Below are 66,713 nucleotides of genomic sequence, written 5' to 3' on the forward strand. Positions count from 1 at the left end.
ACTTATGCAAGAATTCTGTTCTTGGACTTCAGCTTTCAATACGATCATCCCAGGACAGCTACACAACAAACTACTCCAACTCAGCATGCCAACCATCACCTGCCAGTGGATCACCAACTTCCTCACTGGCAGAGAGCAGCAGGTGAGGTTGGGAAAGTTTACTTCAAACACCCAGATCATCAGTACAGGCGCTCCACAGGGTTGTGTACTCTCACCATTGCTCTTCTCACTGTACACGAATGACTATACCTCCACGGACCCCTCAGTCAAAATCTTGAAGTATGCAGATGACACTACAGTCGTTGGTCTCATCCGAGACAGTGACGAGTCTGCTTACAGACGGGTGGTTGAGCAGGTGGTCCTTTGGAGCAGCCACAACAACCTGGTGCTGAATACAGCAAAAACAGTGGAGATGACAGTGGACTTCAAGAGGAGCCCTCCAACCCTGCCAGCACTCACCATCCTGGACAGAACTGTGGTGGCAGTAGAGTCCTGCAAGTTCCTGGGCACAACAATCACCAGGGACCTGAAGTGGGACAGCAACATCAGCTCCATCACCAAGAGAGCCCAGCAGAGGATGTACTTCCTGCATCAGCTGAGGAAGTTCAACCTGCCCCAGGAGCTGATGGTGTGGTTCTACACAGCCATCATAGAGTCTGTCATCACCACATCCATCACAGTGTGGGGCAGCTCAGCCACCAAGCATGACCTCCACAGACTGCAGCGCATCATCAGGTCTGCATGAGAGGACAATTGGGGTCAAGTTGCCCACATTGCTGGAACTGCATGCCTCCAGAACCAGGAAGCATGCAGAGAAGATCTCCACTGACTCGTCCCACCCCGGACACCACCTGTTCCAGCTCCTTCCCTCAGGCCGGCGCTTCAGCCAGATGAGGATCAGGACATCCAGGCTACAGAGGAGCTTCTTCCCACAAGCCATCACTCTCTTGAACAGTTAAAATACTATACATAAACAATATTCCAGCTTCTAAACTGCACTTCTAAAATACTGGTATATAGTATCACTCTCAACTCCATCCTCTGAAACTACCAACACAGACCAGTGCTTATTCTAGCATCTTACTTACCTGCCTTATTACCCCACTTATCTGACTGTTACCTCACTGATCCCTTTCTCTGCCACTATACACCCTTTAACTGCTGCTGCTCTCAGCACTTTAACTTGTGTATGGTATGACTGTGTGTGTGTGTGTGAGAGTGAGTGATGGTAGGAATGCATGTTTTTATTTTTTTGCATTTTATTTTTTTTGTATTTTATTTTTTTATATTTATTTTATTTTATTCACTACATGTAAATGTCTGTCTGATACTGTGCACTGTGAGCTCCTGTAACCAAAACCAAATTCCTTGTATGTGTAAGCATACCTGGCCAATAAAGCTTGATTCTGATTCTGATTCTGATCTCAAAAAATTGGTACAGGGCAACAAAAGGCTGGGAAAGTAAGTGGTACTAATAAAAAACAGCTGGAGGAGCAATTTGCAACTAAGTCACATGACTGGGTATAAAAACAGCCTTTTAGAGAGGCAGAGTCTCAAAAGCAAAGATGGGCAGAGGTTCACCAGTCTGCAAAACACTGCACCTAAAATTGTGGAACAATTTCAGAAAAGTGTTCCTCAATGTAAAATTGCGAAGACTTTGGATATCCCACCATCTACAGTACATAATATCATCAAAAGATTCAGAGAATCTGGAGAAATCCTTGTTTGCAAGGGACAAGGCTGACAGTCAGTATTGAATGCTCATGATGTTCGGGCACTCAGGCAGCACTGCATTGAAAACAGGCATGATTCTGTATTGGAAAGTCACTGCATGGGCTCAGGAAGACAAAAATCATTGTCTGTGAACACAGTTCGCCATTCAATCCACAAATGCCAGTTAAAGCTATATCATGCAAAGAAGAAGCCATATGTCAACACAATCCAGAAACGCTGCTGTCTTCTCTGGGCCAAAGCTCATTTAAAATGGACTGAGGCAAAATGGAAAGCTGTTCTGTTGTCAGATGAATCAAAATTTGAAATTCTTTTTGGAAACCATGGACGGACGTGTCCTGCGGACTCGAGGAGAGGGACCGGGTTATGGGTTCTTCGAAGAACCTTATTACAACATGGAGGTTCTATAAACTTTTAAAAGATTCTTAACACTCATACATGTATCTCATTTAGAAAATGGTTCTCTGATTAACTTTTACAACCATCTTTAGGGAACCAAAAGTGGTTCTTCTCTGATATTGCATAAAGAACCCTTTGGCACTTTTATTTTTGAGAGCATCTGGACAGTAAAGCTGTGAAACATCACTCAGCATTCAGTCAGTCTTCATCATTCTGTGTGCCTGTTCTTTGTTCAGACTCGTTCTGCTCAGGCTCCGTCAGTTAGAGCTGCAAATCAATATCTGTCTGATAAATTACATTCTCTAATAGAACAAAAACTCAAAGAGAACAGCTGGATCGATAAGTCCAGAGAAGATTCGTGACCATGTTAAGCTTCAGTACAGTGGCTGCAGCAGATCTGAGGAGCTGAAAGGATTATCTGTCTGTTCCACTTTAGCATTGATGCTAGCAGCATCAACAACATTATGTGAATTCACAAGACACTTAAAAGATGATGAAATAGTTTCGGAGTTTTCTCGGGGCAGTGTTCTGATGTATGTGTTATGCATTAAAATTCCCCAGCTCCGCTAATCAAGCCTCTTTATTTCATTATTCATAAAGCTGACAGCAAAAAGCTTCACAGCTTCGGCCCACTCCGAAAACTCTCTTCATCTGCTTCCTCAAAACGTCAACCTTAACTTTTTCTCTTTTATCATCTCCAATTCTTTTTCTCTGTGGGTCAGATAAAACACCCATCCCTTTCATGAATAAATAAATGGAGAACACTCGATCATTCTGCAGTTTTCATCCTCTGCCAGCCTGAGGCCAAATGGTTTCGGGACACAATTAAGGCAGAGACTCACCATAGATTAAAAACAGCAGCCTCTGATAACAAACATGGCTTAATTATATGATTATATTCATATTAGGAGGGAGCGGATTGAAAATTCCCTTTATGAGGATGTGTTTGGATGTTCTAGAGTAAAAATGCTGGTCTTTTTAGTGGGGGTTGTGGGGATTCCGTCTGAGTTTAGATCCTGACTCCCTACAGACCAACAGGTTTATAGAGAGTTTTTTAACCATTACAAAGTAGACTATTACAACCAAGGTAATTAAAGTGCAGTTATTACAAATTGCGATGTAAGGAAAGATACAAGAAAACCCCACCCATTCAGTCTATAGCAGTTTAGCCCCATCCACTTAGCCTACACTGAAGCTATAACAAGTGTTTTTGCCTGGACTGCTTTTTGAACAATGGCAGTACATGTTGTTTGCTTTTTGCCTGTAGTGTTTCTGTATCTACTCCATTCTACCTAAACACACACACACACACACACACACACACACACCATTCTACCTAAACACACACACCAAAATATCCAGAGTGTGCTGCATTACTGTCCATCAGCTGCTGGTACAGTCAGAGTGAATATGTACTGCAGTATGACTGATATGAATGTGAGGTAAGCACAGTGGTAACTGCTTTTCATGAGACAAAGAATGGTAAATGAACTCTGTTTGACCTTTATTAGAAACCCCTACCTTGTGCTTCCACTCACTGGCCACTTTATTAGAAACCCCTACCTTACTTCCAGTCTCTGGCCACCTGCTTTATAGACCCACTAAATAAAAGTACAATTACAGACTGTACCCCATTTGGCGCTGCATAGTTTATCAACCCCTCTCTACTGAATTAATCACTGGATTGGTTGAGTGGTCCACCACCCAAAAATATCCAGTCAACAGTGGCTCTGTGGTCAGAAACTGACCATTGATGAAGGGTTAAAGGATGACTAACATGAAATGTGCATTCTCAGAAGGCAATGTTATTACTCAAAATTTGCTCTTTGATGGCTTAGGAGACTTAATGTTGATTCTCCTATAATTACATAGCATTAAAAAAGAAAACATGAGATACAGGAGAAATAAAGGAGTTGCAGGTAAACATAAGTGTTATTATTTTGGCACATTTGAACACAATATGTGACTTTACTGAGATCTCTTCTAAGTCTCTTTTGTTTTTCTGTCAGGGGAAATATGTAAGCAGCTGGAGATTTAAATAAATGTCTCCTTTGTCTTTCCATCTGATCTCATCACTTTCTAGGAGAAACCAGAGAGATATTAAGGGATCTCTTTTTTTTATTTTTCTTTCCTGTGGGTCAACAGATGGGCTACAGTCTCTAACTGTACACCAGCAAGGTGGAGCTATATGGGAGGGCTTTCTAATAACGTGTATCATAAAATGTCCCGAGGTTATGAAACGTGATCAGATGGTAGCCAGTGCTGTGGCCTGGTTTTAGCCCAGTTTACGCTTATAAGCATGATGACCTCGCTATCCATCTGTATGTTATACGGTCTGGTTGTCTACAGGATGTTTTAATTCAAGCTGTAGCTGAAAACACAAAAACACACACACATACACATAGTCCATGGTGAGGAGCGATTCCCATCATGTGTCATAGTTACTGTTGTCATGGCAATCTTCAAATCCAAATCATCAGAGATGAGAGCAGAGAGAAATGTTACACACACACTAAACATACACACTGTTTAGCAAATTCAGCTCAAAGAGAGCATAAAAGCAGTACTTTCTCCAAAATAATAAAATCTCTACAAGTAAACATGCCAACTTTCCTCTTATAGCAGTGCTGCAGTAGCCTCTAAATCAGAGGTCATCAAATCTGGACCTTGAATCCAGTTTCTCGTCCTGGATTTTTGTAATCAATCAATTTGTAGGGCAGTGGAACTCAAACCTGTGCTCAGGGCACCCCCAGGGCCACATTTTTTTTTGTTCCAACCCAATTTACAGTACATAGGGATAGTGTATAAATGTGGACTGCCTGGGTGGCCCTGAGGACTGGTTTAAGAAGCACTACTCTAGAGTGTGATTACCTGCTTACTTTGACATATCTTCAACATATATGTAGATTTTAAAAAACTACAACCACTTCAGGGTGAATACTTAAAAAGATGGACTGCTTGTAACTTTTTGATAGCTGGTTAGTGCTGTTGGGAAGCCAGATATGGTGAAGAGAAACAAGCATTCACAGACACTTTAGTTTTTGTTATTTAATGTGTTTATAGTTCAGAAAATCCACTTTAAATGTGCACAAATAATGTCTTTCGACTTTTCTACTTCAAAAGAGAATGCATTAATAAGCATAAATACGATTGATAAGGGGGAAAAGGTATTCAGACATCACAATTGGATAACATTAGTATTTTCGTCATTGGCAGCTTTGAGACATTTAAAGAAGTAATTAGCCTTTTGCAGCAATGTGGTTCAATTTTGCCTCATTTCTCCTGGTAAACCATCTTCAATTCCTTAAGGTTATGAAGGTCCATCTCATGGGCCGCAGTACATTTTTAGTGGATTCATGTCAGGAGATTGTTTAGCCCATGCAAACACCTTCAACTTTAATAGGCACTCCTAAAAGTAACAGGGATATGAAACAATCTGACAACAACAACTAAAAAAGTTCATCATTATTTCTTTGCAATGAATATGATCAAAAAATTCACCACATCATACGCATTTAGCTAAATGCTGCAAACCTTGCCTAAAAACTCTGTTCAGGGCTGTCTCTGCAAAGCCTCCCCATTTCTTTGAACTGGACTGAAGTGAAGACTGAAATAAGAGATGAGTAAGTAAGAAAGAACCGTGTTTACACAAAGGGAACTAACCAAATGAATAACCAAATGACTGCTGAACAACGCTCACTTTGGGAAAGCTGAGCATATCCTCACTCATAGAAATAACTAGCTAACTGGTTCTGTTGGTTTGTATATGCTATGAAATGTCCCTATAAACAATACAGTCAGGACTTGCGTGACAGAGATATCCTGTGGTCATTTAATATATTTGTCTAATGCATGTTTGATACTGCACTGAGAGAACATTGATAAAAACACATAAATGATATGAAAACAATTTATTTTAATGCTGTGCTTCATAATACTACACAACATGACAAATAGTAGATGAAACACAAAACATTCTGGAAAGCCTCTTTACGCTGCTGTAAGATCCCTCTGATCAACTTCAATGGGTTTGTTTCTTCACATGAAATAAAAACTCAAGGAATCTTGCTGTCATTCAACACTTACTATGACAGCACACATGCTTCTGAGGAATGTGTGTTAGTGTGACATTCTCATTAATAGAGGTACCAACACACAAAGACCAGCCATAATCAACACTGAATTATATTACACACAGAAGAGAGAGAAAGAGAGAGAGAAAGGGCCGTCAGAAAAGAAAAAAGGAGAGAGACGGAAATAAGGGGGAGAAAAAGTAAGAAAAAGAGCGAGAAAGAGAAGAAACGTGAAACAGACAGAAAAAAGAGATGAAAGGAGTGAGACAAACAAGAGGAAAATTATGGCTGAGGGAGAGAGAGAGATAGAGAGACAACAGAGAGAAGAAAAGTAAGAGAAAAATGAGTGCAGAAAAGAGTGAGAAAAGATCATATGTAGAGTGGCCACATGTAAATGTGTCCATAGCTGTGATATCATTACTCTGATGAATTCAAACCAGTCTGTTTTCCACAGATGGCTTTCTCTGAACTGTATGAACATTATTAATCCCTGGTTGTTTATTCTGCTGAAGAAGAACCGACGTAATTCTGTTTATAATAAACTGACAGATAAAAGCCAGAAGCCCATTGGTTAGTAAAATAAAACACGCTGTAGCCCATTTGTATACACTGACACATTAACACTACAGTGAGCCAAAATAAACAGTGCAGTGTGAAACTCTGGACAGTTCAGCTGGATAATTTGAGGTCATCAGCTACAGTCAAGCGCTGATGCAGTCACAGAGAAAATCAGTAAATGCTGTGATGTTCCTCCTGCATTTTTCAACTGAAGTTTAGTGAGAAGTCAAATTCCTCCAGGTTCCTGCCTTACCCCAAAGTGTAGTATATCAGCTAAGACATGTTTCATGTCAGAAGTTTGCTTGTTTAGTTTTAGCACTGGAGCTACAAAGCTAATGCAGCTAACAGGCAATGGAAGCTTATACCCCACCAATTAGTTTGATGCTGACTGCATACCTGAAGGCAAAGTGCGAAATACAAGGGGTCCTAAAAAAACTCTTGGACTTCCTGAAAGTCTAAAAAAACCAAAATAATCTTATGATGTTATGCTGTCCATTAGGGTAGAAAAGACGCTCAAATACAAATTCAGAGAAAGGTTATTATTTAGCTGCGTCATCCACAATCAGCGAGCTTCTGTCTTTGGTCTGCTTAACTAACTAGACGTGCAGCACTAGTCTGCCTCGGGGTGGTGCTGTAGCAAACTGGTTCACCCAGTTGGTCCTTCATAGCCTAGCAACTGTAACTACGCCCAAGATACTCTGAAAAACTTTACAATATACCATATATGTAAATCTGAGAACTTGCCCAATTTCCCAAGATACTGGTGGAAGGAGTGAATTCATTCATCACTGTGCTTATTTCTCGAACCACAGACAAAAGAGATGTATAACATCTCAGTTAATGTGTGGAAGGCTGCATTGCAAGGGTATTTCGCCCACTGCCTGAAAGCCTTTACACACCAAATGTGATTTATTCAGATGACAGTAACTTAATTTGAGCCTGTGTATATCTAAAGATACCTTGCACACCATATGTGATTCAAACAGCAGATATGCAACATTAATTCATTTCATCAGCAACATGAACTCACTGGCCAGTCACTGTTGTCTCTGGCGTTGGCATGGTGATAACATTGTTTGCCTCCCCAGCAACTACAACTTTTTGACCAAAGTCAAAAGGATTTAGTCTGTTTTGTCACAGAAGGTGTTAGCATCTCCAAAAACATCTCAAATAGGTCTCAGACTGAACTACAAAGATCTGAGTTACATGTGGAAGCAGTCATAAACTTTCAGCTTCTGAATGAAGAGAGAATCTCCATACTACTTCATATTCAGTGTGTAGTAGTAGTTTACACTGGAGCTATGAGACTAATGTAGCATGTAATGCTTGTTTATGATGCAACAATTAGCATGGTGCTAACTGGTGCCTAAATTATCACTCACTTTCCTCGATCTGAGTGAAGTTGTTAAGTAATCTCTAAAGACTTGCTTGTGTGGTTTTCGACACTGTTACACATACACAGAAACCACAAGCAAGTCCATTTGAGATTACATAACAAGTCAACACAGCTTCAAGCAGGTGTGTGAATTAAATGAACACTCCAGCCAAAATGAAAAACTGATCTCTCATCTGTAATGAACATGCTTACTCTCCTCCTGCAGCAGTGCTGCTGTAATCTTTACAGTGAGATTTTTTTAAATACTAAGAAAACCCCCTAGTTTGACAGATTTTTAGTGGCTCGTTTTCTTCTTTTCTCTTTTTTTATTTATTTATTTTTTTGTGCTCACAGCTGGGGTACGAGTTACACTGATACTTGGATGTATTTATTAGACCTTAGACAAGTGGCTAGGCTAGCAGTCAGGATTGGTTGACACTACAGAGGCTATATTCAGACTGCAAGCAAATCGGATTTATTTCTCAAAACAGATCCTTTGAAACGACTATCCGCACTGTTATCTGGAAGTGATCAGATCAAATTTGTGTGTCCAGAAATCATCAACCTATCTACATAGATATGCTGGTTTCAAAAGCAGATGCAGGAGAGATGGAGCTGCCTCATTTTGCACCTCCAAGCTCTTCAAAATTCTCTGGCATAAGCACGAATCTTTGTTGCTGTTTTTGAATCCCAGTATTTCTGTCACTCTGGATTTGACATATTCGTTGTTTGTCGCGTTGCAAGCGACATTCTGAAATCTGACTTGAGGCAGAGCATCCAGACTGATATGCATCTGTAAAAATCCATTTGAAATTGCATTTAAAACTGCCTTCAAATATGGTTTGGATGTGATTTGCAAAAATCAGATTTCATGTGGTTTTTTGCTGTCCAGACTATAAAAAAATTAATCTGGATACAATCTGAAAATGGCCGAAATCGTATTTGGACTGGCAGCCTGAACAAAGCAAGAGATTCCCAATGTTTGTATGATGTATTTGCTTAATGCATGCTGGTTCTTGTAGTGAGAGAACACTCATGAACGAAAACATGATAACGATGTAAAATTGTGAATTCAGTTAAACGGATAAAGCTGAAGGATATAATTCTGCACTACAGAATCCTGCAAAACAGAACAGATAGCATGTTAAACAGTACTGAAATGCCCTTTTATGTTTCAGAGAAAAGGCAACTATTTTCTTCTACTGAATGAAACTGCTGACCAATAAATCTAAGGCTGAAAGTTATGCTACTGTATATCAGTCACTGGTGAATTTCAGTATGTGTGAGTTTTGCTGCAGCACCATTATGCAGGAGCAGGTCATTAGCAAAGATGCTATTTCATGCACCACTGCAGGCAGAGAGAGAGTGGAGGATGGGAAGAGAGAGAGTGTGAGAGAATGGATGAAAGAGAGAGATTCAGAGCCCTTCAGAGACAGAGACAGGTGCTCAATCAGGAAACAGAACCACAGTGGCCCAAAACTGCCTCAGAAATCAGTCTTACTCTCTACTGATGTGTCGTTCACAATTGATTTTCTCTTCTTGAGCAAACAGTCTAAACTGATACACCGCCTGAAAATATGTCTGTCTTTCAGCCTATGCTTGCTCTGCTATTGCCAATGCAGTGACCATCACCATAACAAATTTCTGGCATGTCAGTGTTAAAATGAAAATTGAAATTAAAATGAAAAATAGCTTATTTAATGGCGGACGGTTAGTGACGTGGCAGCTAAATAATGATAACAGGCTAAAAGTAGGTCTGAAGCTAGAATCAAAATTTTATCGAGGTCTGTTTTGCAGAAAGTGACCCACATCGCATAGCACAGTGACGCATATGTGTATTGCACCAACTGTAATGTTTTTCAACCAAATAACCTTTTCCTTTCATTCTTTGCCATCCCTCCATTCTGCCGTAAACTGCTATTACTGTTCAATAAACTGACGTAACTCTAGATAACCTGTTTAATTTGATTTAATAAATCATATAGTTATTTAAATATCCATTCATCTGAAAATAAACCTAAGTATACTTCATCAGGTGATAGTTTTACATTTATTCTATTTCCTTTACTTTCTGCTTGTCTCTTTTTCTCTCTCACTTTTTCAATCCTCACTGACAAAAAAGCATGCATTAAAAATCTGTTACAAAAGCTGCCTGTACCAAATCCTAGAGATCAGGAACGTAGACTACTCATACAATTAATGAGACAAAATACAACATAATGTATGTTGATTGCTTGATTTATATTCTATGATACTTTGCTATCAATCTGCTAATTAACAGTAAATGTTCTCATGTTCCTTGTAGGGTAGAGTACAAAACACAATGCATCGCATCATCCAATTGCTAATGAGCTTTCTTCAGGTCAGACACATGCAGAACGGTGACCATAAACCATGAAGGTCATTTCGGTGGCGTCCTCAAAAACTGGCAGAATTTCTCAGCTATGTTTGAAGAATTCTTGAGATTTGAATGACCTTTGATGATGTAGCACTCTAGAAATGCAGCCCACCTGGGTTTTGGAAGAAGACAAATGTGCTGGGCCAGTTCATCCACTTTTTTTCCAAGAACGAAGGTACCACTGCTCTCCCTCTTGTTTTTCGCTGGCTCAGAAATTCACATGGTTAAAGTTCACTTAGATAAGCTCAAACACTACGAATTGCTTTTTTACCTTTCAAATGAACTTGCTTTTTCACCAGTGGGCTTTATAGAGGTGTAGTGAGTCCTGAGTGAAGTTTGGGTGACTGCACTCTGTCTCTACACAGCCCAGCAGAGAGAGGGTGTTTGATTCACTTTGTGAAAGTGCTGGAGATGTGAAGGCTGATGTGATCTGCCTGGTCAAGAGCGTGTTTGGACAGATTTGGGCTGAGATTTGGATTTGAGTTATATAACACACACGCATTCTCAGCACTTCTCTAATACAGCACAGAAAGCGCCTGAGTGGGAGTAACTGCAGTATCAGCCAGAGAGCCAGAGTGAAACTCTTACAGACACACATGTCTCCCCTAACACTCATATTAGCTTCTGTTTCTAATACACAAGTCATTTCTCTTTGTAATTGATTCACGCATTAAACTTGGGGATTTAATTCCACCTAATTACACACAAGTCACATTTTCTATTTCCCTCCTCATCACCCTCCATCAGTCAGCACTAGCAAGGGTGTTCTGTTTCTGTATTAGCCCAGGAGTGTTGAGTTGTTTCTGTCCCTGCTAGACACATCAGCATAGACCAGCATAGCTGGTCACCACCAAAACCAGCATATTATGTGTTTTGAATGCTGGTCAACTAGCATGACCATGCTGGTTGACCAGCATTCAAAACACATAATATGCTGGTTTTCATAAAGCACTTCGGCCTAATGTAAAAGATTTGGCATAATGTAAAAGGTCAGTAATCTTTTACATTACCTAAAGCTTTAATCTCATTGGATTACTTGCAGATTTATTTTTGGCCTTTTCTGATTTTGGATTGTCCCTTGTGCCTCTTTAGTCATATTTCGACCATTACCTTTATCAGTCTGTGTTAGCACTCTGTGTTAATGCTCTGAGTTAGTGATGTGTTATCAGCCTGTGTGTGTTAGTGCAGATGCTGTACTGCCCTCAGTCTAACCCTGTTATCGTCTTCAGTCTAAATGTGTTGTCCTTGTTAGCCTAAGTGCCTGGTCTGCCTCTGAGCTCAGATGACTCAGCCCGATAGATGTGTCTCAGAGCAGTTACAGTTTCATATTATATCTTTCTTCACTTTATTCTCAAAATACTGTTAGAAATTAGGCCGAGGTGCTTTATGAAGATGAAGTGCTTTATGAAGACCCAAATGGTGTTGGTATAGAGCAAGGCTTCCCAAAGTTACCAGAAAGTTACCCTAAGTATTTGAATAACTGAAATATAGTGTAATGTTTTAAAATATATTCATTCACACATTTTCAACTTAGTTTGAAACCTACCTACCCCCTTTATTTGTTTATTGTTTTGTTTTTTGGCCCTCAGACTATCACAAACACTGCACTATGGCCCCCCAACAGAAAACAGGTTGAGCACCCTTGGTGTAGAGCTTTAATTGGGCATGAAATTTTGGTCCTGACTCTGAACCCAACCTGAACCTAAGCACTAAGAATAAATGAAATTAAGCATTAAGTTCCAAATAAAACTCTAGCTGTTAAATTATCTTGACAATAATGTTCAGATAGTTAGTACAATGACAGTCGACATCAGATCACTGATGATGAAACTAAAAAATGAATAAAAATAAACTAAAGAATAAAAATGAAGTGACTCGACTGACTCCAGCATGCCTCAACACGTTTGTTAAAGATCATAAATTTAGAGAAGAAGAGTAAAGTAGAGAGAAAAACTAAAGCAGGGTTAAGCCAGGGTTAGGGTACAGTAAGAATCCCAAATGTGAAATCCTAACATAAAAAATATCTGAGAAGTGATGTCCGAACTTGACATGAAATCTAAATGGACCTTTTTTCCCCGTTAGTTCTTGTTAGTTCTCGTCCCTGGTCATATTAAGCATGAATCATCATGTATCATTTAAAAGGCTAAATTCTTGTGGTGTGATTTTTGCCTTGCATCTAAAATGTCTTCTAATATTTCACTGCTTTAAGTTACATTAAGTATCTGTATTCAGTCCAAGTTATGTTCTGTAAAGTCAGTATTCAGAATGTAGTTACTTTTCACATTTTAGGAGAATACTTTTAGAATACTAAAAATATATATAATCATCAAAATAAAAAAACACCAACGCTTGTTTTTTAACTGTTTTAAAATCAGCACATGGCATGTAACAAACTGCTAAAGCCTGAGTAGACTGATAAATCAATGTAATGATCAGTTATTACTCTCAATGTTAATAACTGCTTTCAGGGATGATCATCTCCTCAGTAGTGGACATGTTTGTGAGTGACAAGTTTAGCATCAGTATTGTACTGGTCTCCTGCTCTGGGGGTTGTGGGAGCAGCAGTGGACTGAAGCAAGTGATGACAGAGGAAAGAAAAAAGATAAGAATTTCAAAACTTATTTTAAATGATAAGAAGATTTTCCATAAAACAGATTAACAAAGGAAGCAGTTTAAGAAAACTACCAACCAGTGAGAATTAGATTAAAAATTATATATTCCAAATGTATTCTTAATATGTTGCTTTCTTATATATTGTAACAGAATATGTTACTGATACACTAGGGACAGTGTATTCCTTATTTAGCCATCACTACTTTTTTCAAAGTATTTTGCCCAACACTGATCAGCAGGCAGGGAAAAATAATATTAACAAATAATATAATTTCCCCTTCCGCTCCCACCCAGTTTGACTCCATTTTAACGAAGACAGCGCCAGAGCCATGGATAAAAAGATGTAGCAAAAACTATAGCATACTAAATGTGGTTTACCCACTTTTTTAGAGATGTAACAGATCACAGTGATATGATTAGTATGAGTTTAAAGAAAAAAATAAATCCTCAGATTAAATCTTGTCTAAAACATTAAACAAACAATTAGTAATAGATTACTAATGATTGTAAGAAAATAAATCCAGCCAACTTCATAATGAAGCCTACAGAGTAGCCACGCAAACGAAAAACAGTACCACAGTGGGCGGCTATTAGTGCAATGTACTGAGAAAATCACTGATTCAGACACAATGTTTTGAAGATTAACCAAAACAAATTAATACCATTATTTGCTGGTGAGCCATATTTGAAAATGTCTTCACTCCAGAACAGTTAAAAGTGTTTTTTTCCATGTTTTCCACAAGATTCAATGAAAAAACATTGTTTTTTGTCCTATTTCTAACATATTTTATAGAAGACCTAATATGAAAAAAATGCTACGTGAACCCAGTCTGTTTACCGTATTCCACATGCTGTCAAAACAACCAGGCTTCATTAGTAAATAATAACCTCTGGGAGGTACTCCCTTGAGATGATCATGACGAAATGTTTGAAATAACATGGAGCTGACAGAATTGAAGTTGACTCCAAGTATGTGAGTCATTGGCCAAGTGTCAGCACCAACTCACAGATGCCTAAACTAAAGAATTGACTCGTTTGGAGTTAACTCCTCATCACTATTGGAAATACATCACGATACAGAAGAAGAATGACCTATGATTTCATATTCACACTGACTTAAACAGTCATGTCTCATTGGGTTTGAATAAATATTTCTAGAGTGATGTTCCAGAGTGTGTGCAGAACTAGTGGGGGAAACTCAGTAAATCACTGAATGAGGAAGAAATATGAACACACACACACACACACACACACACACACCAGCATAGGTTTTCTTTTGAAACTTTGCCTGTGTTTGTGCAGTAAACCACTGCAGTTCCTGTCTGTCTCTACAGGAACAGTTGGTCGGCAGCCATTGTTGTGTCTGGTGAAAACATCAACAACTGATTTACAGATGTGAATAATACATCAGATTTAAATGAAGTCAAAGAGATGTGTTAATGAGAACTAAATGGAAACAGCAGGTAGAAATACAGTGAACCTGCCACTTTGTTGGAAATGAAATTCAGATAGAATGATGATGGCAGGAGAAATTATTCTGCAATCAAATCATTCTGACTACTGGCTTTGCCACTGAGCTACAAGCTAACAGATACATCCATGCTGCTGGCTAGCAGTAGTGCTTTAGCGCTTACTGCAGTCAACCGGGCCAGTTAGTGGCTATTAGAAAGGATGTTCATTTCTGTTATTTAAAGCTGAAGGACTGAAAGCTGTATTACTGTGGTAGTCACCAAAACAGATTGTAAAGAAAACTGTGACTCCATCTTTACTCAACATAGAATGAATTCCAGAGAAAATAAGCCAAACTGAGGTAAGAAATCTATTGAACTAAGAGGTCATGCTAGCTTGTTGTCCTCATCAGAGTTGTTTGAGTAATACATTCTCTCCTGTCTCATGGTTTGAATACAGTTACTACAGTTTACAGCTGCAATGATTCAGCCTCCTAACAGCCCTTCATAGGTTCCTTTATAGCTTCCTGTAGCTCGCTGGCTTCTGTATTAACTGTATTAAGTAGTGAAAAAAAATTCTTTAATTATCCACCCTGACACAACTGTCGTCTTTCAAAATCTGCTCCCACCTTTGAGATGCATCATCAGAATGGGGTTTTCTTAGAAATCAAAGGGGAAAATCTCACTCTAGTGACATCACTGTAAGAAGAATTAGCATGTTTACTATAGATGGGGAATTTTTTATGAACCATACCAAGTCCTCTTTGTCTGTGTGTGGAGGGGGCGTTCTGGACTGAATTCTGCTAGCAATGCTTATTAACTGTAAATAATACTGCAATTTTGCACTTCTGACTAGATGCTAAAAGTGCATTTCTTTGGCTTTGTACTTCTACTGCGCACAAGGACAATAAAGTTGAATCTAATCTAATCTTATGATGGAGGGAGAAATGAGGCTGTGTCCTCAGAGAGTAAAGGCTGAAAGATGAGAGAGAATGGAGGATGAGAGAAAAGAGAAGGAAGAGAGGGAGTTTGGGGGAAATAAGAGAAATAGCGGGAGGTGAGAATAAAGAAGGATGCATGAAGAACAGCAGGAAGTATAAAGGAAGGCTTCAAGCTAAAATTTTGCTGCATTTAGGGAGAGAATTCAGTCATTATGAACACACACACACAATTCATTTTGGTGGTCCTATGTAGGGCTACAGCTAATATTTACACCAAACACCTACACTAAACCCTATGCCAAAATCTACACCGAAATCTACACCAGAACCTGCAGAAAAAAACCTCTAGCAAAACCTACACCAGAACCTATGTCAAAATCTACACCAGTATCTACAACACAATTGACACTATAACCCAAGCCAAAATCTACACCAAAAGCTATGCCAGATCCTAGTCCAAAATCTACACCAGAATCTACAAAGCATAAAGAAAAACCTACATCAAGACCTGCAGAAAATGCCTACAGTGGAGCCTACACTCAAACCTACACCAAACACAAAAAATCTACTATATCTAAACATATACCAAAACCTACAGAAAAAACTACAGCAAAGCATACACCAAACCCTACACCACAATGTACACAACATTAACACAAAAACCCTCATCAGAGGCTAAACTTAAACAGACCTAAACAAAGAACATACAGCCAAACCAACCTTAGAACCTACACCAGAACCTACCAAAGAACCTACAGCCAAACTGACCCCAGAACTTGCCCCAAAACCTACACCAAAACTTTCATCAGAACCTTCAGCCTAATCTTTATCAGAACCTACTGGGAAACAAATTACAGCCAAGCCTACACCAAAACCCAAAGAAAAAACAGAAATTTAGATCTGCTTCTGATTGTCTGGTTACACTGTTAAAAATGCACCTTATTCTCTCTCTCTCTCTCTCTCTCTCTCTCTCTCTCTCTCTCTCTCTCTCTCTCTCTCTCTCTCTCTCTCTCTCTCTCGTTGTAGAGAGGATTCCCTACTGAGCTCTTCTTTCTCCCCTACTGAGAGTGCTAACACACGGCACAGATAATTAGCTCCTGTCTCTCTCTCTCTTTTTTCTGCTCCCACTGCTCCTGTTTTAAAGCGATAGTCTAGCAAAAACATTTCACTCCCCCAGCCCCCTCCGCCCCCATGCCCCAAATGTAGTCGATCAGCCAAAACATGTTTGGTGTCTGAAGATTGCTTCTTTAGTTTTATACAGGAATTACAAGGCTAATGTAGTTAACAAGTAATCTTCATACCCCACCTATTAGCATGGTGCTAACTGTATGCCTAAATCATCACACTTGCCACAAATCAAATTGATTTTTCTAGCAATCTCAAATAGACTTGCTTATATGGTTTCTGAAACTATACACACTGTTATCTCCTATCTACAAAACACTGTTATCTATTAAATATGCATTGAATATTATTATAATTAATTATTCTAACATGTAGTTCACCATCAGATCATTTTAGACTCTTAGTAAACAGTGGTACAGTTGTACTGTCAATAGGGTGTGTAATTAATGGTAAGTGCAAAAAAATAAAAAAGCCCAAAATGGTAAAACAAATTATTAAACACATAGATAGAAGAAACTTCGTACTGGAAACTTTTTCCTTTGATTTATTTAAATGTTGAAGTCTTGTGGGTAAACTTACAGACAACCTTTTACAGAAAGAAGAGTCAATATTTTTCTATTTTTTTTTTTTCAGTACTGATGGCTTTGAACAGTTGAAAAACATTGCCAAGCTAGTTTATGTTTAACGTGAGGCCAAATATTCTCTATAGGGTTTCAATCTGGACTCTGACCTGTTATAAATAGACATGTTATAAATAGCATACAATCAATGTAAATATGTATAGTTAACTACATCGGTGTGAATGTTAGGTCATGTTGCGTACATGAACACTTTTGATCCAGTGTTACTGGTACAAATCCAACCTGATGTGAACCTGTAGCACAAACAAGCATAAAATTCACCAGCTTCAGCTGAATTAGCATGGCTAGCTAGCTAATCCTCCACATGTCTCTCCCCGCTCTGTCACTGAGTAGTTTGACTTTATCGATAAAGCTCAAGAATGCATACTGTCTCTCTTTCTGTTTTTTGCTGTAATGTGTGTATATATGACAGGGAAATCTGGACCAAGCCGACTGGACACCCTCAGGGCTTTGTGAGCAGCAGTGGACAACTGCCATAGTTTGTGCAGTGTGTCCCGCACCATTGGCTCCAGTGGGCTCTTGTCAGCTGATTGTTTGGCTGACTGAGCATATTGAATTGGCATCGGTGGTCAGGCATGAGAGAGCTGCACACGAGGAGAGAAATGAAAGAGAGCAAACCCAGCACACACAGTGAATAGCCTAATTTTTCAACACCAACAGTTTTATTACTACCGATGGGCATTTTAACTGCTTTTGCTGCTCAAATGTCTGAATTCCTAAAAGAGCAGGATTGTGTTTCCAACAAGAAAAAGTACCATCATATAATGATAAAACTTTTTTTTCTAACATTTTATTTTTTACCTTCCCAGTGCTGCAAACAGTGGTTTACTTTCAGTTTCACATATTAGGTTTTGCTTAAACACAGACATTTGAAGCTTGTCTAACAAATTCATGTTTTCTTTAACATTCTTTAAATGTTTGACTGCAAGCTCCTGCTAAAGAGTTGTTCCCTTTAACTCATATGCATTTAGCCCTGTGTCGGCCGTCAGCAGTAGTCTTTGTCGTGTTCGAGTGCAAATCTTCACAGGAGAAAAGAGGCACTGGTGAGCCCTTCGATTAAATTGAAACATGCCACAGTAGCTAGCAGTATAGGCTATGACATTGACTTAGCTCGCTAGCAATATTAGAAAATCTCTTCAGTCATTCTACAATAGTGTGGTAGGCTGCAATGTTAACTTAGCTATTTAGCAGTTAGGTGAACCTTCTGCTTTTTGGGTTTGGAGTTTTTGGGGATTTGTGTTTGGAGATTTTGAATGTTTTGGTGTTTTTTTGGGTTTGAGGGTTTTAAGGTTTTGTGACTTATAGAGGTTTTGGTGAGTTTGGATGTTTTGGGGGTTTAGATGGTTTAGTGAATTCAGCTGATGGTTATATCCAGCAGCTCTGAAAGAATAGCACAGCTAGATACAAAAAAGGTAAAAAAATAACTTACACTTACACACACTTAACACATTTCTCTCCCTGTCCCTCTCTCCCTCTCCCTCTCTCCCTCCCTCTCTCTCTCTCTCTCTCTCTCTCTCTCCCTCTCTCTTTCTCTAAACCTGCAAAGGTGCTCCCTGAAGGCCTAATGAGCATCAGTCTGAGGAAACGTCCAGATAAACATCTCAACATCTGAACACACACGCACACACACACAGCATGAACAGCTGACAGCACTCTGTCAAATACAACTGCTGTCTTCCCTATCTGCTTGTTTCCATAGAAACGCTGGCTGAGGAAAACACCAGAACAGAGGGAAAGGGAGAGGGCTGGGACATGATGATGCGAACAGGGTGTATGGGAGGGGTGTTGCAAAGTGGGTGGAAGCTTGTGGTGTGGGGGTGGGGCATTATGATGCGGGCAGGGTGTGTGTTCACTGTTCATTAAAGGTAGCAAGTGCTAAGAAGTGTGTGGTCCATCTACATCAACAGCATGCAGACCTTTACGGGAAAAAATCTCAAGCGTGCTTAATTTAAACATGCATTGGGACAGACACATGCGACATGTATGCTCTGCATGTGCTACACCTGGAGTATCAGTCATTCTCTTTTTGTAATGCGCTAATTTGCTTGTCTACATGGACTCAATTCAGATTACAAGTATACTGCAGCTTATGAGTAAAATTTATTCATAGTATTGAATTACATCAATAAGAACACCCCGTTGCCACTGCATATCCATTAACTCAGATATACACTATATTGCCAAAAGTATTCACTCACCCATCCAAATCATTGAATTCAGGTGTTCCAATCACTTCTGTGGCCACAGGTGTATAAACCCAAGCACCTAGGCGTACAGACTACAAACATCAGTGAAAGAATGGGTCGCTCTCAGGAGCTCAGTGAACTCCAGCGTGGTACAGTGATAGGATGCCTCCTGTGCAACAAGTCCAGTCATGAAATTTCCTCGCTAATAAATATTCCACAGTCAACTGTCATTGGTACTATAACAAAGTGGAAGCGATTGGGAATGACAGCAACTCAGCCATGAAGTGGTCGGCCACGTAAAATGACAGAGCAGGGTCAGAGGATGCTGAGGCGCATAGTGCACAGAGGTCACCAACTTTCTGCAGAGTCAATCGCTACAGACCTCCAAACTTCATGTGGCCTTCAGATTAGCTCAAGAACAGTGCATAGAGAGCTTCATGGAATGGGTTTCTATGGCCGAGCAGCTGCTTACATCACCAAGCGCAATGCAAAGCACCGAAGGCAGTGGTGTAAAGCACGCTACCACTGGACACTAGAGCAGTGGACATGTGTTCTCTGGAGTGATGAATAACGCTTCTCCGTCTGGCAATCCAATGGACGAGTCTGGGTTAGAGCAGATACTATGAGCCAGGCCTTCTCGTCCAACATCAGTGTCTGACCTCACAAATGCGCTTCTGGAAGAATGGTCAAAGGTTCCCATAAACACTCCTAAACCTTGTGGAAAGCCTTCCCAGAAGAGTTGAAGCTGTTACATATAGCTGTCTGCAAAGGGTGGGCCGACATCATATTAAACCCTATGGATAAAGAATGGGATGTCACTCAAGTTCATAAGTGTGTGACGGCAGACGAGCAAATACTTTTGGCAATATAGTGTAGCTTGTCTCATCACCGTTGCTGCAGCTACAACCTTGCATGTGTGTGATCAAGCAAAAAAGCCAAAATGAATGCAAAAAGATATGAGAAGTATCCAGAAAACACTACAATCAGAGGATTAGCTTGACTTGTGAACAGGATCCATTGAACATGCACAACTCTAAAATTGAGAAAATTCCAATGTGTGAGATTTTACACAATCTAATCAAATTGGCTGCCAAAACTGCCAAAACTCTTAAATAATCACCCATATATATGTTGCTGATGGTGTCTTCTTATTCACCAGATTCTTATTTGAATTTTCTGCCCCATCCTAAATGGTGCAGCAGTTACATTTACTCAAAATGGTCATTTACTCTGATTGGTCCTCGCTTGTATCTCATGGAACTTTGGGCAATAGGCCGCTGCTGATTTCCGCATTGTTGCAGTCGCTGAAGGCCTGGTAAGTCAGTGGAGAGCCGTCAGGGCCTTCAAGACCTTTTCTGAAGGCCCAATATTTTTAGGAAAAAAGGATAAAAAGTCACTTATTTTATCTGAAATGGTTCACACTGATATCGTTTTGTAATTGTTTTCGTTTTCCTTGTTTTCGATTGTTCGATTATTTAACTAATTTCTAGCTTTTTTCTCTGCTTATTCCATTTTACTTGTTTTAAGCCTTATTTTTGGGCCTATCCAAATGTCAATCATCCAAGACAGGTTTGGTATCCGAAGTTTGTTTCTTTACTTGTAGCACTGGAGGTATGAAGATAATGTAGCTAACAAGAAATGGAGGCTTACACCCCACCAATTAGCATGGTGCTAACTGCATGCCTAGATCACCACACAATTGCCTCAAACCATGTCAAGTTGTTAAGCAATCCTAAATAAGCTAGAGGAAACAATTCAGTGAATCACAAAGTCACAAATTTAACCTTAATTCAACTGAATTATTTTGGTATGATTCAGAATTAATATAAGAAATTAAGTAAACTTGAGAAACGATTTACTAAGTAGTGAAATATAAATAATAAAACATTTTGGATTATTTGAATTTATTTAGAAAAAAACAGTGCATGCTTTACTGAATGTCATTGCAATCTATTATAACTGATTCTAACATTCTAAAATCAATGCAGCTGAATCACCACCTTCAGATTGATGCACTTTTATTTATTGTGTGAGCCTCGGCCTTTTACGTTATTCTGTTCTATCAAGATATATAAATAAAGTGTTTATTCTTAGTGAGAGAGAGAGGGTAAAACAGAAATAAACACACTCCGCAGATCAGTGTTATAAACAGCAAGAAGCGTGCAATGCTCTCAATCCCACAATTCACTGCTCTAACACATTGAGCCCACTGAGTCATCACTGCACTGAAGAAGCTGACATACACATTGTAAGTCCTGTATTTCATATTGTCCTGAGGTCTTCTTATAACATTTGTTAAATTTTATGATATTATGTGCCAAAACAGTCATGATTCTTTTTACATTACCATTTCCTAAACTCATTTTATCTTAGAATTAAACAAGCTGTTTTGTTACTTTTACGCCTTTAAGACTGATTTGTAAATGTCCTCTGCCCTGATTGGTTTGTCCTGTATTGTGCCTTGCTGAAACACTCAGACACCAAAGTGCTGTAGGCTGAATGGGCGGAGCTAAACTGCTGTAGGCCGAATGGGTGGGGCTAAACTGCTGTAGGCTGAATGGGTGGAGCTAAACTGCTGTAGGTTGAATGGTGCAGCTAAACTGCTGTAGGCCGAATGGGTGGAGCTAAACTGCTGTAAGCTGAATGGGTGGAGCTAAACTGCTGTAGCTGAATGAATGGAGCTAAACTGCTACTGCTATGCTAAACTGCTATGAATGGTGGGGCTAAACTGCTGTAGCTGAATGGTGGAGCTAAACTGCTGTAGGCTTAATAGGCAGTCTTATGGAAATGTGTTAGATGACCTCACAGCCATGGACATGCACACACACACAGCTTTTCTCTCTTTAACACATTACTGCAGGCACTTTACTGCTCCACCAACCACAGCACTCATTTATCCAAAGAGTGCAACTAATGATTTTGGGGAGAATCATATGCAGAGCTAAATGTCAGTAGATAATATGAATCACTGTGTTCATGTTTAATTACTGAGAGCAAACAGGTTACACTCAGCAATATCCAACAAACACTTCATTTGTGATGTAACAGACTATAGCACTGATTCTCAAATGCGTCCTCAGGGACCCCCTTCATGGTCCACATTTTTGCTCTATCGTTATATGTGGTGAGTTGGGTTGGACCAAAAATGTGGACCATCCTCGGGGTCCCTGAGGACCGGTTTGAGAAACTATAGAAACAGGACTATAGAAACTCAAATAGACTTCATTATGTTGTTTCTGACACTGTATGACACTCTTTTCTATTAAATATGTATAATAATAATAAGTGTTCACTGTGTTATATTTAGCTGTGTAGTTATCTGTATTAAAGTTAGCTTGGTTTGTGTTAGCCAGTTTAGAGTTGGCTACGTAAGTGTTAGCCAGGTTAAAGTTAGCAATTTGACCAGCATAGGGTATGTTTTTGTTTGCATTTGATGTTTTAGCTGGTAAGCTACTTTGACCAAGTTGGCTGACCAGCGTAAACAGCTAGACGATGCTGGTTGACCAGCATGACCAGCTGGACCATGCAGAGGATCATGAGAGAAGGCTCGTGGGTTCAAGGGACATACTGTTTTTGTTGTTGTTGTTATTTTGTTGTTGTTTTGTTTTGTTGTTGTTAAAATTATTTACTTAAACCAATTTATGATTAAATAAGCAAAATGAGGCAAAGAAAGGATCAAGAAAGAAAGAAAGAGAGAAAGAAAGAGAGAAAGAAAGGAAAAACAAGTAAAATGGACTGATCATGGAAAAGTAGCAGGGAAAAGCATCTTTATGTCTTAAACTCTGCTTAAATGCTAGTGTACGGCCCTGAAAACATCATACAGTGTCAAAAAGCACAGAAGCACACACAGCTGAGAAAATGTTGCTTATTTTGCTACAACTGAAAAAGCTGAAATAAGTACAGCTGTTTCATTTGTCTTTTATTTAAAAAGCAGACATGTTTGTGTGGAGGTGCCAGTCTGTCGCCATTTAAACATGTCAGCAGTGACCTTGAAAAGTTTACACTTGAACGTCCTGGACTCCGCCCACGTCACAGACACCTGGACAAGTGGGTGTGTGAACATACCAAACGCACACACACTCACTCTGTCAACGCATCAAAAATTGTGTTCTGAATTCTGCTGACGGCACGGAAAGTAAATGCAGGAGGGGTTCCTTCAAGGAGAGTGAACTCACACACACACCTTCAGCGTGCTGATTAAGCAGCTGCACAAATAACTGATCTGATAGTCTGATAGACATCTACTCCACCCATCAAACGCTTGGGGACCTCTTTCCATCTTTTATGCTTTCTGAGTAATGTTTGATTTTACACGTTTATTTTTCAACGTAAAGGTCAGTCACACTAGCATTTTCTGTGCAAAATTTGCTGTGATGAGCAGTTTTGCATCGCAGAACAAATAAACTTTAGAGGTCATTTAGCACTGAAGACCAGGCCTATGCACAGACATTTTGGGGGACAGGTGCTCAAGTGAACAAGGGAAAGATGAACATGAGTTAAACATGAGTATGTTGCTATCACTCTTATCAAGACAGACAGCGTAATCATGTTTTAGATAAAACCAACTTTACTGTTGAGTTTATCCAAAGAGAGTAATGTTACCATCTATGCAAAGATTTGAACCACAGTCGCCAGCATGCAAAACTGAGGTGTTGCTCATTACATGATTTAAACGTGTTGCAGTATTTAGTTATATCCAATTAACTGCTCCATAGAGACTTGCATAATCCCTGTTTTTTTAAATAATGCAAACTTGGTGTAGCACGTTATTAACAGGCTCTCTGTAATTGGTCTAAATCAATCTTTTTTAATCCATACAATTGTTTAGTGTTCTAGAAGTACTGAACATACCCATTGTACACTCTGAAAAGAGTATCATTGTGGAATTTATCACAAAAACAATAAAATAACATCACGGAGAAACATCTCCTCAGAGCACATTATTAAACCTGCCTTTCATTATTCTGCACTATCAGACTGAAGTGTTTCCTGTTATTCCTGTGTGTGTGTACATTGATAAGTGAGCTGCCTGGTATCCCCCTCCACAGTAAACACACTCCGCCACACTCCGGCTGCTTTGTGCCTTCGTCAGCAGCTGATATAGCAAAGGTGACACTGCGGCTCTAACAGCTCTGATGGGATTTCCTGTGTGTGTGTGTGGCGGGCAGCTGTGAGACTGAGTCTGGAACAGGAACAGGTGCAGAGAGAGAGAGAGAGAGAGAGAGAGAGAGAGAAAGAAAAAGAGCCTTCTGTTCTTCAGATCTTCAAAGGGGTAGAGAGGAAGCCCTGCAAAATAACCCCTATTAACTTGACAATTTGGTAAAAAAAAAAAATCCCCCAGTTTCCACCCCTTTCCCCCAAATGTAGTTGATCAGCCAAGACAAATTTGGTGTCTAAAGTTTGCTTCTTTACTTTTACAGGCCAATGTAGCAATGTAGTATAATGTCATGGAACCAAATAGCGTGGTGCTAACTGCAAGCATTATTCATCACACACTTGCCTGAAACCATGTTAAGTTGTTAAGCAATCTCTGATAGACTTGCTTATGTGGTTTCTGACACACTGTATGATGCATCATTATCTAGAAATATGGACCAAAGCTTGGACAAAAATTCTGGCTGCTGCTACTTTTGTACTCTTTTTTTATGTGCCATGTTTTTGTCCATCCCAGCTAACTGTTATCCAGATGAGACTAACATAGTTAACTCAAACACAGCTAACATTTACCCCAATCAGCTATGGCACCAGAACAACAGATTTGTCAGATGGGCTGTCCATTGCATATTGGGAGGATCGATATTGATAGGAAGGGTCTTGATATTGCTGATATAGCAGTGCAGTCATCATCCTACGTATTCCAAAGCTACAATACAATAACAAGCCTATGCGCACATCAACAAGAATGCAACCAAACCCAGTGAAGACCATATAACTGACTTCACATCACTTGAGCTGTAACTTACTCAGGAAGTTGAGAAAAAAACAACACCTGGAAAATTAAAAACCTAAACTGTCAGTCATACTAAGCTAAAGCATACTGCCACAGTAGGAATGAAAAATTGCCCATTTATATCTTACCTTTGATTATTTGATGCTATTTTTCAAATGTCTTACCAGAGTGCAGAGTTCATATTTTTCCACTAAAAATACAAGCTTTCTCTGTGTAGCTGAAAAAAAGCAATTTGTGGGATAAAATGTAGCAGTGTAGTTTTGTATGCCAGTAATGAGCTTGAGTCTATCCTGGTGCGCTAATGTAGATTACTTGTTTGAAATGTTTAGACTGCACAGGAAACTGTTAGTTAAAAAAGATAAATGATGTTGGTATTTAAAATTTAAAGGGCATCAAATTAATACACTACACCTATCTAATAAACTCAAATAAGGTGTAGAGCTTTTTAGTAATAAGGAACTGTAGTGCATTCACTCAACACAGCACAAGTTTCAGCTCATTAAAGCTCCATTTGTGCAGATTTAGAGATTAAAGATTCAAATTTATGTTTTTGTTAACTAACCTATTCTTATTCCTTTATACCATTCTTGTTAGCGCTAGAAGCTAGCGTTAGATTAGAAAGCAAGCTAAAACAGTTTCACACATTACAACACAGGTTCAGTTCCAGCTCTTTGATGCTTCATTACACAAGTTTAGAGGATAAAGACTCCATTCAAAGGTAATGAATCTATGGCTACATTCACGTGACCAGGCTGAAATGGCACAAATCCGATTTCAATCCAATACACTTGAAATTTGACAAATATCTCCTTATGCAAATAAGGATCTCCTCTGCAAATGCTCTGTTAAGTGTGCACGCTGGAAGAAAATCTGGTGTTCGTACACAGCTCTGGCTCTGTAAAAGGGAAGTAAACAAAGTGTCTCGGGCTGAGACACACAACAATATTACAGCCAATCAGCAACAGGGGGCATTCATGCTATAGCACAAGACAGGATGATGTCAACAATCGTTCTCGGGAATCATATACTGTGCTGTTTATGGGACACTGATCTGATGTTTTCAGAGCTGTGTGGGGTTACAAATCCAATCTTTTCAAATCAAATCTGAGCCAATTTTATATGTTGTCCTAGATCAGATATGCATTCATGGCCACACCACTGCATATGCACCATCATTTAGTGTTGACGTGGCAGCAGCGCTGAACCTGAAGTTAAACGGTGACAAAGCAGCACGTTTGATCCTTTTTTCACCTTCATCTTGCTCTGATAATGAACAGCTGACAGCAGCAGCAAAGGTTTGGTCTGCTGGTTAGGTTGTTGGCTGTTCATGACTTATGTTGGATTTTGGAAATAGGTAGTAAATACACTCTTTCACAGGTCCCCCAGGCACATCTTTTGACCCTATCTGGAGTTTCAAATTCAAAATATATCCACAGACTGAAAGATTGACTGAAGTAATGGAGGAAAGCAACAGCAGTGACTGGAGGACTGAGTAGATAAAGCAGCCCCTCACACAGCTAAAGCTAACTTAACCTAACCTAACTTAGCCAACATGAACTAGCTAACACTAATCTAGCTAAGACTAACACAGCTAACACTAACCCAAACCCTAACCTAGCAAATACTAATCTACTTAACCCAGGCAACTCTAACAGTAACTCAAATGTGGCTCACACTAAGCTGCACTCTGCTACCTAATCTATGCTACAAGTGTGCTAGGAGAAAGCTCTCAAATCTGAAGATATTTAACCCATGTTAGTTGTAATTCTACTCCAGATGATTTTCTGTAAGAAGTATTACAGGTCAGGTTTGTTCTCGGATGTTTTGTCTAAATTTGAAATGTCCCACAGCTTAAGTCTTGAATTTCCCAGTCTGGAGAGAAGAGGACGTGAGCAGGTGAAAGCAGCTCCAGGGCTTCGTCTACAAATAAGACCAGACACTGCCTGATGAAAGCAAATTAAACTGTGTGTTTTTTGTAAGAAAATAATGTTGATTCATGTTTACCCTGAATTCAGTCAATCAGTAAGTGTAACAGGCCACTGCTGTGTGTCCGGTTTGGAGATCCGTTCATCAGTCATTCTGCTTACAGTGCAGATTCTGCGGATTAATGTTTAAATCAGTTTGGTGTCTCCAGTGTTTCCTGCGTCACACTGATATACACTCTGTACTAGAATAGGAGGGAGCATGTAAAACAAAAAAGATAACGTTCAGTTGAATGTGACTGTACCAGTGTGGTCACTGTGAAGGACCTTATTAATTACTCACTTTAATGTGTTATTTTTGCTGGAAAAGTTTATAAATTCAGGTCATATTCTCACCTATTTCTGACCAAAAGTGTTTAATCACTGTTTAATATCACCACATTCTGCACAACATTTTATACTAAATGGCAAAGAAAAAGGTATGAAAATGGAGTTGGTAAAGGCCAGTGACTCACAGGCTTAATGTTCATTTACAGCTGAAGTCATAAATTTACATACACTTAGATTGAAGTCATTGAAACTCGTATTTATCCCCTCCACAGATGCCATGTCAACAAATATTAGCAAGTTGTATAGGATATCATGTCAGAAAATTATGTTGAGATACTGAAGCAACAGCTCAAGACTTCAGCCAGGAAAAAAAGTTTGGGTGCAAATGAGTCTTCCAAATGGACAATGACCCCAGGCATACTTGTCGTGGCAAAATAGCTTTAGGACAACAAAGTGAAGGTAATGGAGTGGCCATCACAAAGCCCTGACCTCAACCACATTGAAAATTTATGAGAAGAATGTAAAAAGTGTGTGCAAGCAAGGAGGCCTTAGTTTCACCAGTTCTGGCAGGATGTATGGGCCAAAATTCCAGCAACTTATTGTGAAAGTCTACCTGAAACGTTTGATCCAAGTGAAACAATTTAAAGCCAGTGCTACCTAATACTAACCATGTGTATGTAAATTTCTGAGCCACTGGGAATGTGATGAAAGAAATAAAAGCTGAAATAAATCATTGTCTCTGGTATTGTACTGACATTTTACAATCTTAAAATATAGCAGTGATCCTAACTGACCTAAGACAGGGAACGTGTGCTAGGATCAAATGTCAGGAATTGTGAACTGAGTTTAAATGAATGTGACTAAGATGAATGTAAACATATTACTTCAGCTGTATTTAAATTATGTTTAGCAGAAATTGAATGAAAACATAAAACTCATAAAGCAAGTATAATCAGATATTATATAATGGCTCTCTTCCATATTTGTTTTTAATCTGAACTGTTTGAGTTCGATTTTCAACCCCAAAAAAGTTCTTATTTACGAGCTATAAATGAAAGATTCAGGACCAATTTGAGGCCAATTTGCCCACCCCTGAAAGAACAATTGCAAAAGGTTTCTAGATTTCAGGCAGGTCTTAAACAATTACACTATCAGATCATTCTGTGGAGTGGGGTGTGTATAATCCAGTCATTACCCCTCAGATATACTTACAGTCTAGTTGTGATCAACCTGATTTTGAATAAACATTAAACATAAAAATTAACATTAAACATGGAAAACCTGGGAATATTGAGGATGAATTTGAGAACCACTGAGTTAAAATATTAAAATGTTTTCTTATTGACATACCAAAATATTTTTGATGACATACCAGAAATTATTCTCAGTCCTCTAGCTGCTTACAGAATTTGTAAGAAAATGAGAAACTCATCCATCACTAACAAATCAGCTGGTGGTGAAAATATTTTGGACACCAAATAATCTAGATATTTCTGGAACTTTGCTACATTTGTTGTCAACATGCAGCAGGTTATAGAGCAAGAGCAGACAACTTCAGTCCTGGAGGGCCAGATTCCTGCACAGTTTGGTGATTTTCTGACTCAAGCACATCTGATTTAGCTAAATACCAGGTTTGGTTCTTGTGCTAGAGCAGAGAAACCACCAAACTGTGGTGGATTGTTTGTTTCATTTCATGAAAACAACACAATTTAAACTATATGCACACTGCACTTCAGTGTTATTCCAAGCTGCTGTATTTTGCACATTTTGCATATACATATACATACTTTTATGCACCAGTACACTTCAGTGTCTCTTGTTTATTTTGTATTTATTGTCTATTTATTATATTATCTATTATTTGTTTTTTAAGGTATTGATGTGTCAATTGGCTTGAAAGTCTGTGAACCCTTTAGAATTTTCTATATTTCTCCATAAATTTGACTTAAAATTTCATCAGATTTTCTAAGAAGCCCTAATAGTAGATAAAGAGAACCAAATTAAACAAATGCGACAAAAATATTAGACATGATAATTTATTTATTGAGGAAAACTATCCAATATTACATATCTGTGAGTGGCAAAAGTATGTGTACCTTTGCTTTCAGTATCTGGTGTGACCCCCTTGTGCAGCAATAACCGCAAGTAAACGTTTCCGGTAACTGTTGATTAGTCCTGCACATCGGCCTGGTGGAATTTTAGCCCATTCCTCCATACAAAACAACTTCAACTCTGTTATGTTGGTGAGTTTTCATTCCATGAACCGCTTGCTTCAGTTCCTTCCACAACATTTCTATAGAATTAAGGTCAGGACTTGGCCATTCCAAAACATTCATTTTCTTCTTCTTTAACCAGTCTTTGGATGAATGACTTGTGTGCTTGGTTGTTGTCTTGCTGCATGACCCATATTCTCTTGAGTTTCACTTGACCTACAGATGTCCTGACATTTTCTTTTACAATTTGCTGGTATAATTCAGAGTTTATTGTTAAATCAATGGTGGCAGGACATCCTGGCACAGATGCAGCAAAACAGGCCCAAACCATCATTCTACCACCACCATGTTTCACAAATGGGATAAGGTTTTTATGCTGAAATGCAGTGTTTTTTTTGTTTTTTAAACCAAAAAGAGCTATTTTGGTCTCAACCGTCCTCCCATCAACCGTCCCCTTGCAACCCTGCCATGCACACAGTATTCTCTTGAAGGTGGACTCGTGAACATTAACATTAGCCACTGTGAGACAGGTCTTTAGTTGCTTAGAAGTTACCCTGGGTTCCTTTGTGACCTCGCAGACTATTACACACCTTGCACTTGGTGTGATCTTTGTTGGTTGAGCAGTAATGCTTGGATTGGTGGAGTCCAAACTCTTCAGAGATGGTTTTTTAACCTTTTCCAGCCTGATGAGCATCAACAACTTTTCTTCCGAGGTCCTCAGAAATCTCCTTTGTTCATGCCATGATACACTTCCACAAACATGTGTTGTGAAGATCAGATTGTGATAGATCCTTGTTCTTTAAATCAAACAGGGTGGTCACACCTGATTGCCATCCCATTAATTGAAAACACCTGACTCTGACTGCTAATCCTAAAGGTTCACATACTTTTGCCACTCACAAATATGTAATATTGGATAATTTTCCTCAGTAAATAAATGACCAAGTCAAATATTTTTGTCTCATTTCTTTAATTTGGTTCTCTTTATCTGCTATTCCGACTTGTGTGAAAATCTGATGAAGTTCTAGGTCAAATTTATGCAGAAATATAGAAAATTCTAAAGGGTTCACAAACTTTCAAGCGCCACTGTAGAAACAGGATCTATAACTGCTGCTGTCTTCTCTGGGCCCACGATCATATAAGATGGACTGTAGCAAAGTGGAAAAATGTCCTGTGGTCCAACAATTCAAAACTTTAAATTCTTTTTGGAAAACATCGATGCCTTGTCCTCTGGGCTAAAGAAGAGAAGGACCATCAGGTTTGTTATCAGCGCACAGTTATAAAACAGAAAATACAGCAAAGGAGACCCCAAACTGTTGAGTAGCTGAAATCCTATAACAAGCAGAAATGGGGAAACATGTTACTTTCAAAAGTACAGCAATTCATTTGCTCAGTTCCCAAACGCTTACAAAGTGCTGTTAAAGTAGAGGTGATGCAGCACAGTGGTAAACATGCCCCCGTCCCAACTTTTTTGAAACGTTTTACTGGCTTCATTTTCAAAATGGGCATATATTTTTCGAAAACAATAAAATTTCTCAGTTTCAACATTTGATATGTTGTCTTTGTACTATCCATCCATCCATCATCTAAACCGCTTATCCTTCTGGGTCACGGTGGGGTGCTGGAGCCTATCCCAGCTGTCATTGGGCAGAAGGCAGGATACACCCTGGACAGGTCGCCAGTCCATCGCAGGGCAGACAGACAGACATACACACTCACACCTAGGGGCAATTTTAGCACGTCCAATCAGCCTGACTGCATGTTTTTGGACCGTGGGAGGAAACCAGAGTACCCAGAGGAAACCCACACAGACACGGGGAGAACATGCACACTCCACACAGAAATGACCCTGGTCACCCGGCTGGGAATCAAACCCAGGCCCTTCTTGCTGTGAGGCGACAGCACTACCCACTGCGCCACCGTGCCGCCCTGTCTTTGTGCTAATCAGCATTGCATTCTGATTTTATCTACATTTTGCGCAGCATCCTGACTTTTTTGGAAATGGCATTGTAACTCAACTGTAACCCAGCTAAACTCTTAACCCATTGAAATCTTACTCAGCTAACACTACCTGTAATCCAGATAACAGTCATTAACAGGTAATTCATTTTTTAGGACAAACCTCTTCATACCTAGGAAGACATTTTGATGAACATGAAGCTGAGTGTTAAAGAGTAGCATATAGTTGCTTTATGATCACTAAACCTTACTTCACTGAAAAAGAACAAGAAAACATCCAAAAGCTAATGGGCAGCTGCTTCAGCTGGTCACCCTGCGTAGTAATGCTGGTGGATCAGCATCCAAAATGCAACATATGCTGTTTTTTCTAGCTGGGGTGTGTTTATAAGAAAAGCAAGGAGGCAGTGTGTGTGTGTTTGAAATGGAATGTATATTTCAGAGGTATGAAAGCAGCTTTAACTTCGGCATACAGAACACAGTTTCACACAGCTGGCTGTGTTAAAAACTGACACACTGATCTTTACATCAAAAGAATAAAGATCTAATGCAGAGTGTAAAGATGCAGATCCCTCAGACAGACCAAATGTGTTTTTGAAGTGTTCTTTCAGTCACACAGTCCGTCTTACCGAAATACTTCAGACAAAAGTCAAATTTACCCAGTTTTCTCCCAGTTTACCCCAAGTGTAATACACATATTTGGTGTCTGAAGTGTGCTTCTTTAGTTTTAGCACTTGAGCTATAAAACTAATATAGATAACTGTTTGAAGTGTTTGATGATTTAGGCATGCCGTTAGCACCATGCTAATTGGTTGGATATAAGCTTTCATTGCCTGTTGTTTAAATTAGACTTGTAGCTCGAGTGTTAAAACTAAAGAAGAAAACTTCAGATATCTAAACTACATTTGGGGTAAGGGGGACAATTTGATTTTTCACCAAACTATCGCCTTGATTACTTGGGTGATTTCGGCAAAAGCACAGTTTTTATGAATATGAAAGTCTTCTGAATGCTGCTCCAATCAAATGCAGAGAATTTGCACTCAATAATTAAATAATGATCACAATCCAAAATCTGACCCATACATCTGTTGAACTTTTCAGTCTTTACTGCGATCTGTATTGTAGCTTCTTTGGTTTGATAACAGAATAGGAAGCAGTTGTAGAGTTTTCCGCATATTTACATGCATTTCCAAATCAAATGACGTAATGATAACCATCTGTTAGTGGATCTTAATCCAGAGGGACAAAATAATAGAAACAGTGCTGAAACTGTTTCACAGGCCTACACTGCATTTCAGCTAATGTGGAGTGTAGCACATGTGCAGAACGCAAACCTTCAGTCATATGACAAACATTCATGTAAAAACAATCTGACAAAATCTACACACATACAAATAAATAAATAATGCAGAGATGGTTCCAGAAACCCCGTTATTGTCCACTCTGAGAGTGTTTCAGGATGCTGCTGGAGCTCCAGGTTGATCTCTGTGGTTTTTCCAGCAGGGAAATCCGTGGATGAGTCTGCAGGTCAGCACGGAACCAGGAGCGTCCACCAACAGTCAGTGAGATATCCATAAAAGCCTGCACACAAACACCACAGGATGCACACTCAGTATGAGATAAAAGTGTACATATACATTCATCTGAAGGGGGCCTCTGTTTTAGAATGTTAGAATAAATTATAACAGACTATAATAATATTCAACAAAGTATTCATTTATTTTTGGCCAAAATAAAATTCTCAGGCTAATTTCAAATTTAAAACAAAGCTTACAGACCAAATTAGAAGGTTTGCAAACATACAAGTTGACATAACGTATGGGTAGATAACTCACATCCAGTCAGTGTGGAAGCAGCTTGTTTTAAATTGCAGTAAGTACATCAATCGCTACTACATCAACAATAAATGTGCCAGATTGTGACCTAGAAAGGTATATTGATGTGTCAACTGCTGTTTTTAGAATAGCATTTCTGGTTCAAGCCACATCCACTTTCTGTTTGAAGTTAAAAAAAGGCCAAGAAGCAGTACTGAAGTCAACGTATTAATATTAGTACTGGCATCAAAAACCTTTCAACAATACCCAGCCCAAGAGGTGGGCAATATAATATGTTACCGATATCATGATAAATGCCCAGGGAACACTCAAAGAGCACTGATCAGTACAAAGAGAGCATAATTAGTCCTGTTTAACTGCATTTAGTGCAGCTGAATGAGAAAATCTGAATTAAAGAATTGTACTCATGTACTCGTTTTGGTAGTCTTTTTAAATGTGGTATTGCTGGTTCTTTTTTGTCTGTTTCAACTTATTAGCAAAACTAAACATTGTGATACATAAAAGTATCATAAAAGTATCTTTGAGTATTGTGAAATATTTTTCCCATATCATGGACCCATATAACGAGGTCAGATTTACACCCTTGTTAATCATGGTTGCTGTAAATACTGCACTTTCACACCAGATCAGAGCAGATGACAGTAAACGAAATCAGGAGTGTCCAGGTCCAGTTTTGTAAGGCTTTAGTCCAGCACAGTTTAGTGATTTCCTGCCCAAATACACTTGATTAGAGTTACAACTAACAAATAATTATACAATCTCTCGATTACTATGTGATAACAATTTCTTCTTTTGTGGTTCAGAGAAACAATAAAAACAGTCATACCACCCACTGTCTGTCAGAATGACCACCTGGATCACATGAACATTATAGAGTATTATAAAGCACTTCATAAATGAAACAACAGCCAAATCACACCTTAAACTTCCTGTTATCACAATCTATCAGCAAGACTTTGTGGATCATATGAACATTATAGAGCATCATAAACCACTTTTTAAATGAAACAATAACCATATCGCCCCCTACACTTCCTGTAGAGAATTACAATTCGTCACAGTGACTGTGTAGATCAGCGGTCACCAACCCTGCTCCTCAAGATCTACCTTCCTGCAGACTTTAGCTGCAACCCTAATCCACCTCACCTGATCCATCTAATTATCACTTTCATAAGCCCTTGTTTAGCTAAAGGAGGTGTGTTCAATTTGGATTGGAGGTGAAACCTGCAAAAAGCAGATCTCCAGTAGGAGGGCTGGTGTCTACTGATGTAGATCATAGCCAAGGACGGAGCCGAGGAAGGCTGTGATTCTTGGACGTTACATCAACGAAGGCTGCCCTGCCAACCGTTTAAAAAAAAAAAAACGGCGGAAAAAGCCTTGAATGCCAAGACGCTGTGGCAAAGACTGTGTAACGAAATGTGAAATGTTTTTGAACTTAATACTTAAATGAGTAAACCATGACGTGTCAGTTCAGCTTGCTCGGAGCTTCTTGAATACATCCGAGTACTGAAGGGGAGCCTTTGTATACCATTTATAATGTGAAGTAGTTCGTCCTTTACTTTGAGACACGCTTTATATGAAGGTCATAAAACATTTTTAAATGAAACAGTGGAAGCCACATCACCCCTTACAGGTGCCAGCATGTAACTTCTGCACCAAAGTCAACCGCAGTCTCATTATTTCGTAGCTACTGCCATAAATACACTAAAAGTACAAAAAAGAACACATCCGTTTCAAATGATGTAACCATCACTGCCCACAAACTTACACATTTCCTTTACGTTGGCATGGATGTTAAGAAGTACATCCACTAGAGGGCAGTCCAGAGTAAAAAGTTTCTGACAACAAACATGGCAACGGTAGAGAAGATCGTAATAATGTACCAACTACAAACCAAACGAAAGCGGCACCAGTGTAGACTGTAAGGCCATTAAATACTTTCTGACAGGTGGACCGAGAGTACTGCTCCGTTTGATTTGTATCCGTAAGCTTTCAGAGAACATACCCAAGTACAGACAAAATAACGGCAGAGTACAGACAGAGGGCTTTGCCCATATCCGTATTTATCGTTGAGCATAAATGAGCTTTAAGGGAGCTTTCACACTAGAGCTTTTTCTGGACCCAGGTCCGCTTGCTCTGCGAATTCGGTATGTTTAGTGAAGTGTGAAAGCTGTTTTCGAGCGCCTGAGTGGTCCAGAGAACCGATCTCTGGTCCTCCTGAAATCGGTGGCCTGAGGGTTACTTCCAGCAAGCTCTGGTATGGTCCGCGTTGTGTGTGGAAGCTATCCGCTCCTGGCACCGTGTGTGGCACTGAGTGATTGGTTCATTTTGTGATGTGACTGCTTCGACTTATGATACTTCCCTTTTCAAGTTTATTAAGATAAGGCTAGTGCTCACCATTTCACAAACCACGCAGAAAAGTGATGCAAGGAATTGATTCACGGTTCGGGTGGAATTCTTGGGTGTAAAAGCAAAACGGCCTTAACAAGCCCCTCCCCAAAACGAGCCCAGAATCAGTCCTTGGTGCGGACTCAAGTATTCGGGACAAGTGTGAAAACAACCTAACATCAGTTAGTGTCATACGATCAGTCATATGATGTTTGTCTTCATTCGCTACACACAAGGTTTATCCACCTCCAGTGAGCAAACACTTTCATGCAAATTTTGGTAATTTATTTTGCCACCTTTTTGATTCAAGCCATGCATTAAAATATGTGGACTTGTGTGAATATGTGGACAGGCTGGTGACCGACCACCCTGAGATGAAAGATAACCTAAAACCAAGGTCAAAGGTCATGAAAACCCCTGAAATTAAAGACAAGCGTAAAGCAACGCCAAAGGCCATGCTCCCATTGTAAGTATGAGCCCGTAAATGCTGTTTGTCCTTGAAGAGATATTCCCTTGTTTGGTTTAAAGGGGGATGTATTGAATTTGAAATGAACACAAGCTGAAACTCTTCTTCCTCCTCCTCTTCTTCTTCCTCACCTGTACATTTTACGCTGCCTCTTGTGATCTGGCGGCTGTTTTCTGTCCAGCCAGCTGGACGACAAGCAGCTGCTGTTTCTGCCTGGTGGAGCGCACGGCAAGGATGGCCTGTTTGTTTTTGTAGTGCACCATCTGCAGCGTGATCGCCGCGTTCCAGCCATCATCCTGACGGCTCCGGAAATCTATCTCCTTGCCCTCACTCATCACCACCGTGAAGTACACGTACTTCCCCTTACGTTCCACACAGTCCACCGTCTTCATGTTGGCGAAGTGCAGTTCCTTCACCTGCCCCCCACTCCCCTCCTGCTGCTGCTGCTGGGGGGGTTTGGGGGGGTTTAACAGCAGCCCCTCCTCCGTCAGCCTGCAGTGCTTCTTCTTCCACAGCTGCAGCAGGCCATCGCTGCGTTTCTCCAGCAAACCTTCCTTCAGCACCCGGCTCTCCAGCATGCTGGAGGTTCTGCACGGGAATTTTCCAGGGATGGGGGGGTGGTGGTGTGGTGTGTCCTCAGTGCCGCTGTGCTGCTCCGATGTCTCTCTCCCTCTCTCTCTCTCCTCCAGCTGCTCTGTGCTCAGTGCTGAATGCTGCCTGACTGGAGCTGCTGGAGCTGAAACTGCAAACATGAGCTGGGAAAGGGTGGAGCCAAGTGGAGCTCCTCCCCCTTTCCTTTGTAAGGGGCTATTGAGGGTGGGGTTTTGTGTGCAACATTGCCTCTCCTCCTTTGATTCACTGTAGTCTCTTCTGCCTCCTGATGGTCAAACCCAGTCACTGAAGCTGAAACACTTTAGCCTGAGAGTGATTAATGGCCTTCTCACTCTATTAGGGAGTGTCAGCCCATAAGGACACTCCTAATTAAGGTGGAGGGCTTTCAGGAAGTAGGTACTTTTTTGATGGCCTGCCCCTCTCCATCAGAGGGAAGATGCTGATAACCTATGGATAGACTTTTTGCTCGGTCTATTAGCACTTCAGCATCTACAACAGGCAAAACTTACAGACAAAAATGTCTATGACACTGCAGAGACCAAAATGAATAAAATTAAATACATGTATTGTGCATTTAAATTATTGCCTGCATGTTGGATATTATGGACACAAGTCAACTGAACTTTGGGAGAAGGCAAAATACAGTTCTATGCAAAAGTTTGGACCCCCCGGCCTAATTACTTTTTTTTTTCTTTGAGATGAAAAGAAGCACATAAATCTAATTTTTAAAAAAGTGCAACATCACTGCAAACATTAATGCAGTTACTCTATACAAACTTAAAAAAAAATAGTGATTGAGCACCCTACTAAGACACCCCCTTTGGGTGATACCAGCACGCAGAGCCAGCTAGGAGTCTTTCTATGCTTGTCTTAGGAATATCCACTCCTCGCATTGTACCTCTAGCTTTCCGACATTCTTGGGCTATCTTGCATGCTCAGCATGTTTAAGATCTATCCAAGTTATTCAATGATGTTCAACTGAGGACACTGCTATGGCCATTCAAAAGCTTCAGCTTGCATGTCTTGAAGGAGTTCATGGAGGATTCCGAGGTATGATTTGGATCATTGTCCTGTTGCAGAAGCCAGCCTCTTTACAGCTTAAGCTTTTTGACTGTTGAACTGTCTTCCATCTACCTGCAAGGTTTCCAGTGCCACTGGCTGGAACACAAGCCCAAAGCTTAATAGATCCATGTGCTTACCAAGTGGCAAGGTGTTCTGTTCATCAAATGCTGCTCCTTTCTCCAAACATATGATTGTGGCCAGAAGATTATTACTTCATCAGTCTACATCACTTGTTTCTGAAACGCCTCTGGCTTATTTAGATATTTTGGATTTTACTGATGTTGACATGTGAGATGGGGTCACAGATGAGGTTTCCTTCTGAAGACTGTCCTGTACAGATGTTTGTGCAAGCAAGAAGAATGGTGCACCAACTCTCCCCATTCCTGAACAAAGTCATATAGAGGTTTTGCTTTCCCTTTCTGCTCTGCAAATAAGCAGTTCTATGGAGGCTGATTAAGAAGGGTTACAGCAACTATGAACAAGTGGAAAAGCAAATTAAAGTGGAAAAGCCAATGAAAACTCAGACAGCACACGTTTAACCCATTTATTTCATGAATATACATCCACGAACAGTTATTGAGTACATTAGTATCTGTAGCATGGCATTTCACTTCGACAACAGCTGCAGTGCGCACTCACTGCTCAGAGGCCTTCCCAGGGCATCGGGGCCAGCTCCAAGGGGCACTATTGCTCTTTCTGCTGGGCTACAACAGAGACCAGGCTACAAAAACCTGACTGTACATTTCACACTTGTACAGAGACCCCTTCACAGTGATAGACTTGCTATGCAGAGGCTGGTTCATTACCAACCAAACAAGCTTCAAACAGTGAAAATTGGCTAATTAGAACCGTTCATTCAAAACCAGCTCCTTTTCTGCCTCATTTTAATTGGTCCAGCCCTATACAGCAAAAGCTAGTGCTAATTTGATGTCTGCAAATTTTGATTGCTCAGTGCTAATTCAACAGTCTTAAATTAGCTGTTGTCTTTGCAGCTTAACCTGGGTTAAACTGGTCCCCATCTGTTTCCCTTCAGTTAACCCTAGTTAAATAAAGCGAAAGTGTGCGAAAGTTTGTTCCAAAACCACCCCCTCAGAGCTCAGATACAGGCTACACATGAAGATGCCACTGGCGCATGACAAGAAAAAGTGCTAAAATAGCCTGAATCTCAAATAGCCCCTATTCACCTACTCCCTATTAAGGGCATGAAATAATGCCATCTGCAATTAAGCAGCACACTGGGAAGTGCAATATGGAGCCATTCGTAATTAAGCTGTAGAAGAGGCAAGTCATGCTATAGCTATTGGCTTCACCCGCTCGGCTGTAGGGGCAGAGCCAATTCCCCATCAGGCTGGAATGTGATACTTGAACTTTTCCTTGCACATTCAGACCGATAATGAGTTACCAATTCTTGCTGAACCAAGCAATTTAGCACACTGGAATGTTCCAAAATATTAATTTAATAAATTTTCCTTCATCATGCACCTTAAACAATAATTTAAACTGCATAAAGAGGGGGAATGGTTAGTTGCTTTCCTAAATCGTGCCTCAAAACAATCTTCCCACAGCTGTTGTCTAAGAGCAATACAACAAAAGACATCACAAGAACCCAACTACTTTAGCAGTGAAGAAACGAGTGTCATGCGTTTGAGGGATTTCTCTGCATTCTAACTATTTTACAGAGGAAGAAAAAAAAAACAAACAAAACAAGTCTAGTAAAATACTAAATGATGAACGAGCCACAGCTCCATTAATGAGTTTGTGTCGTTTTTTTGTAACAAAAACTGTAATTTTTCAATTATTTCTACCAAGAAAAATACAAAACATTATAAGGCGGTAAGGAACTATGTTTTCGAAAGCCGTTACAGTGCAGTGGAATCCCGACCACGGTGGAGCTCCATCACTGCTGCTTACACTCTGCTGGGGGGTTGGCATCCTTCTGTAACACACGCATGTCAAAATCTGAGACACTTAAGGCAGACCGTAATATCACACTCACATGCACTTAAAATCAAGACATGTTTTGTGTCTGAAATTTGCTTCTTACATTTTAGCACTGGACCAACAAAGTTAATGTAGCTAACAAGTAATAGATCATAGCTTGGCATTAATTGGTGAGCTAAAACCACAATGCTTGTGTCACTCCAGTTAGCACCAAAAAACATGCTATAACATGTTATTTGACACTGTGGCATACTTAGACATGGACTAAGTACAAATAAGCCACATTTATTTCAGTTTGCTATACAGTATTAGAAACCATTAAAGCAAATCTTTTGGAGATTACTTACTGTTTGAAGCAAGTGTGATTTAGGTATGCAGTCAGCACCATGCAAATTAGCAGGACATTACTTGTTAGCTATACTAGCTTTGTATCTCCAGTGCTAAACTAAAGAAACTAACCTCAGACACCAAACATGTCCTAGCTGACTGACTACATCTGAGCGAATTTTACATCATATTTACCAAACTACTGCTTTAACTCCAGGTTGGTGAAGCAGAGGTTGCTTTAAATATTGACCTATACTGATCAGTGTTTTGAAATCAGTAACAGAATCAAGTCAAACTGATGCTCTATTGCCCTTAGCAGGGGTAAAATCCACTGCTCAAGGATGTTTCTGCTTTCCAGGAGTCAAAGCCATTTTATATATTAAAATAAAAAAAATAAAAAAAATTTGTCTGTTGGTTCCTAGTGGTGCTAATCATTACTAATGGTATGATGTGATTTTACAGTGTAAAGGATTTTAATGGTTTAACAGCAGACTAATGGTTTAACTAGGAAACTAGCGATCTGTAACATGATCCATTGAACCAAGTCCCGTTAAAAAGCAAAAGCACCATGTCTTAATCCAAATGGTTCTAATGGTCTTTTGACTTGGTTGTAACATCTCCATGATTCAAGCCCACAATTGCAGCTGGGATGGCTGCACAAATATGGGAATATCCAATATTTTACATATACAAGTGTTTATAAAATGCACAAACTGACTAAATCTACCAGGATTATCATTACTGAAGGGTGACAAATGCAGTAAAATGAATAAAATGCAGATTTTAACACAGCAGCCATGTGCCATCTAAACAAAATGCTCTGTATGAGTTAAATATCAGTTTAAAATTAGTCAAATGTAAGCTTTTTTTAAATCAATTTTTTTTCGAATCAATTTTCTGCCTACTCATGATTCCAATATGCAACCCTTCCCTCAACAGTTATACCGCTGGGGAGACCAATATGAGTCTCCCATGACAGTATGACAACTGTATAACAGCAATAGAACGAACTTGACAATCTGAAAACAATACCATCAAGTTTAAAATAACGTCATATTTATTCACACCCCACCGGAAGAATCAGAATAATACGAAAAAAATAAATAAAAAAATACAAATACAAAATAGCAGAGAATTCTGGGCTGCTAGGTAAAAGTTTCTGCTGTTTGAGTTGAAGTGTGGTGACTGAACACTTATACCACTGATTAACAAAAAGCACTGTATAACAAGTTAGCATAATGTTTAGAATTTGCAGAGCCTGAGGTAATTGAGACATGCCAAAATGACTTCCTGAGCAGAAACATCTCAGAGCAGAGAAAGTCTTAGAAAGGGTTTTATCTAAGGTTCTGCTCTACAACAGGTTCAGGGTCATTTGTTAAAGCAGGTAAAGATGGGTGAACAGTGACTAGTATAAACCCATGAATTCAGGTCAAAGCAAGGAGGACTAATTGAAAAACGCTCACTTGAATCCAGCTGTGTGGTGCACGTGTGGGCCAGTTAAAGAAATGGTTCAGCCATAAAACAAATTTCACTAATAAATGAATGTAAATGTTACCAATTAGTATTAAACAATTTAACTGGTTACTGCTGGCTTACATTGTTAGCAACAGTAGCTTTCCCCTCACACTACACCTTAACAGCTCTTCAGCAGAGATCTTAAACATTCACTGCCACACAAGAACAGCATTCTGCAGCACCTTTAGAGATCAACTGAATTCAACTGAAATGAAACAGAACAGCAGCTCAGCAAAAGGTCTGGTGAGGTCAACAAACATATCAGCTCTAAAAAGCCAATAACCCTGAATTGACTAATCAAACGATCCTGTGGTTCTTCTGACTTTGCCACTGCACGTTTTGGTGTGGTGACCGTGACTGTCCACCACAGAGAAAATCGTAAAGTCTGTTCTGGTTACTGTGCTGAGCTAAAAACATGTGTCATTCGATAGCTTAGCTACTGCAGTTAACGCCTCTCTGCTAAAAGCAGCTCAATGCCTTAGTTTAGAGTAATGACAGCAAAGTATGTGAACTACCATGTCATCGATTTGTGTTTAGTGATTCCAGCAATGTCCCCCTTGGTTTAACACTTGTCAGCTAAATATATGTATTACTATAAAAAAAAAAAAACCTAATTTAAATGGGAAATTCTGCTTTTTCACAATTTCTGCATAATTACAAGTTGTTCAGAGTGGTATGATGTGAAACGCTCCATTCTAGTGAAACTTGTCACAATTATTCAGTGCTGCTGAATAATTTTTACATGAATTGGTTACACATACACTGCCTTATGTCCAAGACAGTTTTTCAAAACTTGACGTGTGTTTATTTCACCCATAAACTGGACTCTGAACAGGCCTTTAGTCCCATAGTCAAAAGGTCTGTATTCCCATCTAGTGTTTGAAGAAGGAACTGCAGGGTCCTGTGACCAAGAGGCCTTGTGCACAGATGCAGCAATCTTGAACTCCAAATCTTTAATACACTATGGCTCACTTATCAGCTGTCATGACCAGCTAAGTTAGAGAAATACCGGCTGATCGCCTATTTGGGCTGAAAATTGCCTGATACAAAAACACTGCCGATCTTATTTCTCACATATATCAAACAATACATGTAGATTCACTGGTGATTTTGGATGGTAAATAGAATGGCTTATTTGTGTTAGATATTACCCCTTGTTCACACCACTATCGTAAATAAAACCAAGTTGACATGTTTCTGTAGTGAACGATTTAACATCAAAATCCTTTAAAATGACTCATCACGACCACTGAATTATGCAGAAAATGAGAAACAAGTTACCAGTTTCTCAACTAAAATGTTTAAGAACTTTAGAGCCAATTTCTTCACTCATTAACAGTACTAACATTGGCCCTGTTAGCTCAAAATCACGTGTTTAGCAGGTGTACAGTCACTGCCCAAAATCCAGACCACTCTCAAAAAGTACTGCAGAACTTTACTGCCACTAGAGGGAGACAGTGAGGGTCCTCACACACCCAAACACAGCAGCCCACAATTAGCTAGTGTTCAAGGATAATCATTCAGTTACAGTTAAGACAATCAGGTTTACTGATAAACATCAGACTGTTACAGATGGAAGGATGGCACAATAATGATTAACACTCCAACAGGACAGACAGTGTGGGTGGTCTTTACTCCAACCAGTCAGCACTGGAGTGGTGGTCCAGCAGTGACTGGTCATCGGTGGGGTTTAACTGAGCAGATTCAACATACAGAAGAGATACAGACGCAGATGCAATCCCACTAATGTTATAGAGGAACACCACAACAGCCAGCTAATGTTAGTGTACAGTGTTGGGGCGATGGGGGGGGGTGGGGGGTGATGGGGTAGGTACACAGAGCTAGGGTGGGATGGTGGAGGGTAAAAGGGTCATTAAAAGCTGAAGTCACAAGCTGTACCTACCAGGACTGGGTTATTTCTACAGACACCATTTACACCTAGTGAGGAGAAATTTAGAGACAGGCTCACACCATGCCAGACTGACTGCAGATCACAACATGAGTATAAATCACACTGTGGCTGACGGAGGGGAGAAGAAAGAAAAGAAAAAAAAAAAAAAAACAGAAAAGTGCAAAAAGCAAATGCTTATAAACCCAAAATTACACACCTAGCCCTTCCTTCATGTAAGATTAGTAAAATGATTCATTTGCATGGTGATTTTAGACCAAATATGAAGCACAAAAGGCAGGAACAAGAAATGAAAAAAAAATAAAATAAACGCAGCATGCAATTCCAAAAACCCATCAGCAGCATGTTAGAATGGAGTTCTACCACAGATAATGCAGAATAAACCCCCCCCCCAACCAAGTATCAAAGTGATAACTACTAGACCACTCTGAGCCAAACTCTGACTGTCGTAGAGTGACTGAGCTGCACTGGTCAGTATGCATTCTGTATGTTGAAATCAGTCTGAAACAGACCCTGAGAGGGGAAGATTTGTACCTTCGGCTCATAATCCGGATCGTTCTCTTCATCTGCCTCCTCCTCTCCCTCCTACAGAATAACAAAACATTAGGATCATTCAGAACCAAAGCTGGTACATTTTTTAAGAACGCACACCGCAGTACAACTTACCTCATCATCAGCCTCCTCTCCCTCCTCATCATACTGAAAAAAGTAAATAAGCATCAATAAGACATCTCAAACAGAACATTAAGACATCTCTACGGAACATGTACTTTTAACATCAAAGCCTGAATGACCATTTGCCCAATAAAAATCAGCATACTCAAAATTAACATTTAACATTTATTATTGGGTGAATTACGCACCATGTTATACAAGTTTGTCCAACCAGTTCAGAAATGTTAAGCTTTTTTGAACATACTGGCAGGTGCCTGAGGGTGCTAGACCTGCGTTTAAAAGACAGGCCAGAAACACAAGCCATCACATGATACCAAGACAGCTGTTTTGAACTTGCATGCCAACATTAAGAGGTATACATGTTTTGTAAGCAAAGGTATTTCTTAACTCAATGCATTTATTTGGCTTTTGTGTCTCTATAAAAACTCTAGGGTCTCTTCATGGACATCATGGCACTTGAATGATTTTTCCTTGATGAGGTTACTGTGATTGGATATGGGCATTAGCAAGTCTTTAGCTTAAACCATTCTGCGGGACATGGCACCTTTGGACCTGACTGAGCGATTACTGTAAATGCATCTAAAACATCCACGTCTTTGTTGATTGCACTTAACCAACAATCTTGCGCTTAGTTCTGCTTGGGAACCAATCAAGGACTCCATAATAGCTTAGGAATGTAATTTGCTAACCAACTGAACACATACTTTAATTTACATTTAATTTGCATGAAGGTATAGCTGCTTTATCCAAGCCTTTGGTCTGTGGCATAGACACCTAAAGGTTTTCTTGTTTTTGCAATTTAAATATTGACTTGTGGTATTAGCTTCTTGGGGTACATTAAGGATTTGCTGTTTTTCAAACATCTTAACCACTGATGTGGTAAATCATGCAGCAGTCAACACTAGTTTTTCCATTACTGCCAAAACAAGGGTAACCTATTGATGTATTTGGGCATTTTTGAACATAAAACAATCTAAACTGCTGATCTTCCTGGGTCGCAGGGGTGGGGTGAGGAGTGATTGAGCCTATCCCAGCAGCCATGGGGCAGAAGTCATGAAACACCCTGGACAGGCTGCCAGTCCATTACACAGCAGACAGGGCAAACCGGAGCACCCAGTGGAAACACATGCAAATACAAAAAGGTATTGAACCCAGGCCCTTCTTGCTGTGAGGCAACAGCACTACCACTGTGCCACCCACATAAAAAACCTTTGATTATCCAAATTCATAGCAATTTAAAATTGGCATTGGTACAGTTTTTTATATCAGTCTGGCACTACTTTGTGCATGCCTCTTTTGAACATAGTCATTTTATATATCTGCAGTCTGTCCTTAGCTGCACCACCAACACCCTGAACCATCCACTTACGTCGTCATCGTCATCCTCGATGGCCTCTCCAGTGAAGTAGAGAACAGCTCGGGGAACGATGCGCTCGCGGATGAAGTGACCGATCTCGAAGTCAGCTGCCAGGACTGCCTCAGAGTCCTCATCCTGTAAGACACAGAACAAAAGTGCTTAGCTACATTTAAAGTGACCATCTGTTGAGTGTGTGTGCATAAAGAGTGTGATTTAGGCTGTCTTGGCTGACATTACATTTTTTATTACTACTTGTTTTTAGTCTTATGAGTGATTATGCCAATTTACTCACCAGCTCTCCACTCTCAGGTACTGAAAGAGAACAAATGACAGCAATTAACACTGAACAGAACATTCGAAGTCTTAACTTAATCTCAGGTCTAAGTAAGTTGAGTGTGTACCTTCAGGAGGAGAGAAAAAGTTGAAGAAAGAATCGTTTGGGACTGTTTTTGTAACCGTTCGGACTGTGCCACGACCCTTGTGCTTCTGCTTCTTTTTGATGGTTTTCAACGTAACATTTTTGCCTTTGGTCCAGTCAATCGTGCACCTGACCAGAAATGGAGAAAAACAGTCAGTAACTACACTGTGGCTAACATTAGTCCACATCAGGGAATTTAAAAAAAAAAAAAAAAAAACAACACCCCTCAACAGGATGCACCAATCTGAACATGTGATCCAACAGTGTTTATTTTGGAATGTTGGAATAGATAACTGAAGCCAACTGGGCATGCAGACACAGGGATACAACCTCAGATATGGCATCAAGCTAAGCGTTCACACTACGGTCTCAGACAAAACTGTATCGGATGGTGCAGTTATTGCAACAATTCCGTCACATCATCACAATTCTTGAACTTTGTTCTTTCACTTGATAAAGCTACAACTATTGAGCAATTGTAGTCAAATTAAGGTGAGCTCAGAGATTTAAATCCCTAGTCCACACTGCTTTTGGAAAAACACAGTAATGTGTGTTAGTCTTGAGAACAGTATAAGTGTCATACCCTGTGCAGCCCATAATTTCTGGCCCATCGAAGGAGAATGGATCTGACTCGTCTGGCTCAGATCGCATCTTATAGGTTTTGGTCAGAACTGTGTTTGTGAAGAAGTCATTGGGCTCAAAGTGGAACTCTAATGTGAAACTCTGGAGGAGCAAAGAGAGAAAACACAGGATAACATGCTTGTTTTAAACTGCTGTGAAGTTTAAGCTGCATTAACATGTGAACATCAGCCTAAAACAATCCAACACACCATTGGCTGGCCTGCATCAGAGAATTTGACTTTGATGTCTTGTAAGTGCTTGAGGATTGGCTCATCATGTTCCTGCACAGAAAAGAATCAGCATATTACAGTTGTAAGTGCAAAGGAAATAAAGCTACATTTTAGCATCACTAGGTGGCAGCAAAACATATGTACAAAGCTGTAAACACCCAGCCTGAATGACCCATTTTCTCACACATGCCCACCCACACACACAGCTCACCTGCAGCATTTCACTGAGCAGATCCACGTTCTTAAAGACAGTAAGCCAGAATTCAGGGATTCCTTTGGGGTCCTCTTTCTCTTCATCCTTCTTTTCCTCCTCTAGCTTAGCTTTCTCCTTCATCTCCTCCTGTTATAGACCAAAACAAAGGGAGTTGGGTAAAAAGCCAGAGATACAGGGATCCAGCATTGTTCCCACAAACAGGCAGTTTAAACAAACTGTGTATAGTGTGCAAAATCAGGCACTAACGCACGTTTTATATTGCAACTAGGGATGTAAGAGTCGATTCAGGCATGTTTTAATGTACTTAAAATCTGATCCAGTTCCGATCCTTAGTTTCTTGTTTGTTCTTTGTGTGTTTACTCCACTGTCGTAGACAAGACAAACTGACATTTTCCACAACCTGGATCAGTGAGGAGCGCTTTCAGAAGATAACAGATCGAAATGTATCCAGAGTGAAATTATTTGATAGTAGAAAATTAAAACCTGTAATCTCTGAAGCTCCAGTGTCCACTGTGTTTAAGCCACATTTCGTCTAAACACTGACTCAACGTGAGCAAGTGGCTATTATGCTTTGTCTACTTTGACACTTATTGCGAGCAGAATATGCCAGCAGAAGCACAACTCTCATGAAACTATAGCAGAATCGTTCTTTACCAGCTATGCTGCTCCTCATTTTAAACTAGCATTAAACTAATTTTAAAAAAAGAGAAAGGAGCAGCTACTGTATGTCTGTTGGAGCAATATAAGAGTCATTTAAGTATGATAAGCCAATACTGTTAACCCTAAAATGGTCTTTCAAGACAAAACAGTCCAGAGTGTCATTACCACACATACTAAAAATTAAGTGATTTTACTGTAGAATTATCAGTAGCCAAGAATCTTACCCAAGTTGTGTGGTGTATTTAAGAATATAAATAATGGACTGGCAGTATTCGATCCTCAGTATTAAGGTACTTGGATTGGAGGACAAAAAAATGGACAGACATCCCAAGTAATAACTGGCAACAGTTACAACAAGTGGAAAGATGCAGTGACTAGTGTTCGAGTATTGACATAACTGATGTTAATCACAATAAGATGCAATCAAACACACTGGAAACATGACGATGTAACATTAAGCAGGAACACCTCAGATCGATCAAATTGAGTGCATGCACACAGGTGTATAATTCAGAGCCTTTGTTTGATGAAGGATGCTATTTATATGGTCATAAAATGTACAGTTAATGCAGACAGCACATTAACAGCAGTGTTCTGGTAAAATGAGATTGTGTGTGGAGATGGTTTTAGGTCCAGTTTTGAGCATGCAGGTAATGCTCACCTGTACCTGCTTACTTACTGTCAGCTCTTCTTCCTCCTCCTGTTTCCACTCACACTCCTCATCTGTGGGCTCATATACAGCTTTGATGATGTCACTCCTCTGTAAACACACAGCAGTTAGCCCATCCATACAACGACAGCTTCACTAACATTCCAAAACACTAATTAAAACCTGTACTAAAACAGTCACAATGAAGAACAGGCAGGAAGAAGAACACAGTCTGTTCTGAGGTTAATGGGCATCAAATCCAAGAAAGAGCTAGATTATTCACAGCAACACAGTACATTTCCTCTCAGTGTATCATACCAGTACATGAGTAAAGCTTAATTTTTAGGAAGGAACAATTATTTAGAACATTTCACAATAGGTTTTACACTAGTAATGTGTAGAAACCCATTGATATTTGAATGTTAAAATTAATTCAAAGATTAGAATAAGGCTGAAAAGTATTTATTCTTTCTGGCCAAAAAAACATTTAGGAACGCACAATGATAATCATACCAGCGTATAATTTGAAAACAAAATTTAATTGTATTGACAGATGTGACATTTGACCAAAATTTCAAAGAGATACCTGTTGTATTTAAGGTACTGTGGTTGAACAATGTTTCGCCAACACTGAGCTGCAGTATTACAATTTCTGCATTTTAGTCATTTTACTGCATTTGTAACCCTGAAGAAACAGGTTATATTTCTCTGTAATGCTGACCAATTTCTATATGCTGTAAAAGAAACATTAGCATCGGCATTCAAATGTAAACATAAGCATTTTAAACGATCTGGATCGAACCAAAATAATCTAATCAAATCGGGATGAAAAGCAAGTGTTGCTTTTAACCATTTTCTAAAGAATTGCAAGCAAATTAGAGTTCAGATTTGCATCCCTCTTTATTACTGCAGCAGTTCAATCTGAGAAACAAATCCTATGTTAGTTGAGGTTGAAGGTGATTTTATCTGCCTAAACGTTGCTACAGCCCACATTGCTGCTGACAAAACTTTCAGAGATTTTTCAGAGGAGAACCCGTACAAACAGAACAGGAAGCTGTAAGATGCAGCTGTGTTCTCACCTTGTCGAACAGAGGCTGGTACAGAGCAGCATACTTCCTCTCCAGCTCATGAACTTCTTCATAAAACTTTGCCTCGATGTGGGCACATTTCACCTGCAGGTTCTTAAGTGCATTTACACGTCTCTTGACTACCTTTGGTAAGCTGGACAGGAAACACAAAAATACTCTCAATACTGCGTCTTGGTGTACCGACAGGCATAAAATATAGCTTTTCATACAGTATGCGTGTTAGCACTTCAACGTTAACAGAACATTCCAAGACAGAAACGTTACAGAATAAGTCCACTATCTGAAAAAATGTTTCAGTACTACAGTAATAGCATGTACTCCTTTAGGCTGGCTAGTAACATTTTAATAAGGCAAATGTCAACAAATCCTCCCCCACCCCCTGGTTGCAGTTGAGAGTTAAGCTGGTTTAGGGCACAGATGTAGCTGCCAGGCATACACATAAGCCATTCTAGTGTTCTAGCATATTAACAAGCTGCTAAAATTTGATTACCAAAAATCCTTTGTTTTGGGCTTTTGTGACTAAACATGAACTCTGCGTGTTCCCACCTCTCCATGTACCCTGAGGGAGAACCCACGAGGCCGTCCAGTCGCTCCTGCAGAGCTGCCAGAATCTGAGGGTTCTGCATCATCTGCACGGTCAACTGCCTCTCTAAACACATAGAAAAGTAACAGTGTTGCAAGTCAGTCAAATTGTGTCAGTCCAATTTGGAGACAATGACTTAATTTCTTAAGTCAGGCTTGCAATGATTAGCTGATCAAGTCAACATCAACTATCAGAAATATCTATGCAATGTTTTACTTAGTGGTGGGCAATGATTATCATTGTGAAAAAGGTCAATATGCTTTTCTGAACATACTGTTGGTACAGTCAGTACTTAAAGAACACTATATGTTTTATTACAATGTAAGCACAGTTAGGCCTGTTGAATATAGTGCAGTTTGTAAAACACTGAATAAAAAATCACTGTAGTTGTAGGACTGCTTATGATTACTACTACTGTAGCAGGTTTTTATATGCGGCGTAACCGGTTCTATTTTGTTTGCTCCAACTTTAGTTTTTCCTGAGGTCTAATATCACATGGTGAAAATGTCTTGAAGCATCATGATATTTTTGCCATATCACCCACCGCTAGTTTTACTGTATTATGCTTACAATTGTGTAATTGAAGGACCACACACACATCCTTCAGCCAGCCAGACTGGGGAGCCCTACATTATTCAACACTGCACGATTTAGCACACACATGCGCACTCACGCTTACACTTGCATAGATACTGTTCCTCTCCTGGCGGTCAGCAAACAGCTACTGAACACTGATAAGGTCACAGAGGTCAAAAACTGATATCAAATAACCAAGTGTGCATGCACACAAACGCGCACACACACACGTCTCCTTTCAGCTGATGACTGAGCACAAGTGTGTGTGTGATAAGCATCTGAGACAGAGCTGCAGTTTGATCTCAACTTCCTCTCAGTCTAAAAATACTCTACAGTCTCAGAGGTGCAATGATGCACATTATAAGATTCAATGATTTTGCTGGTTTGTGTTAATGTTGTCTAATTCTGGGCTACACAGCCCAGTTTGGCTCAGACAAAAGCTATACTTTCAAAACAAGTATAACAGCCACACCAATGTAAGTGAGATTCATTCTTAACTTCCTTCTTAATTAACCAATCAGCACATTACAGCCTAGCTAATATACAGAGAGGAATTTAACACGTTCAATTAGAAGAAGTGCTAATGTATAATGATGCCAATTATACTTAAATTATACTAATTTATATCAGAAAGAAAGGCATTTAGTGTGCAAGCTTAAATTTCTATAAGCACAACATTCACCAAGTACTATCATGTATTTTCAGGAAATGACAGTTGTAAAGTATAAATAAATAAAAATCAAGGCTTTCAGCAGACTAAAAATGTCAAACCTTTACTGTTAACGTCCTCTCCAGTCTCCTCCTCCTCAACCTCCTCAACATCTTCCATATCAGCTGGGTCCAGCTCAGCCTGCTCTTTACTGAAAAGCACACATGATAACAGATGGTTAGACATTACACACTCAGTCCATGACATTCAGGTCAAACACCGGCACACCTTCAGCTCCAACTGATCACAGCCATGCTGCGTGATAAATTCATTATCATGGCCTTTTAGCAAATATATCATGATCTTTCAGATGCAAATAACCATTGAAGTTGACTAGTTAACATACCAAAACCTAGCATTATATGCATGTTTTGATTGGACTGTTCCATTTTCATCTCTTAAAACTACTCCAAACAAAACCTTACAATGTACTTCTAAGGGAAGGTCAACAGGAACGCTGACTATCTGTAAAACACTTCTAAATATAATGGTTATTCCACAATAGTGCTAAAAGTGAAAATCAGATGTAACTAATATCAGAGTATTGCTGTAACACTAAGGCACAAGGCACCACAAAGCCAGAATGTGACTTTACAATGCAGTCAGACCAGTTTAGAGGACATGCATTTCTGCAGTACAGTATGTGTTTATTCTAATATAATCCACTTTTACTCATTACCTACACCTTATTCTATTTTGTTTTTTATTGTATTTTTGATGTGTCTTGTCTGCTGCTGGAACACCGATTTCCCTCTAGGATTAATAAATGAAGACACACTCCTAGCTGCTTTCCTTCTGGATGAGCCACAAATAAGTGCTGAACAAGATGGCGTGTGGGTTTTTGGGTTGGCAGTATTAGCATCAGCACAGAGAAGCCCTTCATGGCCCTTTAGGAGACAGCAGGTGGGAGGAGCCTGGTTGTGATTGACAGATGTGAACCGGAAGACGACGAATTAACTCCTGCACAGCAAACACGAAGCCCAAACAGCATAGCGGATCAGTTTAAGGATCAACATATGGAATTGATTTCTTACTGCAATAAACATTCAGCAGTGTTTAAACCCGATGATTATTAGTTGCCTTTTAATCTTGGAATTTATTCAGTATCTACAATAAATTATTCATAGTGCACATTTTTCATAATGAAATAAATTATTCAGTATCTGCTATGATTTTTTTTACTAACTACTATAATTTATTCAGAAACTAAAGTTTTTAAATAAAATGCACAAAAATAAAAGATGCCAAAAAGGGTGCTTTGCCCGATGCCACAGCAGAACTATTTTTGGTCCCCTAAAAAAATACCATTCAGTTTTTGTGAATGAGCTCTGTAAACGAAAGAACCTTTAAAATGAACCTTCACTTAATGTAATGGGCCTAGGAAGAATTCCCAAATTGGTACATAACCTATACATTCTACAAAGGAACCTTTAAAAATGTTCACAAATCTCTTTCAAAGAATTCTTTAGGCAACCAAAAGTTCTATTACTATTGCCTTTGAGAGCCCTTTAAGGGTAGATCCAGTCTGGGCTACATCACAAAGCTAACATGCTGGAAAGAAAAAGCCAGACAGAGTAATTTAAAAAAATAAATAAAAAGCATCAGAACTTACTTGTCAAGATCTGCCATGTTTCACGTTTTTATTCCTGTAGAAAAGAAAAAAGATCAGTCCAGAACTGGTCAGATTAATGTATGAAAGTCAGCAGTGTGCTTTAACCTGAGAGAAAGTGAAGTTTTCTTTGGTTAAAGAGCTGCCGGCACAAATGCCTGTGATGGGGTAGATAGCACAGGCAAAACTCACCAGCCAGGAGCAAGACTTTCAGCTGACTTGAACTGTACTAGCCTGTTAAATGCTAATAAACCAAGTCCAATGTCAGAATTAATGATCCATTACTCAACATTTTTCAAAATTTACTCAACACAAAAATCTTTATTTCTATCTCCATACAGTTTTTCAAAGTTTAAACAATTTAATTAACCTGAATTGGAACCAACATAAATGGCACACACAGCACTAATAAAACCACCAATTTTAACCGTATTAACATTAGGAGCATATCAGCCCAGGCTCCTTTTTGAAAGAGGCAGAACACAGGACAGCCAACCAGAAAAGAGGTCATTTACATATCAATCTACAAGGCGCAGTAAAAAACAGCATGTTTAAGAAGGACAAAGGCTGGAAAGTCATGTAAAATGAAATGACAGACATTAACTGGCCCTTGGGGGAGTATACCCCATGAAAAATTTAGACATAACTCCTCTGGATCTACAGACATTCCGTTTTCATTTATACAGTGTCAACAGATTAAAGGTCATAATTTAATAAATGACACCCAAAATTAACATTTGTCATGCTTTATATAATTGAAATTGACCAAAAAAGTAACTATACTCCTATCACTTTTTCAAATGTATCAAACTGAAAAGCATGCGCACCTGACCAGACCACACGATGCTAAAAATAAGTCTCCAAGAACCCCAGAATTATCACAAAAAAACTGCAGGTAGCTCATCACTGTTGATGTAAAAGCGCATGAGCCTACCATTGACATGGGAGGTTCACCAGGAAGAAGCCTTTGTGGCCTAACAAGATCAGGGCAAGAATAAAGTTTGTTAATGCACATCTAGTCAAGGACCAAGACTTCTGGAAGAATGTGCTATGGACAGATGAAACAGTCTGAAACAGGCTGTACATGCACAAAGGAACAGAGGAATGGGCAAAAATTTTCTTCCAGTAGACGTCAAAAACTGGTAGACAGCTGTAGGATACTCTGACAAAGTTGTTTCTGCCAGAGGGGGCAGTAGCAGTTACTGAAGCCAGGGGTGTACTTTCTCCACAGACAAAATTTTTTTGAGTTTTTGAAATAAATGATAGGGAAAATAATTACTTTTTTCAATTATATAACTATCTATACATACTCTAACCCAATTTCAAATACTGATGTCCACATGTTTTTAAAAATAAAAAGAGGGGGGCATAGATACTTCTGTACATGGGTGAGGGCTTAAATTACCCCATTGAACATACCCTGTATAGTATGTGTTTGCTGAGCAGCTTTAAGTGAAGACTGTAGTGCAGTGTTCAGATGAGTAAGCTGTAATCTATAGTAGTTGGTATCCCGTGTCGGCTGGATGTTTTGTGGAGTACTTTTATAACGTCATTCTTCTGAAAGAGTTTTAAAGTGCTGTTGTCAGCAAAAACCCGCTGCCGGCCAACAGGCCGAACTAAAGCATGAGAGCGAACCCCCTGACATTTGGTGAGCGGTTACAAAGGATTACTGCAAGGGTTTTATTAGAACTAAATACCCAAAACACACAACTACAAACTTGTTATCTACTCGAATCCTCCATACTGACCAGGTATATAAATAAATTTACTTCATTGATCCCCAATGAGAAACTGGGGTGCTAAATGAACGATTAATAAGTAAATTAAAGATTAAACACATTTAAGGTATTCATAGAAGTGTTTATTACTATCAATTCCTAACTTACCATTGAAACTGATATAAATGGTAAGTGATAAAGTACTTCTTTCAAATTCACACATCACAGTCTGATCCTTTAAAAAAATTTAAAAAAATACAAAACCTTGAGATCTTTAGTCAAAGTCTTGATTAACCGGTCTGCATAAAGAAACCACATGATTCATCAGAATATCAAAAGCAGTCACAGCTCTATTCACTGAGCTAATTTAACTACTTTTTTCAGTAACAGCAGTATTAAGTCTTCAACCTCCAGAGGGCTTTATGCAGTGATGGTGACCATACATAAGCTAGTTTAATGCCCATATTCAAAACAGCCTGCAGGGATTCAGTCCAAGACAGATTCCAGTCACTGCTGTCATTTTCAGCACCCCTTAGTATATAAAAGGTAGGCCTATTACAATAGTAATATTTAATACAAACTAATACAGACCAGAAAATTGTCACTACTTTAAAATAGCCCATTTACTACACTTTCCTTGCATTGTGTTCCATGGAGGCCCACTTACAACACTGGGGTGAGTTTATATACAAAAACGGTTGTAATTTATTTTTGCATGACCATTTTCAGTTCAAACAAAACTTCTCATAATATCAGCACGAATGGGTGGAGTTAAACTAAGCTGAATAGTACAGCTAGACAGGTAGTCATGCTTATATTAGGAACTCCAGGTCTAAACAGATTTTCCTATAGGGAAAAGAACAGTTTTTGAAAATTGCTGACATTGTGCCCTGTCATAAACAAATATTCCAAACCTGCTGTTTTGTCTCTCTCATATTCCTCTGAATGTCAATGGATCTCTGAATTGCAAGGTTAGTAAAAAGCTGAAATACAATTACTGTTACATGCAAGCGACCATTACTGCACATTAAACTGGTGTCAAGACTGGCAACCTCTGCAAAATACCCCACACAAACCAGCTAGCTTTGACTAGTGTGGTACTTAAAAGGTTCTGGCAGTTTTATGTCGCAGTTCAAACAGCTATGTTAACAGTTATGTAAAATTAATGAAACAAAATTAATGTAAGACTAACTTTCATGCGACACCAACTCAATGCGCAGCACTTTTAGCTTGCTTGAAGCATTATTCATAATTCACTGAATCCAGCAACACCTGGAGGGAAAATGTACAAACACAGGATTTAAAATCTTTTTTTAACCACAGGGCACAACAGTGGCGATGCTCAACATTTGTTTTCTCCACAGAAAAAAAATCTGATCTGGGCATGACAACAACTATAAAATATCAAGGGACTTAAGAGCTCTATAGGTGGATATATGTAAATGTGACATCACAAAAACAAGTGTTTAAAAACAGACATGTTAGTTTCCAAATATGGAATGAGAGGCGTGAAGTATGTCTAGAAACTAACTAAATGTTTACAGTCTACATCACTCTTCAGACCAACTTTACACTTCTAACTTAAAAAGACATGACTTCGTTTTTCCAAGACATGGGGTCTTTTAGTTTGTACCAAGTGACCTAGCTGGCAAGAAGCGGGGCAAAGTTTTACAACAAGAAGGAGGAAGAGTGGATAATAATGGTGAGTATTCTTAGCTCACTAATTCCATACAGGCGAGAGGCTCTACGCGTTTGTGCCCGCTCCCCCCCTCGCCCGGCCCAGCAGCAGCTCCACGTGTTTCTCCTTCTGTCTGTCCGGATGAGCCATTAGCTCTGATGCTAAGTGCGGCTCGGATACAGGAATAAAACTCAAAACCTGAAACTCCCATCCGCACTGTGGCACAAAGTCCACCACGTTTCGCAGTTCTGAAGCGACACGAGCCTGTTATAAAGCTTCTTAACTCCCAGATGACTAACAGTGTGTATTAATACGGATCTGGAGGAGCTGATTAAACACCATAGTCTTCCGTTACTCCACACTGTGGGGAGCCTGAACTTTGGCCGCCAAAAGGTCAATTCTGAAGTAAAGTAAGGGTTTTACATACTAACACTTATTTCTCCTGATATAAATTAAAAACAGCTAACGCTAGCATGTTAACCAATGATGTTTCCACTGAACCCTTGACTTAAGCTAGGTAACGATTAGCAAACCTGCTAGATGCGAAATTAGAGCGGCCCAAAAGCACAAATCGGCCAAACTAACTTCTCATCTTTCTTAATTTCTCCACCTTTATCTCTCCACCCCTATCCTTGTCCATTCTCTGCTCTACTTCGCACCGCTAGCTTTAGCTCCACACCCCGATATTGTAGTTGCGCCTCCCGGAGCTCCTGAAGGGGTGAGGGAAAGACGGACATCGAGGTGTGCAGCTGAAGCTAGCGGGGCGGAGTAGAGATAAACGTCACCCACAAACAGCTTCCAGAGCTACAGCAGCAGCTGCGGAGAGTCCCACTAACACGATGAGAAACAGACATTTCTCCCTGGCCGCCTAATGGCCGCGCTGCTCCGTTAGCTTAACGTAGCCTAGCCTAGCTTAGCACTAAACACGTCCATCTTCAGACCTCGCTCCGCTCCTCCTGGGGGGAAACCAGGGGAGAGCCGGGCAGCACAGCTTACCTAGAGCGGAGAAGCGGAGCGTCTGTGACTTTAAGCGAAGATGAAGGCGGACTGAGGCCGGACTCGGAGACTCTGACTCGGTCACTCTCGCTCTCCCTCAGCCTGAATCTGCGTGTCTCTCTCGCGCCGCTCTGATGGCGGTAAAAAAAGGGAGCGCGCTCCCGCCGCGCGCGCTCATATAGCGTCATCACGCAGGGCGGCAGTCACCAGGGCAACGCGGAGCCAATGGGAGCCGCGCAGACGCTGTTCCCGCCTGTCCCGCCATGTTGTGCGGAGAAGTTTAAAGGGGAATTCCACCGATATTATAAAATTATAAAAGTGTTTCAGTGTGCTTTGTAGAGAAAGTTACCGACTCTGATTTCTTTACAGTGGTACTGATAGGAACCAGGGGTCATGATGTCGACAACATAAATACAGTAATTTTATTTACTATCCAAAAACACCAGTGAACCTGCAAGGAGCCTACACGAGCTACAACTGGGCTGCACAACTCCTCTAAGTCACACCCGATTCAACTCTTCTGTTAATTGCGAGGCTTTGTTTGAGTAGGGAAAATGTCAAACTTTGTTGGACGCCAGCCCTTCGGGACTGGAGTTGTGCACCCCTGTCCTACAATGTCTCAGACATCAGCCAGCATATCCGCAAACATTTCATGCAATAACTGTGAGGGAGCTATTAGAGGTATTAAACTCTTCAGACATCTGGGTTGACTTTGTCACTACATATGAACCATTTACCCTGCTGAAAAAACAGCATAGCTGATTTAGTGCTGTTTGAAAACACAACATAACTGGCTTGCCGGTGATTAGCATATTAACGTCCATTACTGCTGAACAGCATACCAACATATGCTGTTTTTTCTAGCAGGGTATTTATGCAAAAAAAAAAATTAAATCAGTGAAATTCCAAAACAGGTGTAAACACAGAGATTAATATAATTCCTGACTTCGGAATAAAAGTGTTCACATCTTTAGTTTACACGTCTTTATATTGTGGTGTTATGTGCCTTCTACCTGCTCGGTTTAATAAAAGGGCTGTTTTCTTTTCAGAATCATGGCTTCAGTCTCATTTTGACACTGTGTTAAACGTGAAGACGCTAAGTAATTTTATATCTGTACAACTGTGAGCCCAGTACAGCTTACCAACTTTAGTTCTTAGGAGAGTGAACGCCTCATACACTATGGGCATTTTTTACTGCACAAAGTAGCTGAACACAATTGGCTCCAGAAAACTGGACATGTGCTTTTTCGATTGGCAAATGGCCTATTACTGAAGGTTCCAGAATGGTTTTTGGTACCTGTTCAAGATTGGTACCAACAGGCCGTAATGGAGCTCGAAGACATTCTCTTCTGTCTTTGGCAACTGAAGCCAATGACAATTTTGTGAGTTCTTTCACTTTTTCAGGTAAAGATAAAGTCACCAAACACTATTACACGACCCCTCTCTTGTGCCATTTGCATGAATGCTCTGTTAGACAAGAATAAAGTTAAAAGTATCCTGCTGAAACTCAATTCTGTGAACACTCGTACACAACTTTTTTATGCCTTCTATCATATTCAGATGAGCAGATATATCATTTTATCTGTGGGTACTGATTACACACACACTGCACAAAACCTTCAGCCTGAAAAATGAACGCTTCTCACTGGGGCTTCATTATTCAACAAAAGCTAGAACAGAGATAACGGCACACTGATGAATATTAAACGTTTGGAGACGTGGATCGGGCTCATTAGTGAATCACATGAATGGAGCCTTTTGAAATAGTGATTTGTGCAGGAGGCCTAATGCATTTGAATCATAAACAGAATTCCATAATAAGATGGATTCTAATGGCTCATCAGTTTCTCTCAGCACTGGGCAAAAGAGCTTCATGACCTTTGACCTGGCTTTTCATCCTTCAGTGAACTCTTTCTATTCTCTGCAATCTCTTACTCTTTAGATTCAGTCCCAGTAATTCTGATTTTATTCTGCTTCGAAAAGGAGATACCATATTCAGCTTTTGGATTTCGTCGAAACCTACAACAGTGCTAGCATATTAGCATGGATAAAACTTAGTGAGAAACATTTGGGCCATCTAGGTCTTTAGAGCGTAATGATTTCTGGGTCATTCTACAGAAACGTTCACTTTTTTATCTATCCATAGGAGTCACTGGTGTTATTGATCGTCAGTGGTGTTACACATAAGAAAGGTAACACCAGAGATGGTAACACGAGAGACAGTTTTAATGAAAAATGCATTTTACAAAATGGCTGCTACAGAGCATCAAACTACATGTTGTCAATAATGGAATATCCACTAAAATATGTAATTTGATCCATTTGAATTCTATTCTTTCACAATCACCTAATAATAAAATAGGTCACACCAGTGACTTCAACTAAAAGCTTCATATGAAATCATGAGCTAAATGAGAAATTTTCTGATAAATGAAAAGACACAGTGGACTTACCATGCACTTTTTTCATAGATCTTTAGAAAATAGATAAAAGGGAGTCAAGTAATTTCATCTGTGTGATTTTTATTTCAAAATAAGAAATTTTTTTACACAGTAACACCAGTGACGTGACTCCTGAGGACCACAACTTTCATTATATATTTTATAATATTTGGCATTTATTTTTTTATGTCATTCAAATCGTATATTTCATAGTTATGTATAGATTATTTATTGCAGTTAAAATTGCAGAAAAAACATGTTTTTTTACCTCAAAATATAGCACTCACCCTTTATACATGACTGTAGAGGACGAGCACTTGTGGTGCTTGGAATTCTATATAATTGATTTAAAACCCAATATTGCTAAATTGGTGACTCAAGAAGGTGTAATTGTTAAAGATAAATTATTGTTTTATTTTAACAAATAAATAAATTGTAACTCTAACATGTTTTACAAGTGTAGAATATCTGTAAACGCTAGGGACACAAAAATGGGAGTTTCCATAGAATGTCTCTTCTATAAGTGTAATGATGTATTGATTTCTGGGAACTTAAAAAAAACATGTCTGTAATGTTTAGTTCCTTTTTATTTGATAGAATCATCATGTTTGCAAATTAGTACTACTCTAACTATTAAGTGTAGTCATACTTTTAAGATGTTTTCCCACTGCACAAAGTGTCAGAACCTTAGCATCAGTAAACAGGAACTGTGCTTTTTCTCTGGTCATCGGTCCAGTACCAAACATTTCAGTTTTGTGATTGTTGGTGCATACTCAAGTTTGATACCAACAGCCCTGCTAGAAAATCTGGTCACCAGAAAATCCAGCATGTTATATTTTGGATGCTGGTCAACCAGCATGATTGTCCTAGGTAACAATTTAAACCAGCACTAGACCAGCACAAACCTGTTTTTTTTTCAGGAAGGAAGACCTAATGATACCTAAGGGTGTTCTCCTCTGTTTTTCATAAAAGTAGTTACTTTAGTGAGTAAAATCACTCTATTACTTCTGCAAGATATAGACATATCACTGACTGAGAATACAAGCCACAGTCTAACCAGGCTTCAGTCAGTCGTTAAAAATGGAAAAACAGTGGTGGCAGCTCTATCTATACCAGCTCATATTAAAAAAAAATCAAATATATTATTTTATTTCAAAACAAAGGCCTAACACTAATTTACAGTTTGCTACTGCTAAAACAGAGTAAGCTACTGAGAAAATGTTTTTTATTAAAGTCATTATTGACTCCAGAGGCAACATTGATGAAGACCAGAGTAGATTTTTAGGTAAAAATAAAATAACAACAGTCTCACTTAACAAGTAGCTAACGAAATGTCAAAGAAAAAGATGTAAGATCAACATCGATAATTTGGAGTCGAATGGACAGACTTATTTACATTTATAAGTATTTAGCTGGTTTCCTGATATGTTTAATCTGTAATGAGAAACAGTCAAACACTAAAAAGTCACAAAGCTGAAGTCAGTTTCTAAAAGGTCCTGCAGTTACATTCTGGCGCCTCAGGCACCATTTAAGGTGGACCGAGAAAATTCAAAGCAGATGCTAACCCAAAGATGTACAGCACTTTTTGCAATAAATATCTACAATCAGTGCATCTGCTAACATTCAGAAAAAAAATTAATTTTAACAAAGTTAAGCCAAAATGAACTGAATAATAACAAAAATAATCGAATCACAAGTATTCACGACATCAGTTGTTCAGCACAACAGAATATTCACTTGCAAAAGGTCATAATTCACTCAAAATGTTTAAGTCTATCAATGAATATGACACATCACCAAAATGAAATAAGTATTTTCCTATTTTTTACTACTTCTAAATGAAGACTGTCAAAAAGCTAAAGAATATTGTCAATATGAGAATAAAAAAAGTGTTTCTTTACCTTCTTTCTAATTTAATTTTCTAATTATCAAACTGCTTACTGTGGTATCACTGTGAAGTCTAATGCCACACAAACACCAAAAATAATTATTAATTTATTTGTCATGTAGTAGTACCTTTATTGCACCATGTCAATACAGAGTGGAACATTTTTATTATGACCCCAGGAATATGAACTCTGTGTGTAATAAACCAAGAGATTGTTGTGTTATATGGTCAAATGATGGAAATGTGAATAATTACCCAGTTCTCTAAAATGCCAGTACATGTTGTTATGTTGCTACATGATAGCTCAGCTCACCCACCCTGGATCAACCATTAGTGTTTTGGCCATGTCTCCAGACTTTAGTCAGGTTGAACCTGCCTCAGTAGAACACAAATTCACACATTTTCATTCACCTTCAGCTCCATCACTCTTTATAAGAGATATGAAAGTGATTTAAAAAATGATTGGCAGTATAGTATGTAAAGCTGAATTTGACAGCATTTAGGCTGCTCTAAAACATGAAATTAACTTATTAGTATTAGTGAATGTCAAGTTCTCTCCTGTTACAAAATTGTTTAACAATACAGCAATACCAGATCAATGCAGATGATGTAATAGATATATTAAATGGCCACAAAGTATGTGGACACCTGATCATCAAACCTGTATGAGTGTGTTGGACAACCCATTCCATAAGCTTTAATATGGAGTTGCAGCTTCCACCTAATTAGAAAGGGTTTCCACAAGATTTTGGAGTGTTTCTGTGGGAACTTGTGCCTGTTCAGTTAGAAATGTATTTGCAAGGTCAGATGCTGATGTTGGATGAGAAGGCCTGGCTCACAATCAACATTCTAATTCATCCTAAAGGTGTTCATTGGGGTTGAGATCAGGGCTCTGTGCAGGCCACTGGAGTTCCTCCACACCAAACTTAACAAGCCATGTCTTTATGGACCTCGCTTTGTGCACAGGGGCACGGCTATGTTGGAACAGGAAAGTGTCTTCCCCAAACTGCCACCAAGAAGCATATAATTGCTGTAGCATTAACATTACCTGAAAAACATCCCGGGACCATTATGCCTCCTCCACCAAACTTTACTGTTGGTAGTGTGCATTCCAGTAGGTCGTGTTCTCTTGGTATCTGCTAACTCCATTAGACTGCCAGATAGTGAAGTGTGATTCATAATTTCAGACATGTTTCCACTGCTCTGGAGTAGTGCTTTACACCACTCCAGTTGAAGTTTGGCATTGCACATTGCGCATAGTGATCTCATGTGATCTTTCATGAAGCTCCCGACACACAGTTCTTGTGCTAATGTTGCTTTGAGGCGCAGTCTGGACCTTTGTGATGAGCACAGCAACAGATGTCAGGTGATTTTTATGCTCTACATGTTTCAGCACTCAGCAGCCACAGTCTGTGAGTTTGAATGGGGTACCGCTTTGTGGCTGAGTTGTTGTTGCTCCTACATGCTTCCATTTCAAAATAATAATTCTTATAGTTGACTGGGGCAGATCTAGCAGGGCAGAAATTCCACAAAAAATGACTTCTGGCAAAGTTGGCATCCTATGAAAGCACTACATTTAAAGTAACTGCACTTTTTAGTACCATTCTACTGTTGCTTAATTATGGAAATTGCAAAGCTATATGCTTGATTTGTTGTGCCTGTTAGCAATGAATGTGGCTTAAACACCTGAACTGAATGATTATTGAGTTCAATAATCAGTTAATGAATGTTGTTTCAAGTATTCTGCATTTTAGGATTCATACAATGAGCATACCGATAAATGCATGTGAGAGTAATACAATTCAACAGAACAGCAGTGTCATCCTTTCTAAACACCAGGGCTTACTTGACCGCATCTCTAGGCCAACTGAAGACAGCTGCAAACTTGCAAAACTGTGCTTCCGCATTTCAATTCTATGGGAAAGCAATGAGAAATAGACATATGAAAAAATGAACTATTGATAAGGAGTATTTTACACAATATTTTCTTTACATCTTACGTATTCATTTGAGGACTGTGCTTCAGCAATGGAGAAAAAGTGTGAATGATAGAGCTGTCAAAGCTCTTACCTGTGCCAGCAAAACTATAACCAAACCTGAATTAGTGTGTTTTAATAATACCAAACTATACTCTTAACTGTGCACCAGTGTACAAACATTTATATTTTAACTTTTTATACATGCTGTGCAGTTAAAACTTTTCAGACTCTTCAGATCATTGTTTAACGTTCCCTATCTTACTGCGTACTTTAGGTGATATTCAATAAGCTAAAATGACCTTTACTCTATAAGACATATCTGCAGTGCTAAACCCTGCAGTGCTCACTCACATACACAAAAACACATGCATGCATGCACATGCACACCCACACACACCCAAGATCTGCAGGAGGAATGAAATTCTTTATCACATATAGTTATTATTAGTTGTACTATTATAATTATTAACTTTTTCTTTTTGTTTTATCTAGTTAGCTAGATAGCTAGATAGATAGATAGATAGATAGATAGGCAGTGTATGTGTGCATATTTCAGAGCTGATTCTTCTATTTCCTGCTGACTGTAAGAGGAGATGACATATAGATGCCTAAAACATTTAAATATTAATGCACCCCACACTGCTGCCAAACACACACACACACACACACACAGTTACTTCCTTACGTAATCACACGCTGACTGTGAACATTAGGACTGGTGTGTTATAACCAGTAATCAGTTGTTATGGCAGAGTACAGTAAAATGCTTTAACTGAATATAGCTGGATATATAAATATATAATAACTGGATATAGAAATGAGGTGTTATAACTGAGTGCAGTAATATTGTGTTAGAAGGTACTGCACTAATAATGTGTTATAACTAATCAATTGAATGACATTATTACTGAGCACAGTAATACTGGGTTAATAATGTGTTATAACTGAGCACAATAATAATATGTTATAACTGAGCACAGTAATAATGGGTTATAACCAGATCTATTCTTTTAAATAAAGATGACTCTTCCTGGACAAACGCACAGATCATCCTAGAACATCTGGAGGACATGGAGTGGCACTGGGCCATTTCCATGGCAACCCCACTCTGTCCTGTTGAGTCAGAGATCAACAAGAGACAGACAGACAGACAGACAGACAGACAGACACAGAGAGACACAGAGAGACAGAGAGAGAGAGAGAGAGAGAGAGAGTGGAGAACATTACCTTTTGCAGAAATAAAGGAGAGATTTTATATGAGCTCTTTAAAATAGTCTAACTTAGCCTCAATCATAAAGCTTAACTTAATCTGACCATAAATCTTATCTTACCCCAAACATAGCTCCTAACTTAACCCCTACCATAACCCCTAATTTAACTCGTCATAAACCCTAACTTAACCCCCACACTAAACCCTAACTTAACCTCAACCATAATCTTTTACTTAACACCAACCATAACCCATAACCCCCACACTAAACCCTAACTTAACCTCAACTATAATCGCTCACTTAACACCAAATATAACCCATAACCAACACTAAACCATAACTTAACCTCAACTATAACAGTCGTTAAACCTAACTTTACCCAACCATAAACCAATCATCAACCCTAATTTAACTCAACTATGAACCTTAACTTGAAACTAATCATAAATCTTACATTAATTCAACCATAAACCTTAACTATAAACCTTAACTCCTATCATAAACCCTAACGTAACCATAAACTTTAACTAGTTCCAATCATAAATCTTAACACAACTAGACCATAAACCTTAACTCCACTCATAAACCTTAACATAACCATACCCCTTAACTCCAATTCTAAACCTTAACATAACCATAAACCTTAACCCCAATCATAAACATTAACACAACCATAAACCCTAATTCCAATCATAAACCTTAACTCCAATTATAAACCCTAACCATAAACCTAACTTTACGCTAACCTCAACCAAAAACCCCTAACTTGACCATAAACCTTAAGTCCAATCTTAAACCCTAGCTTAACCCAACCATAAACATTAACTTAACTCCAATCATAATTCTTAACACATCTCAACCATAAATCTTAACTCAATCATAAACCTTAACTCCAATCATAAACCCTAACTCAATCCAACCATAAACCTTAAGTCCAATCACAAACCGTAACCCTAAACCTAACTTAACCCTAACACTAAACCCTTATCCTAACCTCAACCAAAACACCCAAACCCCTAACATTTAGTGTTCCTCAGTTGATACTGATGCAGCCTTGAATTGCAGGTGGGGGCAGGGAGGTGTTATATGAGGACAGAGTATTGGCTGTGTGATTTTGGAAAGTGAAGCTGAAGTGCTGAGAGAGAAAGCAGACGAGGGTGAAGGATCATGTTCTCAGTAAATCAGCGCTACACACACACTGAATAGACAGACATCAGTGTGTGTGCGTAACGTTGTAATAGAGGACCCAGTGGTGGTGCGGCTGAGCCACAAGCCGATAATCCCGTAGTAAAGAAAGTGCCGACCAGCGGATCACTGCTATTGTTGTCTTCACTGGTCACATGACCATATCCCCACATGACCATAGCATTTACTGCTACACTGTCCTCAACCTAATTACATATTCTATACTTTTCTTTTACAAATTCTATACTTTTACTGATTCATTACTTTTATAAATTGTGTTCTTTTTATTTGTTCTCTATTTTACTTTACATGTT

General features: G+C 39.3%; 2 protein-coding genes across 4 annotated transcripts; both read right to left on the reverse strand.

Moving 5' to 3' along the window:
• Positions 1-32,273: 32,273 nt before the first annotated feature.
• Positions 32,274-37,261, reverse strand: phlda1 (pleckstrin homology-like domain, family A, member 1). The gene is made up of 2 exons (XM_036577012.1): positions 36,680-37,261; positions 32,274-33,440 (listed from the first exon to the last, which is right to left on the reverse strand). Exon 1 carries the CDS (start codon positions 37,124-37,126, stop codon positions 36,689-36,691), a length of 438 nt encoding a protein of 145 aa, XP_036432905.1. The 5' UTR covers positions 37,127-37,261; the 3' UTR covers positions 32,274-33,440; positions 36,680-36,688.
• Positions 37,262-38,752: 1,491 nt separating this feature from the next.
• nap1l1 (nucleosome assembly protein 1-like 1) lies at positions 38,753-57,856 on the reverse strand. 3 transcript variants are annotated; one of them, XM_036577015.1, is made up of 16 exons: positions 57,696-57,856; positions 53,307-53,340; positions 51,757-51,845; positions 50,373-50,475; positions 49,818-49,959; positions 48,757-48,849; positions 47,427-47,555; positions 47,195-47,266; positions 46,948-47,087; positions 46,348-46,493; positions 46,239-46,258; positions 45,959-46,081; positions 44,581-44,613; positions 44,449-44,499; positions 43,909-43,943; positions 38,753-40,158 (listed from the first exon to the last, which is right to left on the reverse strand). In XM_036577015.1, the coding sequence occupies exons 2-15, from the start codon at positions 53,321-53,323 to the stop codon at positions 43,938-43,940; spliced, it is 1,164 nt and encodes a 387-aa protein (XP_036432908.1). In that variant the 5' UTR covers positions 53,324-53,340; positions 57,696-57,856; the 3' UTR covers positions 38,753-40,158; positions 43,909-43,937. The 3 variants fall into 3 exon arrangements, with proteins under 3 accessions (XP_036432908.1, XP_036432907.1, XP_036432906.1); XM_036577014.1 differs by lacking the exon at positions 43,909-43,943 and having other exon boundaries at positions 48,769-48,849; XM_036577013.1 differs by lacking the exon at positions 43,909-43,943.
• Positions 57,857-66,713: the final 8,857 nt, after the last annotated feature.

The sequence above is a fragment of the Colossoma macropomum genome, unplaced genomic scaffold (assembly GCF_904425465.1).
Source record: "Colossoma macropomum unplaced genomic scaffold, Colossoma_macropomum, whole genome shotgun sequence".
Lineage (NCBI taxonomy): Eukaryota > Metazoa > Chordata > Actinopteri > Characiformes > Serrasalmidae > Colossoma > Colossoma macropomum.

Coding starts and splice junctions, on each gene's coding strand:
- phlda1 (XM_036577012.1), bottom strand. CDS start 37,126: ATGCTGGAGAGCCGGGTGCTGAAGGAAGGTTTGCTGGAGAAACGCAGC.
- nap1l1 (XM_036577013.1), bottom strand. Junction 46,494..46,947: donor GAAATTATGGGCTGCACAGG/GTATGACACTTA, acceptor ATTTCTGGTCAG/GTGCACGATTGACTGGACCA. Junction 46,082..46,238: donor TACCTGAGAGTGGAGAGCTG/GTGAGTAAATTG, acceptor TGTGTCTTACAG/GATGAGGACTCTGAGGCAGT.